This window comes from Podarcis pityusensis (genome assembly GCF_964106645.2).
Source record: "Podarcis pityusensis genome assembly, chromosome: 6".
Taxonomy (NCBI): domain Eukaryota; kingdom Metazoa; phylum Chordata; class Lepidosauria; order Squamata; family Lacertidae; genus Podarcis; species Podarcis pityusensis.
The window spans coordinates 28837996-28898943 of record NC_138030.1 but is presented as its reverse complement, the minus strand read 5'-3'; the positions used below and the strand labels follow the sequence as shown (position 1 = coordinate 28898943).

The 60948-nt window shown below is 42.6% G+C and overlaps 3 protein-coding genes and 1 long non-coding RNA gene across 7 annotated transcripts; 3 read left to right on the top strand and 1 right to left on the bottom strand.

Annotated features, from left to right (window-relative positions):
* Positions 1 to 580: 580 nt before the first annotated feature.
* PXMP4 (peroxisomal membrane protein 4) lies at positions 581 to 12001 on the bottom strand. Of its 2 annotated transcripts, XR_013987520.1 has the most exons (6): positions 11692 to 12001; positions 9898 to 9960; positions 8975 to 9173; positions 7986 to 8176; positions 2680 to 2798; positions 581 to 779 (listed from the first exon to the last, which is right to left on the bottom strand). XR_013987520.1 is itself a non-coding variant. In XM_081009620.1 (4 exons), the coding sequence occupies exons 1-4, from the start codon at positions 11802 to 11804 to the stop codon at positions 7907 to 7909; spliced, it is 645 nt and encodes a 214-aa protein (XP_080865746.1). In that variant the 5' UTR covers positions 11805 to 11997; the 3' UTR covers positions 6515 to 7906. The 2 variants fall into 2 exon arrangements, 1 of the variants encoding a protein (XP_080865746.1); XM_081009620.1 differs by lacking the exons at positions 581 to 779; positions 2680 to 2798 and having other exon boundaries at positions 6515 to 8176; positions 11692 to 11997.
* On the top strand, positions 2806 to 7873 carry LOC308479175. Its single transcript, XR_013987523.1, has 2 exons — positions 2806 to 4997; positions 5259 to 7873. It is a non-coding gene; the product is annotated as an uncharacterized lncRNA (long non-coding RNA).
* Positions 12002 to 13702: 1701 nt separating the features above from the next.
* On the top strand, positions 13703 to 37570 carry ZNF341 (zinc finger protein 341). Of its 3 annotated transcripts, XM_081009614.1 has the most exons (16): positions 13703 to 13855; positions 20274 to 20384; positions 22381 to 22568; positions 23885 to 24034; positions 24739 to 24975; positions 26653 to 26848; positions 27894 to 27978; positions 28905 to 29095; positions 30543 to 30736; positions 31755 to 31963; positions 33113 to 33209; positions 33726 to 33858; positions 34670 to 34781; positions 35713 to 35783; positions 35901 to 35966; positions 36546 to 36674. In XM_081009614.1, exons 1-15 carry the CDS (start codon positions 13825 to 13827, stop codon positions 35942 to 35944), a joined length of 2049 nt encoding a protein of 682 aa, XP_080865740.1. In that variant the 5' UTR covers positions 13703 to 13824; the 3' UTR covers positions 35945 to 35966; positions 36546 to 36674. The 3 variants fall into 3 exon arrangements, with proteins under 3 accessions (XP_080865740.1, XP_080865739.1, XP_080865741.1); XM_081009613.1 differs by lacking the exon at positions 35901 to 35966 and having other exon boundaries at positions 36546 to 37570; XM_081009615.1 differs by lacking the exons at positions 13703 to 13855; positions 20274 to 20384; positions 22381 to 22568; positions 35901 to 35966 and having other exon boundaries at positions 23903 to 24034; positions 24744 to 24975; positions 36546 to 37570.
* A 1163-nt stretch (positions 37571 to 38733) lies between these two features.
* On the top strand, positions 38734 to 49973 carry CHMP4B (charged multivesicular body protein 4B). The gene is made up of 5 exons (XM_081009619.1): positions 38734 to 39329; positions 46643 to 46820; positions 47423 to 47537; positions 47880 to 48006; positions 49165 to 49973. Exons 1-5 carry the CDS (start codon positions 39140 to 39142, stop codon positions 49230 to 49232), a joined length of 678 nt encoding a protein of 225 aa, XP_080865745.1. The 5' UTR covers positions 38734 to 39139; the 3' UTR covers positions 49233 to 49973.
* The last annotated feature ends 10975 nt before the right edge of the window (positions 49974 to 60948 follow it).

Sequence of the window (60948 nt, the reverse complement as noted above, 5' to 3'; positions counted from 1 at the left end):
AAAGTAGGGCAGAGTTTTGTGGTAGTTCTGCTCCCCCCTTCCCCCATGGAGACTCTGCAGCTCTCTTAGTGTGCAGTTTTTGGACACAGCTGCTGCACCAGCTGTTCCTCCTACTGTCACAAAAGATTTTTTATTTTTTTTAGCAAGGCGATGATCCCCATTGGCAGGGAGCTCAGAAATGCCAAATGGAATTAAAAAGTTTAATTTCAAATCCGTGGAGTAAGTTTATTCAGGGTGAACAGATCCGCTTAACCCCCCCCCCCCACCTCCATCCCAAAGGGTAGCCAGACCTTCCACCAGCCTGTCCACTTCAGGGGAACGGAGGTTGTTCCTCTTTAACATCGCACAGTTCTGTTGCCTCAAAGGTGGTTAAAAATGGTGTTTAAGATAAGGTTACCAGACGTCCCCAGATTTACAAATCAGTCTCCTGAGAAAATCCATCTATTTAGTAGGAAGTTGAAAAATGTCCCCGGATTCATTGAAAAAAATCTGGTAACCTTAGTTTAAGAGTGCAGTGCAAATTATGCAGACACTGGAAAGGATATCCGCATACCCAAAAGAGGGAACATTCAGGCCTGGATTTGCAACTTTCAATATTAATCTGTATTTCAATCTAACATAACAAGATGATGTACCTTCTGTTAAAGGTTGGGGGGGGGGGACGACAACGACAGAGGTGACATTTACATGAACAAAGCCAATCCTTGCTAGGTACCTCTGGGGAGGGGGGTTCTTCAGAACTAACTGCCTTTACTTTTGTGCTGTTCAAGAATGTACTTCTAAAAAAGAAAAGAAGAGGACAAGACTCAGCTTCAGTACAGCAACCCACCAGAGATACTCCTCCAGTTCACATATACACTTTTCCCCCCAAGACATCTCATTTGAGAAGTAGATTGCACAAAGCCAGGGTTCCCAATGCTTATTGGCACTTCTTGTACTAAACCGAACCAGTCGTCATGACTCTGAATAGCCTACACAAGGCATGTAGGGCTCCTATCTGCAGCTACAGAGTCATGACCAATTAACTAATTTCAATTTAGTGCTGGGTGTTCAGGCTGGGCATTACTCTGTTTCTCTTAAATGGATATTGGGAAAGGCCTCTCTGTTTTCTTTACCAAATCAACAATTCAAGAGCAGCATGACCTAATAATTGTCACCATCTCATTTTTATTTCTCAGTCTCTTTGTAAGCAGAAGTGAAACAAACTAGTTAGAAACCACTACGGACAAACTGGATGTTATGTACACAGATACAGGTAACTTCCCATCATATACAGAGATAGATAGTATAGGAATGATGTAATGTTGAGTAGGGAGGCTGTTTAACCCTTCTGTGTGCTGGCTGCTTTTTCTGGCACCTCCCCTCCTTCCCCACATGGATATCAAAATCTTTTCTGTCATGGTTGCGGTGTGTGTGCAGAGGAGAAATACAGCAAGTATAGGAAAGAGGCACACTCAAGCTTGCAGCCTCCTGAAGCTGCTTCTTACTTCAATAGGAAGAAAACGCACACAGGAGAATGTTACATACATCTGTATATAATGCTTAGTACAGCTCTTAAAAGAATTCTTTGCAGATCAAAGAGATCTCTCCACAGGTTAATGTTTGAAGTACATATTTGACTTCTCTCTCGTCTTTTCTACAATGCAAAAAACATGTGCTGGGGAGCTGGGGCAAGTCAGGGATTCCCCTAATGTGTTTCTGACATATAGACAAGATGAAAGAAGATGCTGTATTACCGTATTTTTCGCTCTATAACACGCACCCAACCATAACACGCACGTAGTTTTTAGAGGAGGAAAATCCATAGGCATGCTACCTGTAGGCATTCCCTCCATAACACGCACAGACATTTCCCCTTACTTTCTAGGAGGAAAAAAGTGAGTGTTATGGTGCAAAAAATACGGTAATTAGTACCCAACATGGCTCCATAGTGTGGCACAGCTCCTTAAAATGGCAACGTGTAACATGTCATTAGCCCTCAAGATCTTATTCCATGGTGGCCTTTTTGTAATAACTGTGACAGTATGTTTCAGCAACTGGTTTGGCTAGGATTAGCTGGTCAGCTTTGTGAACGACAAAATTCTGAATTATTGAATGGTCTTTAAACTAAAATTTAATAATAATAATAATAATAATAATAATAATACTTCTATTCACAGTACTTTTAAGCGCCACCCTTACCCTTAGAACCAAGGTAGTCAAAAATACCAGGGCAGACACCAGTATACTTTCAGCTTCTATATTGTTTAACCCATGACTGTATTTTCTGTGATAATATGAGATACTGGATAATAGCAACATTACTTGTTTACAATTAATCATTTCCATGTTGTTAGGAAGATGAATTTAATTAAGCTGCAGTTTAATTAACAGTATAAATCATTTAGAGCAGAGGTAGACAACTTGGTCAGTGTGAAGGCCACACTGCCAACGTAGCCATGACTTGCACAGCTGCAGCTAATATGCATATTTAATTGCTCCCCATAATTTGCATATCATTTTAATGAAGCTGGCAGATACCAAATTACAGTTGACAGGCATGTTACACTTGTACAAGATCCTTATACTGAAATTATTATTTCTTTTAGCGTGAAAAGCTTAAGTAAACTTCGTAATATTTTGATATTACAGACTAAGGGTTCTAGAAATATATGCATGTAGGCTTATTTTTAAAATCACCTTTTCTGCCCAGTATCTTAGTGATCTCCATCACAATTGCAAACTTAGCTTTACATTCTTAAGGAACAGAAACATCTAGTCAGAATGTAAGGTGTTCTCACAAGCTGCGTGTCGGATCCCTAAAAAAAAGGTTAAAATGAGAAAAAACACATTATACAGAAGTGCATCTTAAAGCAGATATTTTGCATTTAATTTGTTTCCATATACTTCAGTATCAAACCAAAGGTGTGGCAAAGCTGTGTTGGCAGCTAGACCTTACTAATTAACAAGTTGATTTTCTACTACATTTTGTTAAAGTACATAGCAGTTTATTTGAAACAGTCTGGCCAATCTGCTACTTTAACTGTATATTTCAATGCATCCACTATTGCCTGAAAAAACTCAAGTCAACGTTTCAGTCTGTTACAAATGTACATTCTGTTATCTTTTAGGAAATTCTGCATTGTCGCTGCCAAATACTGTATTGCACACCTAAGTCTCCAAACACTCAACAGATCTCTTTGTGTATCAGAGTCAGTGCTATTTTTCTAGAAAAAGAGGTGCTGGAACTCACCTCCTTTGTTCTCATAATGGCAATGGCACCTCTCAGGTGCCAGAACTGAGTTCTGGTGAGTTCCAGCTGTAAAAAAAGCCCTGGTCAGAACCCACACATTTCCAAATAATAGGATTTAAAACTTTCTGCGTGATTTATGAACTCAGCAAGCCAAACTGAATGCCATGCCCATTTTTATATGCTGCTTGTATGAGAACTACTGGCTGTGAGGATGGCATAACTCGCCAGGAAGAATCACTTGTATGTGGAATGATTCCTAAGGTTTTCAGCAGTTTTGGCTTCATAGAATGAAGTGTAGTTGGAATTCATCATCTCTGGATGTCTTCTGATCTTATGTTGCTGTTAAAAACTTAACACAGAGAACAGCATCAGGCTGCTTTACCAGAAGGCAGGAAGAGAATTATTGAAATATGTAGCACCACAAATAGGAAGATAGTCAGTGCCAGGTAAAGGTAGTTACAGCAATTAATATTTTTACAAGGCAAAAGTAGAAACGTGCAATTAGTCACCACCACATTTTTGAAAAGCAAAGCCTGCAGTTATGTAGTCAAAAGATCTAGTTTTTACAAAGCATATCAAACACAGGTAAAAGGACCCCTGGACAGTTAGGTCCAATCAAATTTGACTATGGGGTGTGGCACTTATCTCTGCTTTCAGGCTGAGGGAGCCAGCATTTGTCCACAGACAGCTTTGTGGGTCATGTGGCCAGCATGACTAAATCACTTCTAGCGCAACAAAACACTGTGATAAAAGCCTGAGTGCACAGAAACGCCATTTACCTTCCCGTCACAGTGGTACCGATTTATCTACTCACACTGGTATGCTTTCAAACTGCTAGGTTGGCAGGAGCTGGGACAGAGCAACAGGAGCTCACCCTGTCGCACAGATTTGAACTGCTGACCTTACGATTGGCAAGCCCAAGACGCTTGGTGGTTTAGACCACAGCACCACAAGCTTTCCTATCAAACACAACACCTACATGAGTGTAGAGGAAGAGAGCATAGGGCAGGATTCACTGAAGGAGCCCTGTCAATAGAAACCTGCACAATGATTTCGCTTGTGCAATGCGGTCCCCCCCCCCAACATGCGCACTGAAATTGGTTCTGGGGGTGTCAGGAGAAACCACAGAACAGAGTGTGTGGGAAGAGAGAGGGGTCATTTGAGCTGGCAAACTAAATGCAACAGTAAATGTTGGCACACACTTCCCTCTGACAAAGACAAAGTTGCAGGTGTGAAGTGGCTTTTTGCGGTTTACCAATCTAAATGTTTCGGAAAACAGCAGTAAGGTGCGAGGAAGCACATTCACCCACATGAAGGTGTGTATATGTATTTCACAAAAGGCACTTATTTCCCACTAATCCTGCCTAAGGAAATCAGAGCAGTATGCACTAAAAATAGCAAACAAAGTAAACAACAAAGCAGGCTCTTGGCATTGTCAAGGGGTCACTGGTTCTATTTGTTGTTCTTGTAAATATCTGTTGCAGATGTCTACAAATCAAGACCTCCAAATATATGTTAGGAAGCCTATTGTAAATAACTTTCATAAAACAAGGCAATAGTGTTATTAATGGAGGAGAAACAATACCTTATTGTAGATCCAGGTTTTTAGAGGACTTGAATTAAGAATAAATACAGGACAATAAATACATGGGGTTTTTAACTTTTCTTTTTTGTAATTTGAGCTCAACATTATATTTCCTAAACTTTTAGAATGGTGCAGCTATTTACTTATTTCAATTTCCCCCCACTCCTTGAAATAATTACCGTATTTTTTGCTCTATAAGACTCACTTTTTCCCTCCTAAAAAGTAAGGGGAAACGTGTGTGCGTCTTATGGAGTGAATGCAGGCTGCGCAGCTATCCCAGAAGCCAGAACAGCAAGAGGGATTGCTGCTTTCACAGTGTAGCGATCCTTCTTGCTGTTCTGGCTTCTGAGATTCAGAATATTTTTTTTCTTGTTTTCCTCCTCCAAAAACTAGGTGCGCCCTATGGTCTGGTGCGTCTTATAGAGCGAAAAATATGGTAAGTAGTCTACATGGCATTTGTAGATGTTCCTTGCACTATTTCATTACGCTGTGGAAGCAGTGTTATTCAAGCACAACAGTTATGGCAAATCAGATAGGGATAGACATTTCCCCAGCATTGGGAACCAAGATCTCCTCTTGAACAAAACACAAAAGAGCTGAGCCTTCAATGAGAAGCCACAATTGAGCTGTTGTAAACACATATGCATGTCTGTTTTGATCTTCAGAGTGGGGATGGTTGGGACTTGCTTAATTTTGATGTGACGGGCTGCTTGGGAGGTGGATTTTCAAACCGTCTCCTTATTCCTGTTTGTGTTTCTTTCTTATTAGCATGAAAACCAAACAGAACACTTAGCTTGCCGAACAATACGATCTGGAAGGGTGAGGAATGGAACCTATGTATCCAAGAGTCTTCAGACAGACCCATTACTTCTAGTTCACTTCCCCAGCACACACTGGCATTGTTCAATCACATTAGTGGCAGAAGGGATTCGACCTCACCAATCGAGCTATAGGAACAGTGGTGGATGTTAAATGCTGTTTAAAATTATTCCAGCTACCTCCCTGGGAAATTGACTGACTTTGTAGCATAGCATTCTATCCTTACACAGCAGGAGAGCAATCTTTAAAAAGCACAGTTAATTGCCGCAGACAGATATGTAAAGGGTGCTGCTGTGATGGGACCACAGTTTGATGTGTTTTATGGCAGTTTTGTGCTCTGAACTGCAGACAGATAAGAGACTCAGACAGTTTGCTAGAAGAGCTTAGTATTAGCGTTCTGGGGACAGGAGGGCAGCAGAAGTTATATGTAAATTAAGGAAATATATTGCAGGCACTGTTACGATTATGCTGACACTGTAGTTCGCAACAGCTACTGTACTGTCTATTGTTTGGGGTGGGGAGGTAGAAGATAGTGCCTTTGCATGGAAGCAACCAAATGTTGGGGAGAGACCGGAAAAGCTCAAAACATAGTTACTGCTTAAAATATCAATAATGTTCTGAAGGTGTTTGGTGGGTTTGTTCTTTCCTAAATATGACTTGATGGGACAGGGAATTTGAGGAGGGGGTTGTTTGCAGGATATTTTACGTATGGTAGTAAAGATTCAGGAGAAAGAAGGTGGCAGCTCACATGCCAGATCAAGACAGATGCTCACAGATACAAGCTGGTACGTTGGTACCAAACAAACAAACCACTGAAAGATGTGACAAAATAAAAAGAAGCATACACCAGTGTTGTGGCCCTATAAGTTTTTCTTTAAAAAAAACTTCCTCCAACTGACAGGACTAAATAATAAACCATCACAAGTTACCAAACAATGATAAAATAAAAAATCAATGACAATACCCCAAGAAGTGAAAGAACAAAACATTCACCTTGTTGTTTACCCAGCATTTTCCCATTGCCTATGTATATTTAATTCATAACTCAAGTGCTTTTCCCCCATCCTGTGCAAAACTAGCACAAAAAGAGCTGCCATTGCAAGCCCAGAGGATTAGGCTGCAAGACTTTATGTCACTTTCCTATAATTGTGCTATAATCAGTGGCTTACCTTATATGTAACATTTTCTGATAAGGCAGTGTCATAAAAGCAACACCCTCAACAATCCATTGGCATCTTTGCTTCTATGACAGCAGATGCTTGATCAGATACATTTTTATCAATGGTCTATGTACATAGCGTTACCATATTTTGCCAACTGCAACCACAGTTGTAAGAGTGTATAGTTGCATGCTCTGTTCCGTTCCAACTAGAAGAGGCTAGGGCCAAAAAAAACCTATTCAGGTATTTATACGCCTAACAGTGAAGATGTCAAAATAGAAGCAAATCACTCATTTGCCACTGTATCTACCCTTTCACCAATCCATCTACTCCATTTTTTTCTTTTGTTTCACAGCTTTCTCTAGACTATAAGTCTAGAGGAATGAACCTCAACTCTTTGAATAAATCTTGGCATTTATCTAAGTCGTTGATGATGAATTTTTAAAACAGGCCCTTTGCACTGCAGAGTACGTACCGTGCTTGCAGTAAAGCCTCTCTTAGTTGCTTAACTCCCCCCCCCCCCGCGCACCTTTTAGTCATCTTTTTCTAAATGCACTTTTACTGGTTTTATGTTGTTATAGGTGGTTAATGTAAGAAAGATGAATTAACAAACATGCATAAAGAAGTAAAGTTTCCCAGTACCATATCTGCACACAAAGATCCTAAACTTGAGCTTTATGTAGTATTTACTATGATGAGAATGGTCCTTTTTATTCTATGGCTAATTGAGGAAGCAGTGAAGGTTGTATTGCATATATGTAGGCAGAAAGTTACCTATGGCACCTGGTATTTCAGTATTAAAGAAAATATTTTCACCCTATTTTCTCAAGTTTTAAGATCAGTGCATTTATAGTGCATTTTTTCCACCCACAGCTGAAAAGGAAACAGCCTCTTACAGACAAGAGGATCACCTTACAAAAAGATTACAAAATGGTTTGCTTGAAATATGGCCTTTTCAAGCTCTAACCAGAGAAACCAGAGGCCTACACAGAACAACGTGGCCAGACCCATGTAGAGATCAACATCCAATGTTAACGATTTTCAGTGAAGTGTGTTCAAATAAAAGCATAAAAGCCCTGCTGTTGGAATGTGCCATTACTAAAATATCTTTCAAGACTGATTGGTAGCAGGTCTTTTGTTATATACAAGAAAGTCAGAAACATCATGCCAGACATTACTGTCATCATACAGGTAGGTCATGGATGATTGCAATGATGGCTGTAGAGTGTGTCGGTGGTACTCAAAGAGCCAGAGAACAATCCCCCAAACCAGAGCAGCAAAGAGTGGAAAGGGATCTTGTTTTGGCTCTGGGATGTAACCTTTCTCCACTGCCAGTCGGGACAAGCCAAACAGGATACGAGACAATAGGTACATGTTTATCTGTAGGGGGAAATTGTAAACAAATATTAGGCAAGGAACATATCTAGAAAGTGATTATTTCAAACAGTCCTCAATTTAGGCAATCACCAAGTTGGTTTTATGTCAAATCATTTTTTAAAAAACATTATAATGCTTTTGTAGTCTCTCAGCTGGGTTGTTTGCCGTTTTTAGCAACAGCGTATGATCGAGCATTGCAAAATTTAGTCGCTTGAAAAAGTAATTTGTGTGCTCAGTTGAAAGATTACTATTTTCAAAGCTGAAGCAGAGTAAACCTAGGGAGAAACAAAAATATACCTAGAGACCCTAGTCTTTTCATACTGGGGGGGGGGGGGGAGAGCCCTCTTCCCACTGCAGCTTTCTGTAGAACCTCTTCCCACTGCAGCTTTCTAATTCTGTGAAACATTAAAAAATATCACTAACTTCAGCTTTCAAAGGCAAACCATTTCTCCAGGAAGAAGCAATATGTTGAGCTAGATGGGTCACTGGTGCACCAGTTAAAGCAGTGCTTATATTTAATTAAAAACCTGATCAAAACAGGCAGCTGAAAGAAGCAGAAACTGGTGATGGGACCGAATTAATAGAATTCTGAGCTAATACAACCCTTTCCCCCATTCTATAGAGCACCTTGGTGAGTGAAAGATGCAGAAGTGTTGGGGCACAGTTATTTTATTGTCCTCAAGTTTTAAGTTGAAGGGCAGTTAAATATGAAGCAACCTGGATCACTAACATCACTTGATTTTCACTTTGCATTAAATGGGCAGCAGTATAAACCCAGAAGCACACAACACCATCATTTACCTGGCTGTTAATATTGTTATTTTCTCCAAACACCAACCAGCCTCCAATGCAGGCTGCGAGGAAAGAGTGAAATGGGATCTTCTTTCCCTGCATTCGTGACTGTAGGGCCAACAGGCCCTTGTATGTGAATACAAAATATGCCAGGTTTCTGGAATGAGTGTAAGTGGCACGAACAATTGCTTTCAATTTCTCCCTTAAACTAAGAGAAAAAATGAAGACCTGTTATTACAGATAGTACACTCTTCAACTAAAAGAGAAGTGAATAAACATTAACTACTAAGTTGTAACCTATTATCTACTTCAGAAAGTCACAGTGATCATTTATCCCGGTTTCAGTAAGCAATAAAATCTAAAGACAGATTAGCCAATCTATTAATGATTAATTTAATATGGGCATGAATAGATCCCATAGTAAATGTGACATAATGGCAGCCTAAGCCCCAATGGACACAACCAAGACTTTCTTCCCAGTAAATATGCTGTGCTGTTGGGCTGCCATTCTAAACCTGCCTTCTGAGCTCATATTCATAGGATAGCACTAAACATGTCATCTGTAGCCTTTAATTAAAAATAAAGAAAATGACTATTCATTAACACCAAGAAGACATACAATACAAGTCTCCTTGTATTCTAATCTAGTTGCTCTATTCCAAAGAAATGCAGAGAGAGAAAGCATGTTCTGTTTTTTGTTGGAATGGTTTTTAGTTGTTTTTCATAATTGTAAGATTGTACGGTTATAATTGATTCTGGGACCTTACGGTGAATAAATCTTATAAATAAATAAGGAGGATCCTGTTTCACTGGGTTCAATATGCACAGAGGACAATAACTGTACAGTACTGAACCTTATCAAATCACATAGTCTTATAAAGAAATAATCACACACACATATATATGAAAAAGAAAGGAACTGATAAATATACCTTCCACTCCTGAAGAGAAATGTCATCACTAAAGCATGGGGGGCACGTATTTTTGCTCCATACCTGGGAAACGGAAAGAAGATAATAAACACTGAACACATATACAAATGTTGTTTTGAATCAAGTTATTGATTCATTTGTCCAGTGCTTTTTTTCTTTAAAAATGTTTAGGGGTACTCTCATTTAGACTCAAGAAAACCACCATTTTATAGTTCAAATCGGGGAAAATAAATACAGTAAATGGCCAAAAGTACAAAGATTCACAAAATGTTTAGGGGTATGCGTCCCCCTGCTTCCGCCCCCCCCCGAAGAAAGCACTGCATTTGTCTCATTAGCCATAAAGTAGTCAATTTTTCAGAGAGAACCATTTATTTATGCCTGTATGATATGCGCAGGTATGCAGATTACACTAACGGCAGCTAAATTCACTTTACAGTGGGGATAGGTAACCTTTAGCCTTCCAGAAGTTGCTGGCCTAAAACTCTCTTGTCATCTTGTACGGTAATTCCTGGCCATCCACGCAGGGTGAGGCTGATGGCAGTTGGAGTCCAACAATACCTCAAAGACCCCAGTCCCCCTCCCTCGCTTTACACATAACTCCACTTTACATGTAAACCTGATTTTAGAAATGTGTGTAAAGTAGAAAGCAACATGATTCGGCAACAAATCACTTTTGAGGTATTAAATATATTTCGACAGTATTAGTTTATTGGCTATGGCTTATGTTGATGGGTTTTGCCTCTTGTTGTAGAAATAGTTTTGGATTAGCATGTTTAAGCTACACCCTGACATTTAAGAAAAAGAACATAGCAAGGGTGTGGTTTACACATACTAATCCATACGATTTCTACAACAGGAGGCATCATGGATTTAATATTTCATAACTCAACCTTGATTTCAGGTCACTGGAAAAACAACCATAAATCCAGGTTTTGGCTTCAACTGAAGTGAAGTGCATGCAGAAAATTAAAGAGACGTGGTAAACTTATTTATTTACTACTGTTGTGGACTTTTCCTATTATTGTTTTAACTTTTTTATAAACCACTTCGAGGTTCCCCCCTACAATCAAGCGGTGTATACATTTTATAGAAACCGTAATAAAATACTGTAAACAAATAGCTGGCAGTCATATCTACTGCCATAGGAGCCAACTCCTAGGGACCGAGAGGTTCCATTGCCTCCCCCCCTTGAAATATTTGAGGGGGCCGCCTCCCAAAGGTGATGGTCAATGCCATTCAAACGGTGTGCGTGCGCCTTGCCCTTGTAATCGATTATGTGGGGCGGGGCTTACCTGCCCCATCTTCCCAATATTTTAATTCAAGTTGGCACGCTTGTCTACTGCCACCTCGTCAAAGACGTGGCTGTCAATCCTCTCAGGGAAAGACTCGTCCACTATGAGGTACTGTAATTAACTTTGCTTAGCACAAACCCTCGGCGATTCAAAGGCGGCCCTGCGCCAGGAAGAAAGCGAGCCTTCATTCCCACCACACACACACACACACACGAATCGTGTTTGTTTCTAACACTATCGGAGACGGCATTCCCCGTGGAAAGGGCTTTTTGGAGAGAGTCCTTTGCCCCCAGCTGGTGGTTTGCAAACTACCCGGGAGGCTTTCCCGCCCGGCCGGGGCTCGTTTCCTCCCTCAGAGCTCCTCGTTGGAGCGGCGCCCGCCCAGGCTCAGCGCAAAGGCTCCGCCCCCGGCCGACACGGGAGCCCCTCAGCCTCCTTTCCCGGACTAGGGATGCGGTGGGTGGGGGAAAGGAGAGACGGTCCCTCTCCAGCCAGGGCTTACACTGCTCCGTTACGGAAGCCCTTGACGACGGCCAACGCCGCCTGGTATCTGCGCTGCTGCAGCAGGGAGTTGACGGTGTAGAGCAGGGTCCGCAACATCGTCTCGCCCCCCATGGCCGAAGAATCTCTCGCGCTCTCCTTCTCTCTCGCGCTCGCACACCGATCCCGGCAACTTTCGCAACCCGAGGGGACGACTTGCTAAGAGCACCGAATGCATGGAAATGGAGCTTGAGCAAAGAGCGTCGGTGTGGAAAACTCAACCCCACGCACTACAGTTCCGCCCAACCGAGGGAAGGGCAACAAAAACGATAGCAGGTGCAAGCAGCTAGGGGAAAAAAAAGTTCTATGGGCTTCTCTCCGTTCAGTCACTGGTCCGATTAGGGCGAACGGGGCGGTGCCGCACCAGCCTCACTTTGCCCTCAGACAACCTTCGTTTGTCTTCTTGCTTACAACCTGTCGGGACGGCTTTGCTTCTCGTCGCCTCTGGCTCCACCTACTGTTGGGTCTTCTCTGCCTTCTCCCTTACCAATCCCAAATGGGCATCAGCCCCCACTGTGTTTCTTTTTTTTCTATTTTACACAGCGCTAGTGGGAAACGATTCTGTGTACAAGGTGGTCGTAAGTGACTCCCAGCCTAATCTGCCCCACATCTGGTGATAGAATAACTCTGAACTATATTTTCACTTGCAGCACATTTTCAAAAACTTCGAGAACTACCTTCTTACACACACAGTAAGACTACTGCTTTTGAAAGAGCATAAACTCTTGATTTTGCTCCTGCATTAAAAAAAAGGGGGATGTAGAGGGTGTGGAGCCAAATCACGTTTACAATGCATCTAGATTCAGGTTGGTAACCGTGTTGGCCTGATGCAGTCAAAATATATATTAAAAAAAAAAGATTGTCCAGTAGCACCTTAGAGACCAACTAAGTTTGTTCTTGGTATAAGCTTTCGTGTGCATATCTGAAGAAGTGTGCATGCACACAAAAGCATCAACCTGCACCAGCACAGCCATCAGGAGGACCAACCGCATGAATCTCCCCCGTTGGTATCCGTCTCTCAGGAGACAATGGAGGAGTGCGCCTTTGGGGGTGAAATCAAACTGTTGGAAGGTTACAGAGCCTTGGGTGGCTGTAGAGACCAATACTGGAGAGAGATGTTTTGTTGCAGCTGAGGCAAATGAAGGTGTCTGGTTACGCTGCTGCACTTAAACCATGGCATTTCTTCTCTCTGTGCCCCTCCCAGCAGTCATTCCTCCTCTGGTCCTGCTATGGATGCATGACTTGACTTTTTTTCTGCAGGCACTGTGGTCGTCTGCAAGGGATTCCCACACAGCAGGGTTGATGTTGAACAGCCTTCATGTCACATTTCCAGACATCTTTGTAATACAGAGTTGGTCTGCCAACAGAAACCAGGTTCCCATATAGAGCACATCCTTAAGGATCCCGCACCGTCCATTCTGTGAAAATGACTAAGCCAGCCTAGACGTAGTTAAGACAGGAGTGCGAACATGCTTGGGAATGTGGGCTTGGAAGAGCCCATCTCTGTTTGAAACTCTGTCCTGCCTTGTGTCGTGCAAAAATTTTCTTAAGCAGCAGGTCAAGCTTCTGACCATGGGCATAGGAGCCAGGATTTATGTATGGACACCCACCTGCCATCATCCTATGTCTGGCTCTGTCTTGCAGATTTGGAATGACACGTCTCAACATTATTAAAGTCTCCGATCTGTACAAAGGACTGAAAGGACCTGAAAATAGAGGCAATGCGTGTACTTCTGTAACCCAAGAAAACAATGAAAAAACAGAGTTGTTTCGAATTACTTTCTGTTGACTCAGAAAAATCTATCGAAATCCTTCTACTTTCAGTTATTACTGTAGTAAAAGAAGCAAATAAGCTACTTTGAGTTAAGTATTTCCATTTATTTACATCACGGAGGCGCAGCTCCCTGCCCCCCCCCCCGAGCTTGGACGTTGCCCCCCACCCGCTTCCATAAAGCAGCGCCCTCAGCACGGGCGGAGCGGCTCTTCCCTCAGCCGGCCTCCCCTCCCCGCCCCCTCTTGCTCCCCCTGGCGGCAAAGCGAGCCTCCCTTTTCCTTCCCACAATGCCCGTTTAGGCTGCTCTGCCTCGGCTCCAAGATGGCGCAGGCGATATTCGAGGCGCTGGAAGGTATCTACATCTCGATATCGGGGTGGGGGTGTGCGTGTAGTCGGGCGAGCTGAGGCCTAGCGCTGGTTGGGGAGGCGCCGCAAGGACAGACGCGGCTGTTCCACGCCGGGCGCCTCCCCTCCCGCCGCTGCGGACGGGGCAGGGGCTGAGAGGACGGCGACGCGGGGCCGCCCCCGGGCAGCGCGGGGGCCGAGGGAGGGTTCACGGAACAGCCGCTCAGGCAGCCCCGCTGCGCCTCTTTCCCGCGGAGGAGCAGCAGTTGCAGCAAACGCTGCCAGCCTGCGGGCGCGGCTCTGCCCGCTGCTGCCGGACTCGGGGGGGCGTAGGGAGGCGACGGGTGTCCTTCTGGGTGGGATTTTGTACTGCAGGATCTAAGGAAAAAGACTTTCCTACACCCCTCAACGATACCTCAGTTTCCCCTTCCTTCCAAAGGAGGCTTTTCCAAAGCTGGACTACAACTTCCATCATCCCTAGCTGCCAGGACTAGTGGTCAGAGATGATGGGGATTGTAGTCCAAAAACAGCTGGAGACCCAAGTTTGGGAAACCCCGTTTTAAGGGTTTCTCCCTTGCTTCCAGGATGCAGAGCTTATTGTGATTTGGGGGACATGACAGCCACCATTCCCAGAGACGTTGAATTCCTTCAACATCTGCGACTTTAAAACTTGGTTGAGCGTATTGCGCTTTTGGATAGGTTGCCCTGCAGAGTGGATGGCTGCTTGTTAATCAGTTGTAAATTAGGGCTTGTTCCTACACAAATAGTGCTTAAAATTAGTTTTTTATGTTCCCAGTGTCTTAATTCACATACCTTCATCTTGGCCAAAATGTCTTCTTTAAGAACATGCTGGATCAGATACACCATCCGACTCGCCCAGCACCCTGGTTTTCTACCATGGTCAGGTGTTTCAGGAAATCTCACATAGAATTAGTGTTGGAAACAGAGATCTGAAAGCAAGGAGCTAAATGGCACCTTAAGCCTAGGTTATGGGCGCAACAACGGAATGTCTAGCTTCACTTTTTATAACAAGAATACAAAGCTGAAAATGAATGAACTTCAGCTAAAATATTATGTTCATTTTTCACATGGTCTAGTCCTTCCCTTGCCCACCCCCCCTAATATTATTAAGAGGGTCTCTTCTCCAGTTTTCAGATAGTAGCTGGAAGTGGGGAGGCAGAAAAAGGTTCTTCCTTTCCTTCCACTCTGCAGTTTTAATCTGAAATCTTAGGTGCAGTACTGCTCCCATGCTAATGAAATTCCCCGTCGCAAAATATGCCTAGAACAATGGGAGTTTCAAACACGGCATAGAATTGTAGAGTTGGAAGGGACCCTGAGGACATCTAGCCCAACCCTCTGCAAAGTGTCCATGACAGCTGGCTATCCAAGACCTGAAGTAATAATTCTAACTACTCTCCCCCCGCCCCCCAGTAACTGCCACTGAACCTGAAGAGTGCATATGGGATCATGATTTGTAGCCATTATTCTCAATGGATTTGTCTAATTCTAAGCCTCCTGAACAAGTAGCCATCACATCTTGTGGCATTGATTTCTATAAATTAATTGTGCACTGTGCAAATCAGTGCTTTTCTGCCCAAAATCTCTTCCTGATCAATTTAATTGGATGACCCTGAGTTCAAGTATAATGAGAGGTGAAAACATTCAATTTTTCTGTGCTGTGGCATAATTACGTTCTCAATTTGCCATCACACATGTTCATAAATAGAGCAACAAGGGCTAAAAAACTATCACAGATTGTCTTAAGTGATCATGCGATGCTGTTATGTGGTACTGATGTTTTAGAGCAGGTTGGGCAGATTTCAGGCATGTTGGGTCTACTTAGTGTTCAACTAGAACCCCAAATCTGTGAACTGGAATCATATGTGAAGGACATACAGTTAGAATGAAAAAACAGGTTGCCTCTGAAAATGTTTTGATCTTAGGAATCTAATTTCAGTACCAGAACTGCATCTTCTCACACAAAAGTTCATTCCTGATTAGCTTCCTTCATTTCAGCAACCTCACAGGGGTGTTGTGACTGGATACAGATGAATATACAACTCAGGATCATAGAATTACTTCCTCTATTGATGGAAAAAAGAACTGTAAGGTCTTAAGTGGACATCAAATAAAATAAGTAGTTCTTTGTCCAGAATCTAGATGATGTATACCTTTTAATGCATTCTGCTGGTAATGTCTCTTTATTTTGTGAATGCCGTTTTTAAGCAAGCCAGAGAGACAAGACAGCAAGAAAAACTGTGTGGTAATATTTACAACACAAAAATTAAATTCAGAGGGTTCCTGTTTTGGAGAATATGAAAGCTGCAATCACAAACATATTTATCAGGAAGAAAGATATCATGGAACTCAACGGCTTGTATAGAAATGAGAAATAAGGATGCTTGAAACTCACTGAAACTACCAGGGGTAAGGGTGAACTTAGGCATACTCAGTGTAGACCCACTGAAGTGACTGGACTTGCCTTACTCTGTTGATTTGAGTTACAGATAGGTAGCCGTGTTGGTCTGCCATAGTCAAAATAAAAAAAATCCTTCCAGTAGCACCTTTAAGACCAACTAAGTTAGTTTTTGGTATGAGCTTTCGTGTGCAAGCACACTTCTTCAGATACACTGAAACAGAAGTTGCCAGGTCCTTCTATATAGTGAGAAGGTGGGGAGGGGTATTACTCAGAAGGGTGGTGGGAATGGGAGATAGGCAGATAGCTGGGATGAGCCTGCTGACGACTCTTAACGACTGTAATGGGTCTTACAGGAAAAGGCAAGGGGTGAGAAGGTGAGAAATGGCTTAGTCATGTATAATGGGATAAGAATCCAATGTCTTTGTTCAAACCAGGTTTCTCCATGTTTTTAAGTTTGGTAATGAGTTGCAATTCAGCAGCTTCTCTTTCCAGTCTATTTCTGAAATTCCTTTGTAGTAAAACAGCTACTTTGAGATCTTGTATAGAATGTCCTGGGAGATTAAAGTGTTCTCCTACTGGTTTCTCTGTTTTGTGATTCTTGATGTCAGATTTATGTCCATTTATTCTTTGGCGTAAGGTTTGGCCTGTTTGTCCAATATAGAGAGCTGAAGGACACTGTTGGCATTTGATGCCATACACAATGTTAGATGATGAGCAATTGAATAGTCCCGAGATGGTATGTGTGATGTTGTTGGGGCCAGTAATGGTGTTGTCCGGGTGTATGTGGCAGCAAAGTTGGCATCTGGGTTTATTGCAGGCTCTGGTGCCAGTGTCCGTGTTAAGTCTGGTTGTAGTATTATTGTGGGTTAGGAGTTGTTTAAGATTGGGTGGCTGTCTGTAGGCAATGAAAGGTCTTCCTCCCAGAGCTTGAGAAAGAGAACTGTCATTGTCCAGGAGAGGTTGTAGATCTCTGATGATGCGTTGTACTGTTTTAACTTGGGAGCTGTATGTGATGACTAGAGGTGTTCTGTTATTTTCTTTTTTGGGTCTGTAAACCAACTGACCGACAAACATATCTACATGCCTCTAGCTACCATCCCAAACATACCAAACAGTCCATTGTATATAGCCAGGCACTACGTTACAGCCGCATCTGTTCCAATTCTACAGACAGAGACTCTCACCTAAGAGATCTACAGCAAACCTTTTCAGAACTAAAATACCCAGCAGATGAAGTTAGACAACAGATCAACAGAGCCAGACTTATACCCAGAGAGAACTTGCTGCAAGACAGACCCAAAAAAGAAAATAACAGAACACCTCTAGTCATCACATACAGCTCCCAAGTTAAAACAGTACAACGCATCATCAGAGATCTACAACCTCTCCTGGACAATGACAGTTCTCTTTCTCAAGCTCTGGGAGGAAGACCTTTCATTGCCTACAGACAGCCACCCAATCTTAAACAACTCCTAACCCACAATAATACTACAACCAGACTTAACACGGACACTGGCACCAGAGCCTGCAATAAACCCAGATGCCAACTTTGCTGCCACATACACCCGGACAACACCATTACTGGCCCCAACAACATCACACATACCATCTCGGGACTATTCAATTGCTCATCATCTAACATTGTGTATGGCATCAAATGCCAACAGTGTCCTTCAGCTCTCTATATTGGACAAACAGGCCAAACCTTACGCCAAAGAATAAATGGACATAAATCTGACATCAAGAATCACAAAACAGAGAAACCAGTAGGAGAACACTTTAATCTCCCAGGACATTCTATACAAGATCTCAAAGTAGCTGTTTTACTACAAAGGAATTTCAGAAATAGACTGGAAAGAGAAGCTGCTGAATTGCAACTCATTACCAAACTTAAAACCATGGAGAAACCTGGTTTGAACAAAGACATTGGATTCTTATCCCATTATACATGACTAAGCCATTTCTCACCTTCTCACCCCTTGCCTTTTCCTGTAAGACCCATTACAGTCGTTAAGAGTCGTCAGCAGGCTCATCCCAGCTATCTGCCTATCTCCCATTCCCACCACCCTTCTGAGTAATACCCCTCCCCACCTTCTCACTATATAGAAGGATCTGGCAACTTCTGTTTCAGTGTATCTGAAGAAGTGTGCTTGCACACGAAAGCTCATACCAAAAACTAACTTAGTTGGTCTTAAAGCTGCTACTGGAAGGGTTTTTTTTATTCTGTTGATTTGAGTGGGCCTACTATGAGTATGACATTGAATTTAATTCTAAGGCCACACAAAACATTTAAAGCACTATGATACCATTTTAAACAGTCCTGGCTTCCCAATCCTGGGAGCCTGTTCCTATCACAGAACTGCAACTCTCAAAGTGGTTTAACAAGCCCTCTTCACAGGAAACTCCCAATTATATCAGAACCCCTTTTAATCTTGCATTGTGACTGCATAGCTTCATAAGCATGGAAGAGAGCCAAGGTAACCATTTAAAAACAGTGATCACTTCCTTCTCTATGCAGTATCCTATCCTGTCTGGACACAGAATCTGCATTGGTTTAGTTAGCCCTAAAATTCATCCTTCCCTTTCAAATATAATAGTGTAGTTGTTGACCATAACATATATGTTATGGTGATTTTTTTGGAAGTTTCTCCAGTACAGTTTATTTGCTAGATTTAATCCGTGTTTCAGATTCAGTAAAATACTTCCCATGAACCTGCAGAAAACTTACCTGGCCTTGATTGATATGTGTATTTCTTTAGAAGTGGGGCTCACTACCTACGGTAGTAAGTGTGTTTAGCTTTGCAATCTAAATGTGTGCAAGAGTATAGATGATGCATTTCTAACATTTCTTTTTGGTAACACCCCTCCCCCCCCCCCGTGAGATTGACAACTGATGTCATAAAGATGCAGCTGGGCTAAAAAGGGAGATGCAAACATAGCTGATCAATGGCACTTGCAAATACCCATATGCAGTGCTTTGAAGTCCCAACAATCAGCCAATCACTGGGGCTTGCATATAGCCATGCACAGGTTGTTGAAGCCGTGACAAGCAGCTGATTAGTGGCTACATAGAGCAGATTGTGGTATTTTGTAGCCCTGATAATCAACATTGTTGGGATGTCAAGTGCCACACCAGGCTTTTTTCATGCACTGACGATCAGCGGATTGTTGAGGCTTCAAAGCGCTGTGTATGGTGTTTTCAGATGATTGTCAAGTGAGCAGGCTTGCTCCAGTTCCCCACCTGTTTTAGTACTTTTTAGTGATGAGCCTTTTAACCCACTTATTCCTACACTTGTGTACTAGAAATAATCATTCTGCTTTTACTGGTAGAATCTTAGAAAGAAAGCCTTAGCAATATTGTCAATCTTGTTGCTTTAAAAGAGTAATAAAACATGTTAGGTTTTAAAAATTGTGGGGTATTGATATCATAAAAGGTAAAGGTAAAGGACCCCTGACAGTTAAGTCCAGTCACAGACGACTCTGGGGTTGTGGCGCTCATCTCGCTTTACAGGCTGAGGGAGCCGGCATTTGTCCGCAGACAGTTTTTCCGGGTCTTGTGGCCAGCATGACTAAGTCACTTCTGGTGCAACGGAACACCGAAACCAGAGCAGCGCACAGAAACATCGTTTACCCTCCTACTGGAGCGGTACCTATTTATCTACTTGCACTTTTTGGCATGCTTTTGAACTGTTAGGTTGGCAGGAGCTGGGACCGAGCAACAGGAGCTCACCCTGTCGCGGGGATTCGAACTGCTGACCACCTGATCGGCAAGCCCATGAGGTTCAGTGGTTTAGACCACTGCGCCACCTATGTCCTTATTGATATCATAGGTGGCTGTAAATCAAAAGGTTAAAAAAAAGTAGAGGAGAAGGAAATAGGTTATATTATAATCTGGTTGGGACATGGGGGTCCTGCAGCAGAATGCATGATATGCTTGATAGTTAAAATAATTCAAATCCAGTGTTTCTGAATACAGTCCCTCTAACCACCATTTCTGTTTCTCCAGGTATGGATAATCAGACGGTTCTGGCTGTTCAGTCTTTGCTAGATGGCCAGGGAGCAGTAACAGATCCATCAGGACAAACCGTCAACACATCCACCACCATCCAGTCCATGGGTGAGCCCTTCTCTGCATACCAAATGAGATGGAAAGGAAAGAATCAGAGGTCCCACCCCCCACTTTTGGTTTATTGCAAGGATGAAGAATCTCTGGCCTTGGACGGTGCCCATGCAGAAGGGCATCTCCTCCTCAGCCCCAGCTTCTTTGCTGACTTCCCTTGCTCCCTAGCCAGCATGGAAAATTGCAAACTGCAGGCTCCTGGCGCTTGATTTTGTTACTATGAACCCTGGCATGGGGGTGGGGAGCGCCTGTAATGCTCCCAGTTTTGATTGGCCACCCTATGTGCTAGACTGGCCCTTTTGGATGGGAGCCCCATATCTGTGGAACTCCCTCCTAGGGTACATATGCTTGTTCCATTCCGTGCTGACTTTTAAATGGATTTTGTAAACCCATTAATTCTGTGCTGCATTTAATTAAGATGCTGTACTTTTTAATGTTTTATATAGCTGTTGTTGTTTTTCTAAAAAAATTATTAAACATGTTTTTGGTTTACAAAAGTATGTGCATTGTCTCTACACAAAGCTGCTGGTTTTAAGTTGTTGGTTTTAAATTGTTCTGGATAGCTAAATGCCAACATTTGTATGGATTTTGTGGTGCTGTAAAGGCATTTTTATTTCAGCAGGCATTTCCAGGATATTAATTTTATCTGGCCATTTCTGCATATGGGATGCAGGGTTGTTGTTTCGACTGGCATGCATTTTTGGTTTGTTTGTTTATTTAAAGCATTTTTACTCCTCACTTCAATGAAAAGGGCTCTTATAGTGCCTTAATGAAAAAGACATACCACCAAAGGAAAGGGAGATGGAAAGGGAGGAGGGCGAAAGCAAACTTAGGCACCAATTTTTAAAGTTTATGATGTTAAGATGACCAACTGGGATGGAAACAGTTCAGCATGATGCAGCCATTGCTAGGTGATTGTTGAGGGAGAAGATAAACTAAGCTCTATCAGCAGAGCTGATGGACTAGCCCTGTTTCCCTTCTCTCCCTCTGTGGTTTCCTCCCATTGACCGAATCCTGCAATTGCCAGGACTACAGAGATTTACCTGCAGGGTGTGATATGAAGTCTGGATTTGCATGTTGCTGTTTATTGGGTTGGCTGTGGTGCTAGATGCCCTTGGAATATATTAGGGGTTTTTTGCTTGTTTTAAATTTCTCCTACAAATGGTTATAGAATTTGATTTGCTTTCTTCCTCTCACTCTAGATTGGTGATGTACAATTTGGTCCTAGACATCATTGGCTCTTGCTTCCAAGTAAATCTGCATTGCAGCTCCATCATAATTTATAAAGGTGGAATTTAGAATTAGAATAGTATTAAAATAGATTAGATTAGATTAGAATTAGAAACGTGAGATCTGGCTGCCCTACTGTTCTTGTATGATATTGCATCAAGGCTTAGAGGGTTTTATTTTTAAATAGAAACAGTAACAAAACAATTAAACTTACATCAGCAAGTGCTACACAGCACACAATCAGCAATATTTGATCAACGATTTACAGTGCCATTTTGAGCATTTTCCTGTACTTTTGTCGTTTCATCTCTTACATCAGAGTAAGAGCACAATTGGGAAGCTCACCTGCCTCAGGTAGCACTTTATGTAGCATTTGTGTTTTGCTTCCTGTGCACAAAATGTAAATGGGAATGGTTGTTTCCAAATGTGCAGTGGGCATGCCAACCCTGCTTTCCAAGTGCTTGTCCACTCAGTATTTCCTAGTATTTGACGATATGCACCTCTTTCATTTGTACAGGCAGAAAAATGTGATTTGCTGCATAAACAGGTGACTTTTCTTGAGGTAGAAACTGCTTTTAGAAAGCTAACCATGAAGAGAAATCCCACTGTTTGACAATTCACTTGCCTCTGACTAAGAGCTTCTGTTCTGGCCTAAAAGGCAAATTTACTTCCTCTTGTTGAAACTCTATTTTATTATTTGAGTGCAGCAATTGAAAAGGACTCTGGAGTTGGATCAATAACTTCTCTCTCTTTTTGACTGCAGATGATGAAGATGTGTTTCTTTGTGGGAAATGTAAGAAGCAATTCAACTCACTCCCTACATTCATGACCCACAAAAGAGAGCAGTGTCAAGGCAATACACCCTCATTGGCTACAGTTTCACTGGCTACTAACAGCATCTACACACCATCCATTACCTCAGTGCAGCAGGCTCAGACCACAAATCGTCAGGTATAGATGTTGAACTCTCTAAGATCTCTGTGCCATTAACAGTGAACTGCATGATAAAACCCTAAACCAGCACTAGCAGTCCAGAAGAGATGAGGGTACAAAGTATATTTGGAACTGCCGGGAGATTTGCAAGGATTTCTGACTTCCAGTTGTGTAGCAATGGCATAAACATTTGTATCCTACCTTGGATCAAGGCTGGCCCAGCCATTAGGCAAGGTGAGGCCACTGCCTCAGATGGAGCGTCCCCAAAATGGCTTGAGATCTCAGCTGAAATCACTTATGGCAGAGGCAGCAGGGCAGGGTGGCACTTCCTATTGCACCTCAAACGGTGAAACACACCTTGGATGTTGTAGTAGTGGCAGATAATAACTGCATCAGCAGAGGACTTGGACTAGATTACCTCTGAAGAATTTTCCATCTGCTTCTGTGATCTTGTGAATTTGAGACAAGCTTCCAGATCTCAATAGAAATGCATTAATATCAAACACCTGCATTCTATCCCTACATGAAAGTTTTAAAATGAATTTATGAATTCATTGTAGTTAGTTTTAACTCTCTTTCTTCCAGTATTTTATCCAATTGTCTCTACTTGAGTAAGCCCCATATATCTTCCCTGTTTGTGTTTTGTGGCAGCACCTTCTCTGTATATTCCTTGAAATGTGGACTTGATAGAATGCACAACTTAAGTTCTTGCAAAATTATGTATATATATATATATATATATATATATATATATATATATATTAAGCCTTTTAATTTAACTGCAAGCAGATGATTATTCCATTTCTTTCTCTCTCGAAAAAAGAAAAAAAAAGCCAACAGACAAACAAAAACAACCCCAGAGAAGGGAAACTTGGGTTCTAGATGAGCTGTTGCCTGTTGAGGATCCAGACATATCACTTTGGTTTGACTACAAATATCACGGCTTTGGGCTTGGATTAATTAAATTTGTCTGTTCTCTGTTAAATTTCTCCTGGAGACATTTCAAGTCAGAGAATGAATGTCACAGTAGAGCCATATAATCTGAATACAGTAAAATATCCACATTATGAGACAGAGGTGTCGCAAGAGTTTAATGATACAATGTTTGTGAAGTGCTTTGTATGCTCATATTGTAGTATAAATGTCAAGTGTTGCTTTCCATGAGAAGGTTTTTAGACCATTCTTCTTACACTCTTTCTAGCAGAGAGAGAAAGATTGCATTGATTAATGGATTTTTTCCTAGCCTGTTTTAATGCAGTTCACAAGAACTAAGCTATTCTTTCTGAGCTGAGATCCAACATAAAGGATTTTAAAGAATCTCTTCCTCCTAACAGATCTCTACCTATATTACTGTCCCACCCTCTCCATTGATCCAGACATTAGTCCAGGGGAATATCTTAGTGAGTGATGAGGTCTTGATGTCAGCTATGTCTGCTTTTACAACCCTGGACCAACCAATGTCCACAGTACAACCCTCTGTGCAGGTAAGCAGAATGTTTTTATGTCCTTTAAGATGCATACATGCTCTAGCAAATTAAAGTATATAAGAGGTTAGAGATAATTTTGTGGGGATAATGACACACAAAAAGTAAGATTTTGGCTTCAGACTCATCCTTATCAGAACATCTCTGCACTGACGGCAAAATCTACATAGCGTGGAGTACTAAATTAGTGGTAACTGTTGAAGCAGGAAAGATACGTTATTGCCATTGCATAGTAAACTTTGTGTATGTCAGTGGTAAAAAAGGCAAGTAGAATATGATGAAGCATTGTAAAAAGCATGGGAAATAATGATTGTAGAAATCCATCGTGTGCAAATAGCACAATATGTGTGATTCTAGTGATTCCGTTTAAGAAATAAAATAAAATAAAGCTGGAGAATAGAGACAGTACAAGCTTTTGTGTGTCAGAGCCCACATCACCAAGCACAACATTTAAGGCACGAAGAAGGAAATCCAAATTTATGACAACATTTTAACTCTGATATTACAATTGCAACAGGCTCTTTGCAGATACCAACACAGATAACCTTTTTTCCCATCACATGTCAACCATACTCAATGTGGAAAGAGTGCTACAGGTAGTTTTACCCACAAAAGTGATCTTCGTTTATGAATGGGAGTCATTGAGTCTGGGAAATCTGATGCTCTCTTCCAAAGCTTGCTAATTTCTCATCCTATCTTTTTAGAGCAGCCTGAATATGCATACTGGAGCTGGCTACCTTTCTCAACCACCGCCTCCTCCTCCACCCCCACCACCGCCACCTCAGCCTCCTCCTCCCGCACCTCAGTCTCTTGGAGCACCAGGTCAGGCCAACTCAGGCAGCAATGGAGTGGTGGAAGTGTACAGTGCATCAACCCCCATGGCTGGGAATAGCACAGTAGAGATACAGAATCTGGGAATGCAATCCTACCCACCTATGGAGGTAAAGCTTATTTTATTTTTTATTTTTTTGACCCACATAGTGCAGTATGGTTCCAAGTGTTGCTTACTGCCTTTCCCCCCTGAAGGGCGCATGGCCTCTGGCTACAAGAAGACTGTGATAAAAAGACTGATTCACTTAGCCTCAAAATACTATTTATCAAAGAAATTAGAGGTGCAGCAAGATGAACAAGCTTGTCTTCTAATCAGTGATTATTTTCTCTGTGAGCAAAATAGTGATCAGAAAGATGTCAGCCAGCTGCAGGGAGTTGAGGGAACAAGGAAAACGATTTATGGGCAACAGAAATTGATGGATGTGGAGAGGTCGCTAGAATGAAACGTGTCGCTGGCCCAGTGTGATTAAAAGGGAACATCATATAGTTGTCAACAAGTAGAAGAATGTCAACGCTAAACCAGGAGGCAGAGGGTTTGTTTAGAAAGCTACTAAGAGATGGAGTTCATGAAGTAACAGGACAAAGCCAGGAAAGCCTAGTAAGTAACCTAGCCTGAGTATTAAGACAATAGTCCAAGACGGAATTGCATCTTTGAAGAGCACACACTGCTGAAGCTCTTTTCAAAACATTTATTTTTGACGTAACTGTTGATTTGGGAGTAAAATGAAAATCTTGCAGATAGAAAAAGCATAATCAGATGCTACACAGAAAAAAAGAATGTGGCAAGACTCTTTGCCTAATTTTGTTTTTGGTGAGTTCATACCCTCAGATAAAGCAGGGGCCACAGTGAAGAGGACTGGCTCTTTAGAAAGCACTGTCACCCCATTGCACTAAATTACTTATGCATCTGATACCATAACACTGGTTTTACTTTGCATATGTAAAATAAATTTGATGTATTCTCTAATCTTAATCATAGATCTTTATATGATTTATATCTCACCTTTTGATTCAAAGAGCTCTCAGTTTGAGAAAGAAAGTCCCACTGTCTTCTGCATTCAAGGTCTAAAAAGTGACTTCAAGTTCTATAAGGCAATCATGAAGTCAAAATGGTTAAATGTTTTGACTCAGCTCTGGTTCAAGAGTGTCTGAAGTTGCTCTGGATACGTGGCATTTCTCTGGAATCTGTTCAGTTTCATTTCACATGAGAAAACGTAAATATCTATTGCACTACAGAGCTGTAAAGCAGGGTGGAGTATGGTAATTTGATACACCTAAATGTTAAGTCATAATTCATAAGACCTTCACTAGATAATTCCACTTGTGCCTTGCTTTTGACTTCTCAGCCATTTGAGAGGACCGTGACCAGAAGCTAAGACAACTCACTTCTCTTTCCACACTGCATTTAGGATGATAACCACATGTTTGAAATTAGACCACACTTCATTTATATTTATTTATTGTTACATTTATATCCCACCTTTCCCCCAAGAAGCTCAAAGTAGCATACACAGTTCTTCCCTTTCTCATTTTACCCCATTTTAGCCCTGTGAGGTAGGTCACTCTGAGAGAAGGTGACAGAACCAAGGTCACCTATAAGTTTCGTGGTTGAGTGAGGATTTGAACCCTGGTTTCCCAGATCCTAGTCTAACACCCAACCACTACACCAGGCTGGATCTAGCGTGTTCAGCAGAATATTAAATGTTTAGAAGTGGAAACATCTTTGCAGAGTTGTCAATGTTGTCACTACATTTTCAGCATGTTTTCCTCAATAATTTCCATTTTAGGTGCCCAATCAATGTGTGGAAACCCCAGTGTACCCCTCCCCTCCAGTATACAGTCCAGGGAAGCAAGGTTTTAAGTCTAAAAGCCCCAACACCGTTGCCCCCTTGAACAATGCCTGCGGAGGAAATGTGACCAATTTTGATCCAGCTTCAGCTGCCAAGAACCGTCGTCTTAAGACAGACAGCAGCCTGCTAGAAGGTAAGGCTTCTTGCCACCAGTGCTTGCTGTAACCTTTTTCCACCGGTGGGCATCAGAATCTGGGCATCTGTCTATTTGTAAATGTATATTAAATGCCTCACGCTTCCCTTTCCACACTTCTCTACATAACATTTGAAATAGAATTTTCATGTTTTTACCTCTAAGGTTTTCCCATGTTGGGAACTTGTTCATATCTCCACAGTGCAGGGGGATAGAAGATACAAATCAATATTTTAGATGATGCAGACAAATGAATTAAAATACTTGTGTGGGCTTAATGGACTGTTATGAGTGTTTTTGCAGCTAAGTGTTTTTTCAGGTGTGCTTCACACATTGCAGAATTCCTACACAGAAAGCCCTTCCTCGCTGGAATTAGCTTGCAGTCTGCTTGTGGATTGACTGCTGTCACTATTCCATATCCTGTGGGGGTAGGTGGTGGGTGGGATTTTGCAGATTTACACAGTGGGAACTCAGAGCTGTTGCCTAAGCAAGTGCTGGTATGTCCCACTACAGAAAATCAGAATGTCTGTTTTTCTCATCAGTATTTTCAGGAAATTATGATGTTTCTTATAGTCCATTAAAGCTTGTCATTTTTGTTACTCTGGTGGTAGAGGAGTTGCTGCGGTGCTGTTCCTTCCTGTGCCACCAGATGATGTGAGAAGCCCCGACTACACAGGAGGAGCCCATGCCAGTGTTATCCCGGCTTCCAGATTATTAACACTGATATGGGGAAAATCCAAAGTAGGAATTCCTGGTTTGAGGTTTCTCACCCTAGTAATGCAGAGTTTGAAGTGTTGAAGCAGCTCCATAAGCACAAGGGACAACGTGATTACTGGGTCTAAGTAGCTTATTTTGCCCACTAAGGATCCTACTTCTTAGCTGAGATTATTGGCCACCATAACTGTTTCCATGCTTCACTTTCATCCCAACGTTAGACATTGCCCCCAAATACAGTTCTAGCACAATGGAGAGTGAGGGAGTAAGAATCCACGACAGCGGCCTCCCCAATTTGAGCTCATGATTATTTCCTACTGCTTTATTTCAGGAAAACCCAAGTCACCAAAACTGAAATGCACATACTGCGATAAGGCGTTCACCAAGAACTTTGACCTGCAGCAGCATATCAGAAGGTAACGTTGGCATTCCAAATGAGGCATACAGATTGTGGCCAATTGGATAGGATGAGGGATTGGCTGGACACTCTGAGCAACAGGTCACTTCCCTTTGAGCCATTCTTCCATGCTGGATAAGACTTTGAAAATCAATACTATCTTGCTGCTAGGTCAGTGTGGTCCCCAAAAAGTTCAGCATTGGCCTCAGAATGGCCTGAGTGGGTAAATGTGTGCAGTTTGTGAAACCTAAATTCAGCCACAGCTCTCAGCTGATAAAGCCACCAGGTCTTGCAGGGCTATACCACAGCCTGTTGCCATCCTGCCAAATTGGGCCTGCCAGTCACTCTCCTGACTGGTCGTAAGTGATCCTGCTGGGAACAATAGCTTCTAGGCTGCCACATTCACCTCCCGTTTTGCATCCCAACATTTAGAAACAGTCTGTCCACATGCTCCATTTTACTTGGGCTTTTCATCCTTGGTTTGAAGGGTTTTTACGTATTTGGCAGAGCAGGATCTGCTGGACTGTCCTTTTTATTTGTATCAATTTGCTTCTTTGTTAGGTTTTTATTATGTTTATTGTAATTCATTTTAGTATTTTTTATTGCATCTGTAAGTGCGTTGAGTCATTTTTATGAACAAAGCGACTAAACAATAATAAGAATTTTCCAGTTTTTGCTTTGTGCTTCCAAGCCAAAGTTTCTGCTCCTCTTGCCAGTAGCCATTTCGTAGTTCCTGCGTCCCAGTACCACTTCCTGCTTCCCTGGATAGACTTCTTAGTGGCGGGAATTCCACTTCATTTTGACACTGTTTTTAAAAAGCTCTTTACTGTATTTTGGAAATCAAACCTGTTACCTTTGCCGAAAAGGAGCTGGAGCAGTGTGGCTATTCCCCTGTGGAGAGATTCTGCCTTACCCTCCCTTATGCAATCTCCTCTTTTCCTTCAGTCACACAGGGGAGAAGCCATTCCAGTGCATCGTATGTGGTCGTGCCTTCGCCCAAAAGTCCAACGTGAAAAAGCATATGCAGACGCATAAGGTGTGGCCACCAGGAATTGGGTGTACCATCTCTCGGAGCTCTGTCACTGTGCAAGTCATGGCACTGAACCCCAACCAGCAGGAGGATGAGGAGAATGCAGGTGCATTACTTACTGGTGGGATGGCCAGTTGACTGGTGACCTGCTCCCCAAACCTCTGAATAATTGTGCTTCTACTTGCTTCTACCTGTCTTGGTCCCTGGGACTAGGAAGGATTGGACAGTAGATTTATGTGTACTACCGACTTCAAAATTTATTGGATCATGAATGTAGGGACCAGGTTTTCAAGCTATAACTGGGTCACAATCCATTATTTTGTATTCTCCATCCATGTTATCTCTCCCCTGCCCTCCTAATTTGAAAGCTTTGCATAGTAGTGGGATCTGGCAGTAGGAGACAAATCCATAATTCTTTGTCTCTGAGCTTGTTTGGATGTGTTTAGATAGGGATCATGAATCCCCAGACATGGGGCAAGCGAAGGGATGCTAGTCAGTATATTGTACTTGCAAAGCACATGGTTTATTCCTAAGATTTAGTTGCTTCATGTGAGAACTATCCATGGAACAGAGCCTGTTTAGCCAGTGACTTCATGTATTGCATAGCTGACATCCTAAATATCCCTGGTACTAGCCATGGTTGATCTTAAGGAATTAGTTGAGCCTTGCACTCCAAATCATTTGTACATGATCGTCCAGTTACTTTGCCCTGAGCCAGACTTTGGATGGCAATTTGTCAGCCTGTCTAGCCAATATCTTTCCCACCTTGTCAGCTATTTAGTTGGGTGGGAAGGGCATTCCCATCCCAGCTATAGATGGGTTTACCAAAACAGAAGGGATCAGCTACATGTGTAACAAGTCTGAAAGTACAAAATGAACTCGGTGAATACTGGCTGCAAATTATAGTGAACCTAATTGGACTAGCTGGCAGAGAATGACATTTGGTGCTTCCCACTGTACTATCTCCTCTCCACAGTGCCTAAGGCCTCTCGCCAACCAAGGGTAGATCTTGACCTAGTTATCACTGAGGCAATAAATGTGTATCTAGGCTATACCCACTTCAAACTACAGCTTCTATATGTCACATAGAAAACAGGTATTTCAGAGCTAATAATCCTTCCTGGCATCAGGTTTGTTGTATTGAGGGTCATTCAATCATGTGAGCTCTCACATGCAGTTTGAAGCGGTACAGTCCAGGCCCACATTAACCTTGCCAAGAACTAGAGCTTTGATCAGCAAGTCCCTCTGTCATTTAAACACTAAAATACCCAGAGCGGAGATCTCACTCCTTAATGATAATGCATATTAAGTGAAAAGCACAGGGAAGGGAAAACGAAGAGAAGCTGACCTCCCCTGCCCCCGGCTTTGCATTTTGGAAGGGAGAGCTGGCTGGCTGTGATTTGAGATGAGTTATAGGGTATTGTATGAAAATGCACGGCTGACCTTGGCTGTATGTTCTTATAATTAGAGTAACAATTATAATAATAATAACAACTCTAGTAACTCCCTAAGCTGAACCTCTAATATATATGTGCCTTGGCTATTTCCTCCAGGTTTGAACACAGTTCCCAGAAGCAGCCCCCCACAGCCACAGGTCATGCCTCCTGCAGAAGAGCATGAGGCTTGCAAACTGGAAGCTAAGCAAGTGGTCTTGATAGACAGTTCTTACCAGTGCCAGTTCTGCCCCAACAAATTCTGCACATATTTCCAGTTGAAATCCCACATGACCCAACACAAACATGAACAGGTGGGTGCCAAAGTCAAAGGATGACTTCCCCCCGTGCTGCTAAACTCTTTACCGATCTCTGACTTACAGAAATAAGAAATGGATGCACAAAATTTGCATAAAGGACAAAGGTGATAGGACCCAGTTTTTCTTTGTGCAAAATGCAGGCTAATTTGGCATGGAATGTTGATTTCTTTATTGAGTCAGACCAATGATCAGTCTAGTCTAGTAACATCTTGCCTGGCTGGCAAAGGCTCAGAAATCCTTCAGCCAAAGATGCTAGAGATGGAACCTGAGACATTATGCACACAGAAATGTGTTTTTGTACAACTGATCTGCAGCCCTCCTGCAGACAATACATTTTATTCCTATCCAAGCTTCTGGGTAGGAATAGCACAATAAAGCTAAACAATTGTTCACTAAATTTCTTATAGCTTAGGTCCCTTTTGATACCCCTCCCCAAAAAGGTTTGTTTTAGTGTAAGAATTACCTGCCTGAAAAAAAGCCCACCTCATTGATGTCTGCCTGAGCCACTGTCTTGGATGTGTCCTCATGCATACTTTGCATGCAGATGATCTCAGGTTCAGTCCCTCGCATCTCTAGGTACTGCTGGGAAAGACCCGTGTCTGAACCCCCAAAGAACTACTCTCACTCAGTGTAAACAATGCTAATCTAGATTAGTCTGGTTTGACTTGGTAGGAGGCATCTTTCTATGTCCCCTGACTTGAAGGAGGCAAATCAAGACTTGTAACTCGTACAGAGATACAACCTGTAGCCTCCTCTAAGGGTAGGTCATTCTGTGCTCTCTCTAACTGAACGAGCCACTGCCCACCATCAGTATAGCATGCTTGGAAAGAGAGTTTAGAATAATAAATCATTCAGAGATTGAGCAGGCAACCTCCTTTATAGGAGTATACAAGAATCTTTAATTACATTTATTATTTTATTTCTCACAGTACACTAGGGTTTGTTTGTTTTCATGATGATAAGTGGTCAGGGTTACTGGTCTAATCATTCTCCTATCACCATTAATGTGCAGGTTTACAAGTGTGTTGTGAAAAGTTGTGCTCAAACATTCCAGAAGCTGGATTCCTTCTTGGAGCACATCAAGAACCATCAGGAGGAGCTGAGCTACCGTTGTCACCTTTGCAGCAAGGACTTCCCCTCCCTCTATGAACTGGGTGTCCATCAGTATTCCCACAGCTTGCTTCCTCAACACAGTCCCAAGAAGGACATTGCCATTTACAAGTACAGTAGCTGTTGGGAAAGTGCTTTTTCTGTCTATGTTTGGAGGGAGCAATTATAGCTTTTGACTTTAAGCTTAATTTTGTTATTGTCAGGGCAAACAGTTAACATGGTTGTAGCAGTCAAGTGATGACTTAGAGACTATTTTTGATTGAATAGTTTAAGTAGGTAGATCTCACTGGTGCAATGTTTAGGTAGGTAGATGAAACATATCAGATGAAACTGTGGTTTGGGATTTTGGTTTGAGAGTAAGTAAACTATAGTTTGTTGCAATTCTGATGGAATGGCAAAACTCTGGTTTTCTAAAAACTAGAAGCAGAAGCTATTAATCTCTGTCGTTTGAAGCTTGTACTAATTCTGTACTGACAAACTGTTGCATCTTTGTTTATCTATTTAAAATTCTCACACCTCACTTTGTTGCCCCAAGAAGCTCTCAAAGTGATTTAGAAAAGATTCTCAAAGCAAAACCACTAACAGAAACAGAAATTTCACACTGTCCATATGAAATAAAGGATTTTTAGGCCATTGAATTAAGCCATTATCACTGGTCACAGATTAGAGAACATTTTGAGAATAAAATGTGGCCCTCAGATCTTGAAAGTTCTCAGATAATTATAAAAGGTGACTAGGCTTTACTCAGATATTTTTTGGAGCTCTGGTGTCAATGGTCAACTTGGGGTACAAGAACAAGTTTTCGATAAGCTCTCCATCACCCAATCCACTCCACCTGCCTCCATTGTTTTAAAGATTAAATTACCTCAGTTAAGCAATGCGGGAGCGGGGGGACAGCTTTGAATTGAAAATTAGGAGGAAGTGATTTATCTGTTTATTACAGTTTTAATCCCAGCACTTTTCAAAGCAAAGCACATGGTCCTTCTCCATTCCTTTAGCCTCGCAATCAACCTCCCAGTTCTGTAAAGTAGGTTAGGCAGAGAGTTAGTTACTGACTGATGTCTGGCTGACCAGAGATTTTAACCCAGATCTTCTGTGCCTAAGCCAAGCACTCTTAGTCACTACACCACACTGGGGACTCAAGGTTATAAATTGTCTTATTTTCTTCTTTGATAATATTAATCATAAATATCAATGCATACTAAAATTGGATCCTAGTCCTCTAACTCAATGCATTCTTTCTTCTTCCTCCTGCTTCAGGTGTGTCAAGTGTGTAAATAAATATTCTACCCCAGAAGCCCTAGAGCATCACTTACAGACAGCAACACACAACTTTCCCTGTCCTCACTGTCAGAAGGTAGGTAGATGATGGCCTTGACGAAGTCAGTTTACTCTTTTGTGCCATTGGTGCTTTTATTAGCTATTTTCCCTATGACCTCTTATTTATTTGTGCAGACTTCTTTTCTACCCTATCTTTGTGAGATCTGCTAGGCTGAGAAAATAGATTTATCCAAGACTGCCTACTGAAAGGTTGAGGTTGCATATTGGATGCATGCTAATGTCCAGTTGACCTGTGCAATATTTGCACTGTCACAGGAGCTAAGCATGGGCCACATTGCCCCTGGTTAACAAGGTGTGTTCTGTCCTATGACTCTTCCTCCCATATTTGGACCTGCAGGAATTGACCATGCAATTATAAGTAAAAGAGCATCTCCGAGATCTGTTAAGTCATCGTTCTCTCTGGATGAGAGTTGCACTGCACGTTTTTATGGTGAGCGTCATTTAGAAAAACGTGTGCCCTTAGCCCAGGAGTAAGGGCTGCTGCCCTTCCAGATGGCTGTGCTCTTAGTCATGTGTTGTCTTCTTTTTCCAGGTGTTCCCCTGTGAGAGATACTTACGACGTCATCTACCTACACATGGGGGTGGAGGGAAATTCAAATGTCAGATCTGCAAAAAATTCTTCCGCCGAGAACACTACCTCAAACTACACGCTCACATTCACTCGGGTAGGCAATAGCACAGTACTGCTTTCCTGCATGTTGAACCCATTCATTCTTTGGGGTCTGCTGCTACCATTTCTAGTGATGATCAGCAACCTGCTTCCTAATGCAAGCCCATTTTTTTAAAGGCCTTCAGATCAGGTTGTCCCCCTCCCTTATAGTCATTATTTTATTGTTTGCATTTCACTTAGCTGTTTGAATAGTTGCAGCCAGCAACTATTGGTTAGGACTGGGGTCAGCAAACTTTTTCAGCAGGGGACCGGTCCACTGTCTCTCAGACCTTAGGGGGGGCTGGACTATATTTTGAAAAAGAAGAAGAACGAATTCCTATGTCCCACAAATAACCCAGAGATGCATTTTAAATAAAAGCACACATTCTACTTATGTAAAAACACACTGATTCCCAGACCGTCCATGGGCCGGATTTAGAAGGCAGTTGGGCTGGATCCGGATCTTGGGCCTTAGCTTGCCTACCCATGGGTTAGGAGGTCCCTGTATATGCAACTGATCACCTGGATGAACAAACAGGCAAGTTTTATGCAGAAATGTGACTTCTCTGTTAACACCAGATGTAGTATTGAAACTGTTTAAAATGCATCCAACTGCCTACAGTTCTCAGTAGTTAACATCCAGGCATATGACTCTCAAGGATTGTGGCCAACAGGGAGAGATAGAGGAGAGATCTTTGGGAACTTAAGATCCTGATTCTGCTGCATCTGTTTTCTGTAGCTCAGCCAAAGCAAGGGATATTAGAATATCTGTAAGCCAAGCTTAGCCTGCAACTCCCTTGCTGAGTTTATGTCTCTGTCCTACTCAGGTGAAAAGCCTTTTAAATGCTCTGTGTGTGACTCAGCCTTCAACAGGAAAGATAAACTCAAACGGCATATGCTGATCCATGAGCCTTTCAAGAAATATAAATGCCCCTTCTCGTAAGTATCACGTTTTCAACAGCAGCCAATAATGGCATTGGCTTTGCAGCCATTAGATGTAAAGTGTAATTCATCTTTGACTAGTTTCTGTTTATAGGCTAACATAGGGCCTTTTGAAGTAAGGGAATAGCCTTTTTGGAGGGAAAAAAGCCTTCTGATTTTACTGGCTCTGGGATCTTGTCTCTGTAGTTACCTCTTCTGATTAACCACATTCTCTCTTTTCATTGTTCGTTGGAAGGCAGTTTAGAAATGAAAGAGCTAGGCAGACAATGGTGGTGCCTTGCAATTCTAAAGGCACTTCTAGATGGCATCATCACACATTGCATAGGGTGCTTAGACACAGACTTTTGGTTAAACCTCCCCCCTGGCCCATACTCAATTCAATGAACTTTGTTATCATGCAAGCCATACTTGTGCTTACAGCAAGAAGGGTTTTACTTGGTTTTGCCTCTCCCTTTTGTGGCTCGTTTGGCTTATTTGCTTGAGTCATTGGCTGCACAGGCATCTTAACAGAATGCAGCTTTAATGTATTTGCTTTATATTTGGTATGAATTGGCAGGATGATGGAGGGTTAGATCTGATGGGTCATTTTGGTTCCTTCCAACTCTTCAACTTGCAGCTCTTTATTGGCACAATACTTGCATTTCTTTTTCAGTAGTCCAGTTTTCCAAAAGCTATGCAAAAGGCAAAAACAGCAAAAAGCATTTTTCAGTTGTCGGGCCAATTTGATCTGCAATGTTATGCAGGCTTTCTTCTTCTTCTTTTGGTACCATGACAAGGAGATCAGAAAGCTCTGATGATTGTTCTGCTATTTTAAATCATAAGAAACACCCAGCATTACTTGCGCACTGCTGAAACAGAACTACATCTGAGACTCCTATCTGTATCATTCAACATCTGATTAAATATTTGTTTTAATTTTTTTTCACAGAAATCATACAGGCTGCAATAAAGAGTTCAACAGACCGGACAAATTGAAAGCTCATATTCTCTCCCATTCAGGTAAATGAAATTCTGGCTCATGCTCTGCCCTATGCTGCAGATAAACAGGTTCATTTAATTTTCTTCACTCACCTAATTATTGAACCACAGTGATCTTTTTGTTTTTTTGTTTCTCAGCTGCAGGTAAGGGCGGGAACAGTGTAGCTCAAGAATATGTCTGAGGCTCTTCAGTTTAGAAAAGAGGTGAATAAGGCAGCGGAAATAAAGGGTGTATAAAATTATGCTTGGTGTATAAAAAGTAGATAGATAAAGTTGAATGGTGGGATATTCAGGACAGACATAAAGAACTACTTCACAGAACGCATAGTGGCTTCCACAGAATTTGGTGATAGCCACTAACTTGTATAGCTTTAGAAAGGGATTAGGTAACTTCATGGAGGATAAGGCTATCAATGCCTACTAATCATGATGGCTATGTACAACTTTCAAGATAAGAGGTACCATTCTGCCATATAGCAGTTACTAGGAATCTACAGTGGAAGGGTGCCATCATCCTCTTGTCCTGGTTATTGGAATCTGATTAGCCATTATGGGAAACAGGATCCTGGACTAGCTAGGCCTTTGTTCTTTGATCTTTTTTGTTTTTTTGTTTCTCAGCTGCAGGTAAGGGCGGGGACAGTGTAGCTCAAGAATATGTCTGAGGCTCTTTATGGGAAACAGGATCCTGGACTTGCTAGGCCTTTGTTCTGACCTGGCAGGGCTCTCTTTATGTTCCTAGTCCATGAGCCCTTTTGCAACTAAGTTGTGTTCTTCTTGATTTAGGGATGAAGATCCACAAGTGCCAATACTGCAGCAAGGCCTTCAGCCGGCGAGCTCACATGGTGGAACACCAGCGCTCTCACACTGGAAACTATAAATACCGCTGCCCTACATGTAGCAAAGGCTTTACACGCCAAAAGTACATGAAGGACCACAAGTGTAGACTGAGTTCAGCCAAGGACAAAGAGCTGCCAGTCAGAAAATCCCAGAAGAAGTGGGGGACTCGTGGGCGGAAAGTGGGGCTTCCTGTTTCAGCTCAGTTGACCTTGACAGAACTGAAAGACAGTACAGATGGAGGAAACCCTCAGAAAGGTGGTCCCAATAAAGAACAGTTTCCTGTGTCTGACACAGTCCTGTCCATTGTGGTTGGCAGGTCAACGGCCGTGTCAGCAACAGACTCTGATCTTGGCAACCCTACCCAATGCAGTGGCATTCCATCCAACCTTGCTCTGGCCGAGTTGCAGCCTGGATCGGAGAGCCCATGCGCCATGCTAGCAGTCCCTGTTTACATTCAGGCTACTGAATAACTAAGTAGTACTGTGACTTAATGGGGGAAATAATTCCTCTGCTGTTTGATGGAGATATGCTGCTGCAGGAGATTGGAAATGAATGGAATGTGTATGTGTGCGTGTATGTTTCAGCTGCCGTGATGCAGTGATCAGCATTCATAAAGAATTTTGTTGATAAAACTGAGAGTACCTTCCCTTATCCAGATGAATTAATCATGCGGAGCACTGAAAGGTATGGTTGCATGCTTTTCTTTGAAAGATGCTTATTGGTTAACCTAATTTATGATGATTCCTGAATCCAGTGAGAAACACAATACAGAACATTGAAATAACATACAAGACCTGATTATTTATTTTTAATTGTAGTGCATCCCATTTGTAATTATTTTCTGAAATTTGCAATACCCTGTATCTGGACAATTTGTCTTTCCAGCTGTAAGCAAACAATCCTTCGTACTGGGAGTAAGTCCATTATGTTCTCCATTTGGAAATGTCATTCATAAATGCTCTCAACGGAAACATCCTATGACTCTGATGTATGTAGAAAAGGGACGCATTTCTGCACAAATACCATGGTCCAGTTAAAATTTGAGCTTTCCCTCATACACTTACTAGAATTAGCATATGATGAGCAGCAACCTCATATAAAAGGATACATACCAAAATGCAAGTGTATAGGCAGCTAGTGACTGCATTGTGAAGAAGGGCAGAGAAAAATAACGAGCAATTCTTGCTCAATTCTGTGTAATCAACAATGCCTAATGAAGAATTGGAGAAGGAACGCGAGAGACAGAGGCGAGAGCAGGGAAAGTTTAACTAAACAGTTTTATCAATTAACAACATCCTCACTAAAACAACATCCTCACCCACCCATAGAACTGATGTTACATTTTTCAAGTTTTGCCATAGCCAGGCTACCTAAATTCAGACCACGAACCTCAGAAAAACAAATGTACTGTATTTGGAAAAGCTTCATGCCTGAGCCCGAGTCACCTGGCATTTCAAGTACAATCTTTAACAATGATGTTTTATTTCTGCTGCTGTTATCATTTATTACTTTGTATCATTTATTACAGTGTATCCTCCAAAGTGCTGAGAGTTGCATTTTAGTCCCACAACAACCCCATGAAGTAGGTTAGGAAAGAGAAACTGACTTGCTCAAGGTCACTTAATATCGGCCCACATCCAAACCCACCATTCAAGCAAGTCACTATTAGAGGCTCCGAAAAGGTTCAACATGTGGGCTCAGGGGTGGCTCAAGATATCAGCTGCCTGAGGCGAAGGACGAGATGGCACCTTTCCCCAAGGCCACAAACTGGTGGTTGAATCTTACTACAATACTGGTGAACTGGACAGTGTCTTCCCCAGCACATGGCTCTCATAACTATGGCTCTCCCCTCCCTGCACCTGCCTCTCTCTCCCTCATGGTAGGGCCGGCCCTGTATGGGGCATCTCCTAATGCTTTGGCGGAGGACAGGACTACATCTCCCAGCGTTCAACTGAGCAGAGAGAGAGAGAAACAAAAACAAAAAAACACCCAGGCTCGTGCGAGCGCGCGTCGCCAAGTGACGTCACCCCCTCAGAGAACGAGAGGAAATCCTCTGAGTGAAAAAACTACGGCAACCGGCAGCCCTTGCCTGTTATTTACATACTCGCGGCCTCTTGAGTAGCGAGGGCTGGGGAAGAAGGCTGTGGGCGGAGCCGCCGTTGCCGTGGCGCCCGGAGTGACGTGAGAGAGATCTCGGGCGGTCCTACCGGGAGGCCGTGAGTCAGTCAAGGGGCAGCCGAGGCTGACGTGCCGGGGGCTTTGCGTGTGTGGCACCCGTGTGTCAGTCAGGGAGTGGTCACCGTTAGGGCTCGGGCCTGTGAGAGGCCGTACAGCCGCCGCCGCCGCCGCCGCTGCTGGTGGAGGGGCCTCTCCGGTCGGGAGGAAGGCGGAGGTGGTGTCTCTTTCCTGGCGTTTTGCCTCAGCACCGGCGGTCTTCGGCCGGCCCCGCTTCCCTCCCTCACGGTTGATCCTATCGTAACCGGGAGGTCGCGGGGTGCCGCCGTTTCTCCGCTGCCGCTTTCTCCGCCTGCGGCCCAGCCATGTCGGGGCTGCTGGGCAAGCTGTTCGGGACGGGGGGGAAGGGCGGCGGCAAGGGGCCTTCCCCCCAGGAGGCCATCCAGCGGCTTCGCGACACGGAGGAGATGCTGAGCAAGAAGCAGGAGTTCCTGGAGAAGAAGATCGAGCAGGAGCTGGGGGCGGCCCGCAAACACGGCACCAAGAACAAGCGCGGTGAGCGGGGGCGGGTGGGCGGGCGCGGGGAGGAAGAGGGGGCTTCTCTCCTCGGATGGGACTTCTTTTCAAAGTTCCCTTTATTTATATGCTGGTTTCCCACCCACACAGTGAACTGCGCCCAAAGCGCCTCGTAATAACCACTAGCGGAGTCGCTGTCAAAATACGTAACATCTTCGGGGAAGGGGAAGCAACTTTACAGAACTCATCAATTGCATTCAAGTAAGGCAAAATAAGATAGGTAGATGTAAATCCGTAAATAAAGACTTTCAGTATTATAGTTACTCCGTTTGATACTTAACAAGCAGAGCACAAAATAAAAGCTTGCAGACCTAAATAAATAAAGCAGACCAAGGTGACCAGTGCTGGACATACTCCAAGGGGCCACAGCAGCCTAAAATCTACCTGTGGCAAGAGGGGTGTAGAGACAGAAAGGTGCTTGGACCTTTCTAAAGGAAAGGATGGTGCTGGGGTCAGTTAGAGCAAAGTAAAAACACAGCCTAATAGGTAGGAAGAGAGCTTGCTTCACAATGTTGTGTATGTTTACTCAGAGATAAGACACCTTGCAATCTGTAGATTTTTACTTTCACTTAAATGTGCCTAAGATTGCGGTATTAGTGGCATTTTTGCCTTAAAAGCCTCCAGGGTAATGTTCAGCCTACTAAGAACACAAAATAGATAAACTAAACGTGCAGTAACTGTCAATGAAATGGCACGCAAGACAGGAGCAAAACACATTTCCATTGTTGGGATGGCCTGCTTGGTCTCACCAGATCATTGTTATAAGGCTACAGTTCCGTAATTAAAAGTACCCAGCCCAGAGCTCTTCCTCCATTCCTATTTTTGTGGGCCTCTTGTGAGTTTGGCATGCAGATAAGTTTTGCAGGCTTTTCTCTACACTGATTTAAGCACAAAAGAGACTTCAGATGTTGAGGGGGGAAGTAAAGGGGGCTGTTGTGTGATCTACACTGGAGGCATACAAGTTTATTCAATATAGTCAAATAAATGGCAGCTGGTTTTCAGAATGGGAACATTATTGTAGTATATCTGAAAAATATGGTGTGCTTTATGTTTCCATGTGCCCATCTCCTATAGCAGGCATGTCCAACAGGTTGATTGTGATCTACTGGTCAATTGCGGGGTGGCCCTGGTTAATCCTGGTCGATCTTGGGACAACTTTGATCCACCCTCGAATGACAATGTAGATCACTGCCAGTTTTTTATACTGTGAGTAGATCAGTGTCTTGCGAGTTCGGTGTGCCTGTCCTACAGTAAAAGTCTCTTTCATTTTTCTCAGGCCATTAGTAGCATTTGCATCTTGAACTCTCCTGGTTTGGGGCCTATATACACATAAAAGTGTAAGGTAGCAGATGCCTTGTTTCTATAGTTTGGACTTAATTCTTGACACCAGCAATTTGCTGTACATCTATCCTGGTCTTACTCTTTTCCCATCCCTCTTTGAGTTTTGCTCTTCAAGTTCTGCTGTAGCACTCAGATCTTGGGTTAGTTTGAGTGGGATTCTGAGAGGGAGTACGTTAGGGTTAGCCTCTAGATACAGCATCTTTTCTATGTCCCTGCTCAGTTTTGGGTTGCTTCCTTGGGGCTGCATCCAGACCTGTGCAGGGCAGGGAGGCAGCAGGGTACACTTGCCCCAGGCCTCAGAGGACTAAGCTGGCTGGGGGAGGGGGGTGCTAGGGGCCTGCCAGACTTATGCTGTCATGTGAAGAACAGGACTTCTCCTTCAGGCCTCAGACAAGCTCTCCATAGGCCTGGCTGCATCCATTTGAAGCCTAGACCTAGGTAGGAACCTGCACTTTGTGCAGAGTGATCTGTAATCTTTAAACTAGCACCAACATTGTATTTCCTCATTGAGGCTTCCTCGCCGAGGCTAAGTTCTAAGCTAATCTCTTGTCGGTCAGTATTCCTTATTTCTTAGTTGAACCTGAGGCACATTGAAAAGATATTAAACAAGAGGCTGTTTATCTTATCTCATTTATGAAGCTGCAGTATATGTTCCATGTTATGTTGCTCAGGACTATTTTCCTTTAATTGACACTGTCTCATTCTTATCATGGTTTTGCTATTTAGTGTGCTGTGCATGCTTATGGTATTTAGAAGCAACAGGGTCTCCTTACAGTAATACTGGAACTTTTTATCTCCACAGCAGAATATGTTTCTGTGTATACAATTTATGTACATTCTTTACCATTTCTGTTGTCAGCTTTTATAATCATGACTTGTAAAAAAAGCCAAAATAAAGGGAGAAAGCAATAGGCTTCTTTAATTCATCATCTGGCTAGTTGAAAAAGCTTAGTTTGCTGATCCGGCAAATGCTACATTCTATCAATGGTAAATTAGATTGGTTGTATAGTTAGAAAAGAATGCTGTAACTATGTTGTAATGCAATTTATTGACAGCTGATGTGTTGTTGTGGTAAAGAGATTGAGCTACAAATCAAGATGTCCCCTGTTTGACTCTTACTGTTCATTAGGTAGCCGTAGAATGATGCTGGTCTCCTTTGCAGGATGGTTGTAAAGATCACAACAAAATAATTTCTGAATAGTAATATTTCATTAAAGTACCACACTAGTCAGTGTGGGAGAAGATACTTGCTCCTTGCTTACCTCTGACAGTAGTTCATACTGCCTTGAGACTAGACTGAGGGCCAGCTTGGGCATGTTGAAGGTCTGAGATCAGAATCTCCTGTATGCTTGTAAACCTCAAAACAGCTATGGGGAAGGAACACTAGGAAATGTGTTTAAAATGAGCAAGCAAGCAAGCAAACAAACAAACAAAAATCTCATGCTATTTCCCTGATCTAAATCATTCCCTAAGCTCCAGGAGGAAAATGTCAGGTACAGATGTACATTTCAGCAATGTCTTGTCATTCTTCTTAAAATTAAAGTGTTACTGCATCCCTTCATGCTGATTAGCATGCATAGAATTAGAGAAAAATTCCTATGGTTGTCCCCCCAAACTCGCCAGTTTCAGCAGAAATCATGGTGTGTGTATGTACAGTGCTACATTGTGTGTTGCAAGTGCCTACCATTATGAAAGTTGAGCAGAAAGTTGAACATACTATATCTGCTAATAGTCAAAAATACATTTGCGGTGAGGTCAAGGAGGTTAAAATTTGAAAAACCTATTCCCTGATGTATACAACTCTCAAACTCTCGATGAGTAAGGACTTTCCCTTCATGTGAAGAAAGCTGCAGCAGATTGAGCCAGTAGTGTGTCCCACAGTCAAGATGGCAGTTACTGCACGTGCTGTAGAGGAAAGTGAGGGGCAGATGGGGCTCATCAACCTGGGAAGGTAGTCCATCTAAGAGAAGGAAAACTCTGGTCCTAAATCTCCACTGCTTTGTGGGACATCTTCGGAGAAGAAAAGGCTAAGGAGCAAACCCTACACAAATCCAGAGTGGAGTCCCTAAGGTGGTGGGATGGCACCTTATACGCCTCCTTCCGGTCAGCTGCTCCTGCAGCCAAGCTGATGCCAAACGTATTGCTCTGCTTTTCTTTGGACCACATCAGCAAGGCAGAGAGGAGGATCTTGTCATCTGGGCAGCCCAGGACCTCCATACATACGGCCCAGGCTTGTTCCCTGGGGAGGTTACTTTGGTGCTCAGTTTGACTTCACCCCCAGGGGTGCAGTCCATTGTTTCTTGAGACAGATGGATGCCAGCAACAACTCTATTCCGAAGATTCTTCAAATACTATAAAGATGCATTTTTAGAGAGGATGATACAAAAAACATAGGTTGAAACTGTAAGCTGATCTTCCGTTATGGTCACCAGTTGATTATAAATCTTGGTACAAGTGCATTTAAAACTGCATTTCAGTCCTTTGCACAGAAATGACAATAGCAAGAAAGAATGTTGAGCAGCAACGTAGTACATTTGAAACCTGTCTACGTCCCATCAAAATGAATGAAATTGCACTAAAGTTGTCAGTATCCCAATTTCCACTGCAGATTGCTGTTTACGTTAAGTTTAATCTTAAGAGTTCCACAAGAATCTGCATGCAGTTCTTAATGAGTGAAGTTTAGTGCTTCTGATGATGCAAGTTAGTGATTCAAGTTTATTGAGTGCTAAAAGGAATTTTTTGCTATAAAGGAGAATTGCTATTCCTTAATTTGCAAGTCTCTTTTAAGAGGTATAATAGATTAGGGTCATCTCTGGTGTAACATACAGTGTAAATAATGGAGCATAACTTCATATGACTGGGATGTTGAGGCTTCTGTTTTCCCTGCTTACTGAAATGTTCAGATTCATAATATTGCAAAGAAGATGCTAAATTTTATTATCATCTCTTAAGAAGTTATCTTTTTAGCTCTGGATAGATAATGCTCTGGTAATAAATACAATTAATTTTTAGCTCAGTGGGAATTTATAACAAGAACAATTTTGCTGTACATGCTTTCGAAATAACTTGTAAAAAAATTCAGTGCCTGAAAACTTCATTGTAACAGAACACTATAGTTATTCTCACAATTACCTGATTCAAATGGTCAAAATGACTTACTGCCACCTGACACTTAAATGCCCAGAAACAACACTCTGCCCAGGCGGTATATGAACAGATCTATTTCAGCGCTGGCCTGCATCATATATTAATTTAACTTGTGTTGTTCCTGAAAATAGGTAAAGTTGCATAGGGTTAGGCAACATACTGGACTGCTATTTGTAGAATAGCACCATAGGATTCTTTGAAAAGATGGTTTTTAGAAGATAATGTAACTCATCCTGGCAGAAACAGTGCAGTGGCTCTCCCATAACACTTGACCTACAGTTTGAATGTTTTACAGTGGAAAGCAGCTCAAATTCCAGCATTCACAGAGGGCAGCCAGATGAGGGAAACTTATAAATGTATGCTTTGTTTACTTCTTGAAAAGGTTTTACAAACTGCAGATGGCTGGAGCTGGATTCCTGCTCAGTATAATTCCTGTTTAAGGTTTTAAACGATAAATTCATTTAATTAGGAACTTTCAGTGGGCAGTGGAAAATGGTAACTGTTGCATCTTAATTTTAATGGTACAATGAAATTTCCTTTGCTATAGATGTTTAGCTCTTAAAATTAAAAACGGACACCTGATTACATACTATTTAATGTGAATAATCTTGTATAGCCATTTTAGTTTTGTAACTGGCTATAATTCTGTTTGAGTACCAATTACTACATCAGTTCTAACTGCCCCAAACTGATCCACTTCCATGTGTACCAAACAGCCTAGTTTCTTGTATCTTGTTCAGTATTCCTGCTTGCATTTTCCAGTTCTCCGCTATGATAACATGCTAGAGTGAACTAGAAAATCTACACCTATGCAGAGGATTGCCTCCTTTTTTTATATGTAAGATTTTATTAAAAGTTTTTCATAATACAATACAATAAAAGAAACTAATCTAAATAAAAACAAAAACAGAGAAAGAAAGAGAAAACATAGTCATACACCTTGCTTGATTACCGTATTTTCTGGCGTATAAGACTGGGCATATAAAATGACCCCCAACTTTTCCAGTTAAAATATAGAGTTTGGGATATACTCGCCGTATAAGACTACCCCTCTTCCAACACACACCAAATAAAAATTAGAAAAACCAGTCTCCAGTCCGGCTCAGAAATCCGCTCCACTTCCCAGTGCCCAGGGGTGTGCGTGCGTGGGAGTGGACGGGTCCATTTAAACAGAGGAGCGAGTCAGAGGGCTTCCTCTTTGGCTCGCTTCCTCAATTGCTAGGACATCACTGAACTTCGCTCAGTTATGCTGAAGCATTTGGGGGGGATTTTTTACTGCTTTTGTTGAGCCACTCTCGTGGAATTTGCTTGGGACGTGGAACAGCTGACAGGCGCCGTTTCAACCCAGGGTGGCTGGAAAAAAGGATTTATCGTACGCCCCGATCAATTGGCAGTGGGTGAGTCCATCGCTGTGCGTGGGGAGCAGGGCATTTGAGGGGAGTGCTGCCTCAATTGCCACTCTCACTTTACAACTTTGCCGCCCTCGTGGCGAAAAAGCTTCCGGGTTTCTCTGATCCCGGCTACCTCCCCCTCTCAGCTTCCCCTGCCCGAACTGCTCCCTTCGTCGTTGCCCTCGCAGCTTGATAATCGGCTTCCCTCCCCCCCCCCAGCCATTTTCTACCTTTGCTTGCCCCTTTGGCTGTGCCACGCTCTGCTGCGCTTAATGCTGTTGTTGGTTCCCTGCCTTTGTTATGAGCCTTTCCATTTCTTTTACTGTGGAGGCTGCTTGGGCTGAGGCAGCGGCCACGTGTCTAGTTGCTGGGGCAATGTGAGGCTGCCATTTTGGACCACATGGTCTACTACCGGGAGCAGTTAGGGTCGTTCTGTTGCTGGTGATTGGAGAGGCTTCTGGGGCCAATTTCCAAGTGTATTTCTGCTTAATCTAGAGAGCTTGGTGTCCTCCGATTTAATTTGCTGTTGTTTTGTTCTTTGGTGGGGAGTTGCTGCAGGAGCTCCTGCTGTAGCCGGCGTAGAAGGAGACCCCCGACTTTTGAGAAGATTTTCCTGGGTTAAAAAGTAGTCTTATATGCCAGAAAATACAGTACTTGAACATGCTTATCTCCTTTCATAGCATCCTCTGAAGAAGTGCAGGAATGTAGGGGGGTGGTGTGAAATTTCCAATGCTGAGAAAAAAAATTGAAGTGCCCCCGCCAAGCTGAGTTTTAATTGACACCAAGAAATGGGAGATCCTCATTGCCTCATTTTTTCCTTGAGGAGAAGGTGCCCTAGGGGTGGTTCTCCTGCAGCTACTTATGCCTGCCCTGTACCAAATGTCCTTGCTTACTCAGAGTGTTCTCTTCTCTTTCCTGCCCCCAAAGTATCTTAGATGGTGGTCATATAAAGTGTTTCCATTTCTTACATAGTGACTAAGACAAAACATCCAGATTTTATGCATTTCTTGTGTTCATTTTACTTGACATTCTTGTGTAGTTTGAATAATTCTTTGAACCTTCTCTCTCATTACCTGCTAGTTTACCATATTAGAAAGATTGAATGAAGGTTTATTTGTCAACAAGCCTGTCATGCCTTGTGTGCTAAGCATCTAAGCTTCTAGTACTTGGCTGTTGGCTGTAGATCCTGCAGTTTGATACTGAGTAGACAAACAACTCGGCAACAAAATTGATTTGCTTAGAGAAAGACACCTATTGGTAACAAAATTTAATTAAACTGGGAACACAAAAGATGTGAGAGGCATAATTGGTAGCATAAATTTTAAGTGGTTTTATGTTCTGAACATCATGCTTGTAGAAACAGTTTTAGATGCACATTGTATATCAATCATCATTTGTCTTGTTTTTGTCCAGCTGCACTTCAAGCCCTAAAACGAAAGAAGAGGTATGAGAAGCAGCTTGCACAAATCGATGGCACATTGTCAACAATCGAATTCCAGAGGGAAGCCCTGGAAAATGCCAACACCAACACTGAAGTGCTCAAGAATATGGGATTTGCTGCCAAAGCAATGAAAGCTGCTCACGACAACATGTAAGATGCTCTTCATCATTGGTTCATTGAATGGGCCAACTTTTCATTGAGTGCAGTACAAAGGGACACATTCACTCTTTGTCCATATTCCCTCTTTTTTGGATAGTTCTGGACAGTTATTATAAACCAGTCTGCACACAGTAACTCAAATTCTACATTGTGCAGCGGGACATGTTTCTATAAAAGTATGCACAGACATGGTATAAGCTTTCAAGTAACTGATCATGCTAAGTATCTTTACATGTAGACATGCTTTATCTGTAAGCAGCATATAGTTTGAAAAGCATGTGGCTTTCATGGTTAAAGTCTTTGGATTTTACTTCCAGATTATGCAACTGAATAGATGCAAACAAGTTGTAATTATTAGAGCAAGCAGTTATTACTGTTACAATTTTTATTTAAATTAGTCTGAATTCTTGCTCAGGAAATAATGATTTCAAAGGAAGAAGTGTGTTTTAAATCAGCATTATTGTTTTCTTGATGATTTGAATCAGTTTGCCCTGGTGGTTAGCTGAATATTTCCTTAAAGCTATTGAGACTTGTAATGATCTCCAAGACTAAACAGATGAATGGTTCAAATAACTTAAATCCTTTTCCTACAGGGATATTGACAAAGTAGATGAACTAATGCAAGACATTGCAGAACAGCAGGAGCTAGCAGAAGAAATTTCAACAGCTATCTCCAAGCCTGTGGGAATCGGTGAAGAATTTGATGAGGTAAGTACCAAACAGTTTAAGACAAGTATGACGTTTGTACACATACAAACTTAAGGATTTCAAAACACACTTACTTCTTGTGACTCAAAATATTATGTAATGAGAACAAACTCATGATTTTTCCATCTTAAATAACAACAGAAATGTGAGTTTAGTACTCTGGCTTGCTCTTAGGAACAACAGAATAATTTGGATATGTAAATGTTTTGAGACACCTAGAATTCCCAGTTGTGTTGAGTTGGACACGAAGGTTTCTTACAATTGTATGATGTTACAAAACTGGCAACAGCGATTTCTGGTGCTAGCACCTGTAACTGCAGCGTCTCTCTCCTTCAATAATAGGATGAACTGATGGCTGAACTAGAGGAACTCGAACAGGAAGAATTGGATAAAAACTTGCTGGAGATCAGTGGTCCTGAAACAGTTCCACTTCCCAATGTGCCCTCAATATCTATACCTTCAAAACCAGGTGAGTGCCTTGCAATTGCTAAAGACAGGAGCATCGTATAACAAGTGCATTTGTCAAAAAAGCATTGTAATATGCCATTCTTGTGATTTTATTTCTCAACTACTGTGCAAAATTTACACACACTAATCTGTTTCACAGAAGGAAAGCCAGTTAAGTTCCCTAGTTGTCTTTATCTACAGATCTAAAGTCATGGTTCTCAAAGCTGGGGGGGGGGGGGCTTCCCCAGGATCTATCTCTGACACCTTAGACCCCATAAGCAGTTCTCTGATCGTCTATTCCAACTAATCAATGGTTTCCAGGTTGGAATATTTCATTTGCTTTTATTCCCCCAGGGATGAGAACAATTCTCTCTCGAAGAAAAGGAACTTGGGTGACAAAATTCTTCCCCCATACCTTTAGTTTGAGAATCACTGTCTTGGGTATGAGAACAAATGGATGTGGTTCTGGTTACATTCCCTTGCCCATAGTGTTGTAGTATTGCACAGTTCTGATGGCAGCATGCAGATGTTGCCCATGTGAGGACAACACAGCAAGGAGCTTTTTAAACATGCCCTCCATTTTTCCATATAACCTGGTGTACTACCCCAGGGAAGCAAGCACCACTTTAAAACACTGCCTGCCATTTGGCTACTAAGCCATATTTAAGGAGCTTCTATTGACATAATCCCTAGAGAACTCGGGCTTGGATACGTGAAAGCATCCCTTTTAGGCTCCCATCTAGGCCTCTCCATTTCTTGAGATCCTTGGAAGAGGCTGTCACTGGTTGTCACAGATGTACATTATGCAGCAATCTGGGAGAGGGTCTTTGGTGGCAGCTGCCTTGTAGAGCTTCCTCTTTTCTGAAATAAGGCAAGCAACTCTTGAATTTTCAGAACATGCTTAGTACTTGTTCACTCAGGTATTTGTTGGTTGCTAAAATAGTTGCTTTGGATGGGGTGTATATTTGTGTGACATAATTTTGTTGTGATTTTAAATATTTGATGATGTTAGTTTTTATTTTATTTTGGTTTTTGTATTATGTTTACATGCCAGGAACTGTTCTTGTATTGGCCAGATGAAGAATGGGTGTATAAATACCTAAAATAAAATAAATACATTGAGCAACTGCAGACAATCACAACACAGTGCTTAATCTTGTGGTGTTGTGTCTTTTTCTAGCTAAGAAGAAAGAAGAAGAAGAGGATGATGACATGAAAGAGCTAGAAGCCTGGGCTGAAAACATATAACTACACCAGCTGCCCAGCTGGAGAAACAATTGAGACTCTGCTCACCTGTTGCTACAGGTGCATGTATGGGTGGGAGACATCATTAAGCGCAACGCCTTTATTTCTTTAATCCCATAGCTGTGGGAATTGCATTCTGCATAGCATGGTCTGAGCAAGGGAAACAAAGTTTCCAAAGAAAGTTGCCTGCAGTTTAGGGTGTTGACTTACTTTAAATAATAAACCTTATTGGCAAAATTCCAACATTCAGCTTCTGGACTATGCTAATGCCACTGCTGGATCACCATCTTTCAGAGTTCTGACCATGCTGAATCTGACTCGGGATACGAAGCCTGTAACTTAATTTGATGGAAACGCTTTTAGAAGTCTTGTAAAGTATTTCAAAAGGAAAAGTCCTAAGCCGTTATTGGCTTATTATGCTTAGATGTACAAATGCATCACTTAGGCTTTTAGTTCTTTAAAGTCTCTATTTATATCCATTGGTGGCATTGACACTCCTCTCTCCGCATTACACTCACTTGGTCGCTGTTCCCAGTTGGATTTGGTGAGGTGGATTTGGAATGTTGAAGTAATTCTATGATGGAAGTAGGTGAAATTGACACTAGCTGTACATTTTTCTACATAGCACCTGGAATGTTGATTGCTATCTGTGATATCCAATTCCCATTCAGACACAAACATACATTTATTTTAAATAAGGATCTATGGTTTGCACTGTATTAAATACCTTGATTGATTTTCGTACCTGCCTGATGTCTTCACTATGCATGTATGTAACAGAAACTTGGAGAACCATGTTGGGATTTCCCCCACCCCATTTTGTACATCGGTATTCTCTGGTACGTCGGTCTTCCTTCGAGGCAGAAGTGTAGATATCCAAGTAGTGCCATATGTGGCACTTTGGTTCTTAAGTTGAATATTCAGAATAGTATATGCTAGAAATATTAATACATTCTCCCCTCCCCCCAAATGAACAGAATTTGAATAGTGCTAAGTGGTGCCTGTTTTTGAAAGCTTACTGCTGTGTCAGCCCATCTGATGTTGAATCCATTTGCCACATGGTGTTCATTAATTTGCTACAAACAACAACTCTGTGCCAGAGCCAGAAGCATTGCCTTGGTTAATAATAGAAGGGCCTTTGCTCTTCATTCTGCATAAGTACACCATACGTTTTTCAGCATTCAACCTTTCAGCATTCTATATGGAACTCTGCCGCCAAGTATTTGTATAAAAGGAAGAAAACAGACAACCGCTACTGAAAATACACAACATCCCACAGTAACTATCTTAGTATTGGTTTTGGAAAGGCTTAGTCCAAATGCTGGCTGAGGCAGCTGTCTTGGCAGCTTCTCTGCTCCATAATATGGTAGAAATCTCATTTGAAAATTTCCCTGGGGTATAGCTGAAGATTATAGTCTGATATGCATTATGGTTGCTACTGTTTTCAGCATACCCTTGTTTCCTATTAATGGTGTCCTTGTGTTTCTTATATCCGTGGGTGTTCTGCTCCTCAGGATTGTGTGCTCATTTTCTCAAGAATGGTAAATTATGCAATTGTAAATAATGTTCTCATGCATTCCCCTGCCCCCATGCACCATAGGGGATGTGCAAAAAAACCCCCCAAAAGTCAAGGGCTGATCTCCAATGCTAGTTATGATCAGAGTAGCCCCATTAAAATGAATGGACTTTAAAGTCCATTGATTCTAATTAGTCTATCTCAGTATGATTTAATGTGAAATATATTCCTTCCATGTAGTTCTGAAGTAGCTACAATTTTGTCTGGTCATCTTGAACCCCTGTCACGTGGCTTGCTGTGGAAATTGCCTAATTTTGTCTTTCAAAGATGGCTGGAATACAGTGATACACGCTACATTGCCGGTCCCTTTTGTAGATTTGTACTTGCAGTAATCCCCACTCTGTTATTAAAGCTGATCATCCTATTGAGGACTGTGATTGCAAGGGTTTAGAAAATTAGCCAGAGTGCCTAAATGAGATTCTTCTGAACCAGAGAGCTGTAATAAGTCTAATCAATATAATGAATATGTTAAACCCCTTATTTCTGCTTCCGTGGACTAAGTCCCAGAGTCACATCTGTATATGGCTTTCACAGTTCTTCTACCTTTTCCTTTCTACTTTTTCTTGCCTAAACTATTGTAGTCACCTGGAATTCTCTCTTTAAATAGAAATAATACAAAATTCATTATAAAAATTATGAGGAAAAGTACAATCAAAGGCTGGGAGGGCTTCTCAAATTAAGTCTTGTTTACAAGCTCCCTTCATATGTTATCTTGCAGACAACTTACTACAGTCAAACCTCGGTTCCCGAACAGCTCCGTTTTAGAACGTATCGGCTCCTGAATGCCAAAAACCCAGAAGTAAATGTTCCGGTTTTCAAACGTTTTTTGGAAGCTGAATGTCCAACGCAGCTTCCGCTTGAGTGCAGGAAGCTCTTGCAGCCAATCGGAAGCTGTGCCCTGGTTGTCAACTGTTTTGGAAGCCGAACAGGCTTCTGGAACACATTATGTTCAACTGAGGTTTGACTGTAGAAGGGCAACCATTAGGATTATATTCTTCATCCTAGTACATGATATGAGCAATTTTTTTAGAATTTATAACTTTATTGATTTTCCTGAGAAACATCAGTAAAAACAGAAATGGCACAATGTATTAAATTATCCCATGTCCTCTTCCCTCTGGATTACAAATGTAAGACAGTTTAATAAAATCAACTTCGCATTTCTAGAATGTACATCTCTATAACATCAGTGACTTTGTACTTCTCAAATATAGATCCATCCTGTTAACAGCTTCATCAAGAGCTGTATGAAACATATCATACAGTTTAGGTGCATGTAGTCTAGTCTTAAGGGATGTGCTATATATCTTTAGCTACTGTGAACATAGACTATCCAAATGCAATTCCAACCCTTTGATCTTTGTTGCTGGAAGGTGTTAGGCTGTGGCAGGCATACTTGCCTGCTGTTAGAGAGGCTCTGTTCTTGAAGCTATGGAAAGCATGGTGCATGGAGCACTTCTGCTGCAGAGTTTTCACCCGTGTTAGCCAACCTACAGCTGCATAGCAAGGCTTTATGGGGCAAGGGCAAATTACAGCTGACAAGGAATATTCTGTATCCTAAGCTACTCCATTCCCCTGAGATGGGCCTAATTTGGGTGCCTCAGCTCTGCCAGCATGGAATTGGCACAGCAAAATATAGAGAGCACACACACCGGCAATACATGTGCTATACCCTAGCAGGCCTTTGGGTGTGGTGATCAATCTGCTGGTCCTATTGGGGGTTAGTATTGCTCAGGGACGCGGGTGGCGCTGTGGGTTAAACCACAGAGCCTAGGACTTGCCGATCACAAGGTCCGCGGTTCGAATCCCCGCGACGGGGTGAGCTCCCATTGCTCAGTCCCTGCTCCTGCCAACCTAGCAGTTCAAAAGCATGTCAAAGTGCAAGTAGATAAATAGGTACCGCTCCAGTGGGAAGGTAAACGGCGTTTCCATGCGCTGCTCTGGTTCGGCAGAAGCAGCTTTGTCATGCTGGCCACATGTACGCTGGCTCCCTCGGCCAATAAAGCGAGATGAGCGCCGCAACCCCAGAATCGGTCACGACTGGACCTAATGGTCAGGGGTCCCTTTACCTTTACCTATTGCTCAGTTACTTGCATTTGTAGTCTCTCCCCGCCCCCGGTCTCTTACATCCTCAGCAAAGCAACAGATGAATCATATGGTATACAGGGCCAAAATATTAATACAATAGAATGCTTAAAAAAGTAAAATAAAAATGGAAGACTACTACAACCTACCAGTGTATATTTAGATGTGAGTCTCACACAGAAGGGTATAGAAGCAGAATCAGAACAGAGAGAGAGAGAGAGAAGAACATGCTGATTCTTAATATTTCCCACAATATTTTATAATAACTCAAGGACTGCCTCTCTGCATATGAACTGATGTGGACCATCTGACCATCATCTGAAGCCCTTCTTCACATGTCTCCTCCATGGGAGGTCCAGAGGATGACAACACGAGAAGGGGCCTTTTCTGTGGTGGCTCCCTGTTTGTAGAATGCTCTCCCCAAGAAAGCTTGCCTGGCGCCTTTGTTACATATCTTTAGGCGCCAGTTAAAAACATTCCTCTTCTCCCAGGCCTTTGGCTATTTAAGCAATCTATGGCCTTTTAAAATGTGTGGGGTGGTTACTGTTTTTATTTGTTACTTTGTTATGTATTTTTGTGTTTTATATTGTAAACCGCCCTGTGATCCTTGAATGAAGGCAGTATAGAAATTTAATTAATAATGAGATACTCATAAAATCATTCTCCCAAACATGATCTCTGTTTACAATGCCTTTGTCAGGAAAGTAGTATTCTAGGTTTGATGCTCATATATGAGAGTCTCCTTCCTTACTATGAAATTTGATGGCTGTTCAGAATAGATCATATAGTTGTGGCACTGTATGCTCTTCCAAGCATTTTATTTCTCTGCCTCTCCACTTTTCAGAGTTTGATTTATCTTACTTACCAGAGCTGGTTGGTAATCGGGAATTTTAGCCTTCAGAGTAATCACTGATGTTTATTTGTTGATGGTTTGTGTAATGCTTAAGCTTTAAGATTTCACATGAGATATGCAGTGGGATGGTCCATGTACGCATCTGCATTTCAGCCTTGGCCATTCACAAATCAATGGAATACTTAACTGAGCCACAGAAATGAAATTCCTGTATTTGAACACTGGGTGGCAACCTTACACCATTCCATGTAAAATCTGTACTTCCTTAGGAAATCAGATGAATTTTGAAAGCTTATATATTATTATTTTCTTTTTATGTTCCTGTAGTTCCTCAATATAGGTAGTTTAGGGGAGTCAGGTTATTTGCTGTTGTATATTAATCTAGCTTAAGTGGAGTATTTTTTATCAAGGAATATAGGTAAAGGTAAAGGACCCCTGGACAGTTAAGTCCAGTCAAAGGCGGCTATGGGATTTCGACGCTCATCTTGCTTTCAGGCCGAGGGAGCCGGTGTTTGTCCACAGACAGCTTTCCGGGTCATGTGGCCAGCATGACTAAACCACTTCTGGGGCAACGAAAAATCATGAAGGAAACCAGAGCTCACGGAAACTCTGGAATATAACGTGTGACTAGTGGCATGTGTAATTTATAGATCTGTTGAATCCTCTGCCGCACTTGTACAACTGCCTGCCATGATCTGCACTGCACTGTGAGCTAGTACCAATGGGCAACCAACTCACATGATCTGTGCTATTGATATATGCTTATGTCCTATGCAAGAAATAGTGTTGACAGTGGAGGCTTAAATTCTCCCGACTGCACATTTTCAATCTGTTCTGCAATAGTTAGGTGTGTAGGAAGCTGCCTTATTGCCAAGTCAGACCGTTAGTTCATCTGGCACAGTATAGTCTACAGTGACTGACAATGGCTCTCCATGGTTTGACAGGGAGTCTCTCCCAGCCCTATATAAAGATGCCAGGGGTCAAACCTCAGACCTTCTGCATGCAAAGCGGTTGCATCTACCACTGAGCTGCATCCCTTCCCTTTGTTGCCCTGATCAAATGACCTTTACTGGAAGGTGGGCTGGAGTGCAACCTTGCTGGTTCTTGATCTTTCTGTACCAGTAGGCTCTGTGGACCGGGTGTTGGAGGCACTGTAATATGGTGGTTCTGCTCTTATTTACACCATCAATACCAGAGAGAATTGGGAAGCTCCTCAGTCCCCTGCCCCTTGTCCTGCAGGATACCATATTGTTGTCAATGCTGTTTGATATCTATATGAAGCCACTGAGAGTAATTGGGGTTTTGGAATGCAGTGTCGTCAGCATGACACCAAACTTCTCTCTTCCATCTGAATCAGGAGAGGCTGTTTAGGAGCTCAACCAGTGTCTAGAGGCAATAATGGGCCAGATGAAAGACAGTACCTGATAAGACAAAGGTACTCTTGGGGAGCATTTCCTGGGTCCATGGGGTTGAGTTACAGTCAAACATCGGTTCCTGAATGCCTCCGTTTTGAAACGTTTCGGCTCCTGAATGCCAAAAACCTGGAAGTAACTGCTCTGGTTTTTGAACGATTTTCAGAAGTGGAACATGCTACATGGCTTCCATTTTGAGTTTCCCTATTGTATTGAGGCTTCCGCTTTCAGTTTTCGGTTGTCAAACGTTTTGGAAGTCAAACGGTCTTCCTTAACGGATTACATTCAACAACCAAGGTTTGACCATACTGGTCTGTTCTGGATGGTGTTACCCTTCTCTTGAAGGTCATAGCTTGGGAATGCTCTTGAAGCTTTAGTGACACTCCTTGTCTGTGCCCAGCTACAGCTGATTCATAAGCTATTCTCCTTCTATGACTGGGATAGCTTAGCTATGGTACTATGTACTGTCATGTTTAGGCTGTGAAATTCCTTGCTTTCCTCTGCAAATAGCAGCTTCACAAATTCTGCCCTTTACTGAGTTAGACTACAGGTCCATCTAGCTTAGTATTGTCCCTGGTGATGGCTTTCCAGAGTTTCAGTTGGTTCAGCCATACCTGGATATGCTGAGGATTGAACCCAGGACTGTCTGATAGCAAAACATTTGGTCTATCAATGAGCACTGAGGCTACTCCTCAAAGTCATACACCTTGCTTGATTACTTGAAGCTGTTTGTGTGAACCAACTCTGATGAAAAGCATTATGTTTAGAAGGATCTGAGAAGATCTGGCTTAATAGTGAAATATTTTCAAACTACTACGTTAGTGTTATACGTATGACCTTCATCATTCACACATGCAAGTTGGTGCTCTGCTCCTGAAATCATAAACATGCATGGGTGAGCCACCCCTCCATTTTTGGCCCAGACACCTGTATCCAACAGACTGTTATCCTCCTCCATGTTAGATTTCTTGCTCATCAACTCCCACTGAAGCTGGTTTATTTAATGGATTTTGGTATAGCCTACTAAAATAGGGTCTGGTCCCTGTTGGGAGGTTTCAGAGGTTGGCATGATACAGATGGAATCTGAATGTGCATGCCATGTAGTAACTCACATCCTTGCTGCAGTACCAAAATGAGAATACGGTACGCCCACGCCTAAAGCCAAAATTGTGTATAGTCAAAACACATTGGGTGCAACGTTGGACAGGTCTTTTTTCCCTTTCTGCCCTCCCTCTTTAATTTTTGTTGCCTGGTGCGTAAAGCAGAATGTGCACGAGTTAAATGTGTGTAGGTTGTGGGCTAACTGTAATGACAAGCACATGTGCAGTGTTGATAAACCACCTGTAGATGCCACTCGTGTCCTGGCTGTATATCAGCATCCTTCACTTTAGCAGTGGGATTCTGTCTTGTGTACACTGCTGTACATTCCCAGCAGTACAGGGTAGCGTTGTGTTATTGCAAGAGTCAGGTAATTATAGGAACAGTGATGTGAAAGCAAGGCTTCTGTCAGCAGAAAGTTCATCCCTACAATATTGTAGCCTTTGGGGGGTATGTTTCCTCTTTTAACAGTAAGTAGAGCGCTGTTGAAAAGCAATTAACTTAGACTTTAATGGCATAAAATTCTCATTGACTGCAGTGGAATTTGGTCCCCATAAGCATTTTGACAGACGAGACAGGTGCAGAAGGGTTTTCAGGTTCATTCACGCAACCTCTCCATGTGAAATCTTAAATAAATAAAATAAAAAATAAAAAACCACCAGCCTGGATTGTGCATAGCACATGGCAGCAAGCAGGAGGCTTGCTCACACATTAGGCTGAACACACGGACAACCTTGCATGTGCAAGTGTCTGTGGGAAAGAGTGTAGACTTGTTGATTTGTACAACTCAATCACTGTGTACACCGACTATGCACTTGTTGAATTTACATGTGAATAAATGTAGGACTGTACAGCTCAACTATCTGTGTGCACAGATCGTACACTTGTTAAATGAACTGCATGCACAAATAAGGATTTCTCATGCAGCTGTGCAAGTTACATGAGGAAGAGTTGTAGTGGTCTGTTAGGCTGAATTAATGTGCTCACAGTGAACAATTCAGAATAATCTCTCTTGGACAACAGGGTGATTAAAGGAGGACAAAAGGAGGACATAATCAATGTCCATATCTGGCAATGAGTGGAAATGGAGAAGGGAGAGCCATGAGTGAAGCAGATAAAGACAAATGAATGTCAGCTCCGACAGTAATTCCCATTTCCCTTTGGCTCATTCAGATTTCAGATTTGGCGATTAGCATTCCCTCCCCTCGTTGAACTTGTTTTTGTCCAATGGTAATTTATAGATGATAAGTCCTGGACATGGGGTTGTGTCGCTTACTTTGCAGGCAATGCCTGGAGATGCTGAATAGCACCTCCTTTTGCAGGCTGCTTTCCGGTGGCCAACCTTTGGTGCTAACCTGTCCTTGCTTTTGTGCTGTAAGCTGCATGTTGAATAATAATGATAATGATAATAACTTATTATTTATACCCTGCCCATCTGGATGGGCTTCCCCAGCCACTCTGGGCAGCTTTCAAATATTAAAATGCAGTAATGCATCAAACATTAAAAGCTTCCCTAAACAGGGCTGCCTTTAGATGTCTTCTAAAAGTCTGGTAGTTGTTGTTCTCTTTGACATCTGGTGGGAGGGCGTTCCACAGGGCGGGTGCCACTACCAAGAAGGCCCTCTGCCTGGTTCCCTGTAACTTGGCTTCTCACAGTGAGGGAACTGCCAGAAGGCCCTTGGTGCTGGACCTCAGTGTCCGGGTAGAAGGGGGTGTGTGGAGACGCTCCTTCAGGTATACTTGGCTGAGGTCATTTAGAGCTTGAAAGGTCAGCGCCAACACTTTGAATTGTGCTCAGAAACATACTGGGAGCCAATGTAGGTCTTTCAAGACCGGTGTTATGTGGTCTCGGCGGCTGCCCCCAGTCACCAGTCTAGCTGCCGCATTCTGGATTAGTTGTAGTTTCTGGGTCATCTTCAAAGGTAGCCCCACGTAGAGTGCATTGCAGTAATCCAAGTGAGAGATAACTAGAGCATGCACCACTCTGGCAGGACAGTCCGCAGGCAGATAGGGTCTCAGCCTGCCTACCAGATGGAGCTGGTAAAGAGCTGCCCTAGACACAGAATTGACCTGTACCTCCATGGACAGCTGTGAGTCCAAAATGACTCCCAGGCTGAGCACCTGACTTTCCACAGTCTGTGGGAGGAAAGAGAGAGCACTTATTTTGGAAGGGTTCAGTAAGATGTTAGTGTTGGAATTCTGCCTGGGTCAGAGGAATGTGCCACAGCGTAGGCACCGGCAGATATTCCTGTCGACCTCCCCGCGTCTCCACTCTGCTGATAAGCAGGCGAGGTCCGGCGATTCTTCTCAGATGTATGAGAGGAACACACCGTTCTTCCTCTCTCCCCTTTGGTGTCCCCAGGGAGGGGAAAGAAGCAGACAGAAAACTATTTACATCATTTATTTCTGCCTCTTACATCAGTACAGAGAATCATGTCTGCACTCAACAACAGCAAGAAGAAACTCCTCCCAAGTACATCCAGTACGGGTCATATGACACACACACACTGAGCTAACATCCGGTGCTCAGTACAGAATGGACTGCCCCTTTGTTCCCATGGCAACAGTCACAAACATCCTGTCTGGCTTTCCAGCCACAAGCAGCTGGCTGAGCTGCTAGAGCCTTTGCTTGCTGCAGCATTGGTGCTTTATGGTAACATACTCCCCCTAAAGTATCAATGTGTGCTGCGAGCAAAGCGTCATCCAGAGAAGAAAACAAACAGTTGTTATATTTATAACATTCCCCTGTTGTTTCAGTTCCACCCTTGGAACTACCCGCCACTGGTTTAACCAATGTACCTCTCTGGTTGTGTGACTTCGCATTACCTCGGTTAACAACTCTCTGTTGTGCCTTTGTCTCTGACTCAGACACAGCTTCAATCTGTCCTTGGTCGTTTACAATAGCAACATATGCAAGGTTAGCAAACTCCTTTGAATACCTCTTGGGTGGTACACCCTTCGTTGCTCTCTCAGACCTACGTATGAGGTTCTGATCCTCTGTGCTCACTGGTTCAACCTTTGGACTCTCTGGAGAACCAGTACTAAGCTTAATCAATGGTTCATCCTCCTCTTCTGAGGGTCTAGTCATTATGTGAGATTTCCTCTCAATGACTGTGACAACTGAGCTGTCTGAGCTATCGCTGTCATCATCAGTACTACTGAACTCAATAAGATCAAACTCATCATCATCAGAATCCTCTGTGGGAAATGCGTGAACAATCAACCTCTCCTGTTCAGGAGCACTCTCTAGAAACCTTGTGAGAATCACCTGACCAGATTCAGACAAAATTACTCTGTAGAGACCTTTTTCATAACCCACAAAAATGCCTCTGGCATTCTTTACTCCACCTGGAGCTTCTGTTCTCACATGAGACCCGAAAACCTTAAAATAGGCAACAGAAGGTTTTCTATTGAACAGCTTCTCAAAAGGAGAACATCCCAACTCTGTTGAGACTTTTCTCAACCACACATGAAGATAGGACGCTAGCGATTCGGCCCAATATTCATGTGGCAAATGTGAACTCAGCAATTGCGCATTCATTCCCTTTTGCAATTCTTTGTTCACTTTTACACAGACCCCCCTGTTCCACGCTTCTTGTGAAACTGCCACTTTGTGGTCTATCCCTTTTCCATCCAGGAACTTCTGAAACTTCTGTAACAGAAAAATTTGCTTCTCATCTGTGAAAAGACAATCAATGTTAGCATCATGCATATTTTTAACCTTGTCACAAAACTCCTGAAACTTTTCTAAAGTTTCTTGTGGTTTCTCCATCATATAAACCCAAGAATAATTAGTGAAACAATCCACACACACAAGGTAAAATCGTGCACTGCCTCTAGATGGTTCTAGTGGACCAATCACATCAGCATACACCCGCTGAAATGCTCTGTCGACCTTCTTGGTCTTGGTGCTCACACTGGTCACACCTGCAAGAGAGATTTTGTTAGAAACAGAAGAATTACATTTCATGTAATCACTTTGATCAAAAGTCAACAAATACAGTCCATCTTTCTCTTTGGCAGTAAGAAACAGTTCTCCATCTTTGTAGATCTTGCAGCTTTTAGCATCATAGGACAGTTTCAGTCCTTTCTTTGCAATCTGCGACACGCTCAGCAGATTAAATCTCAGTTCTGGAACCAGGTAAACATCATTTATAGTCAAGTTCAGACTCTCAAGATACACAGTCCCAATTCCAGTCGCTTCCAACTCCTGACCGTTGGCCTGTTTCACAGTGAAGCTTTGCTTCTTCAACGTTGAAAATAGTCCTCTGTGCGGGCACAAATGTTTTGTACAGCCCGTGTCGATTATGAATGCGTTCCCAACATCTGGCGTGGTTCCTTTCGCCATCATAGCCTTTGCAGGTTTCACCTGGCACTTGGTACGGCTTTTGCCTGACGCCTGAGGCTTCGTAGAGCTGCTCTTTGCTCCTCTTGACTGGCGCGGCTTCTTACAGTTTCGCTGTAGATGCCCAGTCTGTCCACAATTGTAGCATCGGACAGCACTCAATGCTACACCATGCTCCCCAGTAGCATCAGCAGTGGGGGAATTAGAACTCTGTTCTTCCCTCCCCCTGTCTTTTTCTTCCAGTGCAGCAAGTCTGTCGTGTTCATTCAGGACCACAGCACAAACTCTCTCCGCGGTCAGCTGCGCGGCCGGTAGGGAACCAAGCTGACTGGCAACAACCTTGTAGGTGC

Excerpts from the sequence above, each read along its gene's own strand:
- PXMP4 (XM_081009620.1), bottom strand. The coding sequence starts at position 11,804 with ATGGGGGGCGAGACGATGTTGCGGACCCTGCTCTACACCGTCAACTCC. Across the intron at positions 9,174-9,897 it reads TTTCTCTTCAGGAGTGGAAG|TTTAAGGGAGAAATTGAAAG; the intron begins GTATATTTATCA and ends TTTTTCTCTTAG. Across the intron at positions 8,177-8,974 it reads ATAACAATATTAACAGCCAG|ATAAACATGTACCTATTGTC; the intron begins GTAAATGATGGT and ends TTCCCCCTACAG.
- ZNF341 (XM_081009613.1), top strand. The coding sequence starts at position 13,825 with ATGGCGCAGGCGATATTCGAGGCGCTGGAAG. Across the intron at positions 13,856-20,273 it reads GATATTCGAGGCGCTGGAAG|GTATGGATAATCAGACGGTT; the intron begins GTATCTACATCT and ends CTGTTTCTCCAG. Across the intron at positions 24,976-26,652 it reads AATCCTACCCACCTATGGAG|GTGCCCAATCAATGTGTGGA; the intron begins GTAAAGCTTATT and ends TTTCCATTTTAG.
- CHMP4B (XM_081009619.1), top strand. The coding sequence starts at position 39,140 with ATGTCGGGGCTGCTGGGCAAGCTGTTCGGGACGGGGGGGAAGGGCGGC. Across the intron at positions 39,330-46,642 it reads CGGCACCAAGAACAAGCGCG|CTGCACTTCAAGCCCTAAAA; the intron begins GTGAGCGGGGGC and ends GTTTTTGTCCAG. Across the intron at positions 46,821-47,422 it reads AAAGCTGCTCACGACAACAT|GGATATTGACAAAGTAGATG; the intron begins GTAAGATGCTCT and ends CTTTTCCTACAG.